This window comes from Coptis chinensis, chromosome 3, assembly GCF_015680905.1.
Source record: "Coptis chinensis isolate HL-2020 chromosome 3, ASM1568090v1, whole genome shotgun sequence".
Classification (NCBI taxonomy): domain Eukaryota; kingdom Viridiplantae; phylum Streptophyta; class Magnoliopsida; order Ranunculales; family Ranunculaceae; genus Coptis; species Coptis chinensis.
This window is the reverse complement of record NC_141458.1, coordinates 111,013,703-111,083,829: the sequence shown is the minus strand read 5'-3', so window position 1 is coordinate 111,083,829 and position 70,127 is coordinate 111,013,703. Positions and strand designations below refer to the sequence as shown.

At 40.4% G+C, this 70,127-nt stretch overlaps 8 protein-coding genes and 2 pseudogenes across 12 annotated transcripts in view; 6 read left to right on the top strand and 4 right to left on the bottom strand.

The window, feature by feature from the left end:
- LOC147512964 (uncharacterized) overlaps window positions 1-12,007 on the bottom strand; it is a 12,454-nt gene extending 447 nt beyond the window's left edge. Inside the window, 19 exon segments of the mRNA XM_086595943.1 lie at window positions 96-244; window positions 347-1,978; window positions 1,980-2,145; window positions 2,147-2,661; window positions 3,094-3,384; window positions 3,455-3,471; window positions 4,065-4,302; window positions 4,484-4,837; window positions 5,223-5,515; window positions 5,518-6,404; window positions 6,532-7,059; window positions 7,434-7,786; window positions 7,894-8,110; window positions 8,211-8,466; window positions 8,828-9,155; window positions 9,294-10,499; window positions 10,719-11,354; window positions 11,747-11,850; window positions 11,967-12,007. Coding sequence (XP_086452069.1) covers window positions 96-244; window positions 347-1,978; window positions 1,980-2,145; window positions 2,147-2,661; window positions 3,094-3,384; window positions 3,455-3,471; window positions 4,065-4,302; window positions 4,484-4,837; window positions 5,223-5,515; window positions 5,518-6,404; window positions 6,532-7,059; window positions 7,434-7,786; window positions 7,894-8,110; window positions 8,211-8,466; window positions 8,828-9,155; window positions 9,294-10,499; window positions 10,719-11,354; window positions 11,747-11,833 — 8,153 coding nt within the window. The 5' untranslated portion in view covers window positions 11,834-11,850; window positions 11,967-12,007.
- Window positions 12,008-16,249: 4,242 nt separating this feature from the next.
- LOC147512963 (protein PIN-LIKES 2-like) lies at window positions 16,250-18,031 on the top strand. The gene has a single exon (XM_086595942.1). It carries the CDS (start codon window positions 16,472-16,474, stop codon window positions 17,828-17,830), a length of 1,359 nt encoding a protein of 452 aa, XP_086452068.1. The 5' UTR covers window positions 16,250-16,471; the 3' UTR covers window positions 17,831-18,031.
- Window positions 18,032-18,828: 797 nt separating this feature from the next.
- Window positions 18,829-20,101, bottom strand: LOC147512962 (protein pleiotropic regulator PRL2 pseudogene; annotated as a pseudogene).
- Window positions 20,102-23,588: 3,487 nt separating this feature from the next.
- LOC147512961 (nicastrin-like) lies at window positions 23,589-28,092 on the top strand. Of its 5 annotated transcripts, none has more exons than XR_015217308.1 (11): window positions 23,589-23,825; window positions 24,015-24,275; window positions 24,548-24,662; window positions 25,055-25,137; window positions 25,228-25,437; window positions 26,291-26,362; window positions 26,690-26,827; window positions 27,021-27,105; window positions 27,192-27,263; window positions 27,368-27,492; window positions 27,653-28,092. XR_015217308.1 is itself a non-coding variant. In XM_086599511.1 (10 exons), the coding sequence occupies exons 5-10, from the start codon at window positions 25,312-25,314 to the stop codon at window positions 27,370-27,372; spliced, it is 498 nt and encodes a 165-aa protein (XP_086455637.1). In that variant the 5' UTR covers window positions 23,591-23,825; window positions 24,015-24,275; window positions 24,548-24,662; window positions 25,055-25,137; window positions 25,228-25,311; the 3' UTR covers window positions 27,373-28,092. The 5 variants fall into 5 exon arrangements, 3 of the variants coding, with proteins under 3 accessions (XP_086455637.1, XP_086455635.1, XP_086455636.1); XR_015217309.1 differs by having other exon boundaries at window positions 23,591-23,825; XM_086599511.1 differs by having other exon boundaries at window positions 23,591-23,825; window positions 27,368-28,092.
- A 10,177-nt stretch (window positions 28,093-38,269) lies between these two features.
- LOC147512960 (zinc finger protein ZAT9-like) lies at window positions 38,270-40,346 on the bottom strand (annotated as a pseudogene).
- Window positions 40,347-42,785: 2,439 nt separating this feature from the next.
- On the top strand, window positions 42,786-43,442 carry LOC147512959 (uncharacterized). Its single transcript, XM_086598835.1, has one exon. The coding sequence runs from the start codon at window positions 42,786-42,788 to the stop codon at window positions 43,440-43,442; it is 657 nt and encodes a 218-aa protein (XP_086454961.1).
- Window positions 43,443-43,780: 338 nt separating this feature from the next.
- On the top strand, window positions 43,781-44,512 carry LOC147512958 (uncharacterized). The gene has a single exon (XM_086598834.1). It carries the CDS (start codon window positions 43,781-43,783, stop codon window positions 44,510-44,512), a length of 732 nt encoding a protein of 243 aa, XP_086454960.1.
- A 1,688-nt stretch (window positions 44,513-46,200) lies between these two features.
- Window positions 46,201-46,755, top strand: LOC147512957 (uncharacterized). Its single transcript, XM_086598833.1, has one exon. The coding sequence runs from the start codon at window positions 46,201-46,203 to the stop codon at window positions 46,753-46,755; it is 555 nt and encodes a 184-aa protein (XP_086454959.1).
- Window positions 46,756-47,292: 537 nt separating this feature from the next.
- Window positions 47,293-47,787, top strand: LOC147512956 (uncharacterized). The gene has a single exon (XM_086598832.1). It carries the CDS (start codon window positions 47,293-47,295, stop codon window positions 47,785-47,787), a length of 495 nt encoding a protein of 164 aa, XP_086454958.1.
- A 3,992-nt stretch (window positions 47,788-51,779) lies between these two features.
- LOC147512955 (WAT1-related protein At5g47470-like) lies at window positions 51,780-54,768 on the bottom strand. The gene is made up of 7 exons (XM_086599507.1): window positions 54,413-54,768; window positions 54,267-54,332; window positions 54,052-54,168; window positions 53,240-53,465; window positions 52,932-53,093; window positions 52,543-52,694; window positions 51,780-52,147 (listed from the first exon to the last, which is right to left on the bottom strand). The coding sequence occupies exons 1-7, from the start codon at window positions 54,622-54,624 to the stop codon at window positions 52,012-52,014; spliced, it is 1,071 nt and encodes a 356-aa protein (XP_086455633.1). The 5' UTR covers window positions 54,625-54,768; the 3' UTR covers window positions 51,780-52,011.
- Between the last annotated feature and the right edge of the window lie 15,359 nt (window positions 54,769-70,127).

Genomic DNA, 70,127 nt, shown 5'->3' with positions numbered 1-70,127 from the left:
TTAATACAAAAAAAAAGAATTTACTGATGAAGGCGTATATACTTATCAAAAGGAAACGAAAAAGGAATACAATTTTAGCATATATCGTAATTTACCTCACACTTGAAGAAACTGAGAGCTGCTTCAGTTCATCGAGTATGTTCTTTGCTTCTACAAAAAGGGTTCCATCATTGTCCCAGGAGGCTTCCTGATTGTACTTAGTTGTTGCAACATCAAGGATGTGAATGCAGGACTCTATTTCCAACTTCTCACAAGAAAGGAAACTCTTAAACAAGTCTGTAAGGCAAGAACACATACATAACAATCAAACTATCACACTAAATAGTGTATATGACCATTTTCTTACCTTAATATGAGGATCATCGCCAGTATCGCCCATACTGTTACCACGCGTCCTTGAACTTAAACTATCAACGACAATCCAAAACGCCTGATAAGTTTTTGTCAAATCCAAATTCTCTCTTTTGTTCTCATTCCCCATGACCTGATCTTCTTTGCCGATCACATCAGTATCGCATGGGGATGGACTTGGACTTGGAGTGCTTAACCTTCTAGTTTCCAATCCAAAAGTGTCTTCTTGGACTTGCACAGCTTTAATTGGGAACAGTACCTCCAATATTTCCTCTCTGTGTCGAATCACGTTTAAATCTATCACAAGAGCTTCGGAGCAGACAAATCCTGGAAATTCATTTTCCAATCTCACAATAATCAATGGATCCTCAATTATTTTTAGTGCTTCAGCAAGAACATTTCCAAAGTTGTCCTTACTCCCCAGAAGAAGAATCTCATGAAAAGCTGGAGGCAGCTGTGCCTTAATGTCATTCCTACCTAACAGAGTTTCCAGGAAACCAAAATACTGCCCTGTGTTTAGACAAATTAAGCTAAGTAGTATAATCAGTCGTAACACCAGCAAGGGGTTATACAGTTCTGCATTAATCTTGGACTGTTCAAGCCATTCAAAAGTCTCCTTGCTATTGAAGAGAAGCTGATCAATGATATGAACAACAAAACTGTGGCACTCTTCCATAAGCACGGGATTTTTATTTTCCATAGATCTGCTGGACATTTCGTGCCATTTCTCAAAATATAGTGTTTCTATTAGAGAAGATTTTGTTGTGTAAAAGTTTTTCTGCGAAGAAGATACCAAAAGCAGGAGGCGTTCGACAAGATAGACAAAACAATGCGGTGACATGTAGTCAGCTTCTTCCCGCCAGTTGGCATAGAAAGTATGTTGCAAAGCTTCTTTGAGCTGAAAAGCAAGAGACAGCTGCTCCAATCTCGAAACTAGATGATCCTTGAGCTTCATAATGAATAACTTCCAAGGCGTGTCTATGTTGACGAACCTTGCAATCCTCTCATATAGTACATCAGTAAGCTTTCCATAGACAAACAACAGCGCCACAGTCCATCCGATTTTCCCGTATGTCAACTTTAACTTGAAGTCGACATTTTCAATAAGAACTTCATGAAGTAGATCCCCAAAAACTTTGGTGGCTCTCAGAGACACCATATTTTTCATCATCATCTGTCGCTTGTCTAGCGGAAATACAATACCAAGAAAGTTTCTTTTTGATGTTTCAAGGAATTTTGGCACCTTCTGAAGCTCTGAAGTACCAACTCGCCATTTACTGAACTCCATAACATGCTTTGTGACTTGATATATGTGAAGAAGGACCCTGCCTTGACAAAATTTTGAGAAAGAATTCTGAACAGAGAATTTATGGAGAGCATCCAAAGTCTTTAACACTCCCAACCCAACAGAAATAACTTCTGAAATCCAATAACCCCTTGCAGCAACTGCAAGATGGTGTGCATCCAAACAAAACAAGTCTCCTGTCCTTGTAAGAAATTTTTTGTCAATGTTTTCCAACCATTGGCCATTAACTCTTACCCAAGGGTAGACCAAATAGTGATTTCCATCCTTTTTCCGTACACCAATGTAATCCAAACAAAATTGTTCAGTAACTATTATGTTTATCTTCGTTTTCCTTTCCAATATAGTTGATGTAATCAAGTATAATCCCAATCCTCTCGCTCCAAAAATTCCAAGAGGATAACAATGTATCTACAGACACAGTGTTTCTTGAAATCGAGTCTTCGCATGCTTATTTGTATTCAATTCCACTTCCAGTTCCCACACAAAGTCTCGGGCTGGAACCTAAGATGTGCACCAAGAATCTTCCAAGCAGTGATAATTTCAGCTCTGACATTGAAAAGTCTTTCTGCATTACTCAGACATTTTCCCATGTCCAACAAGCTACTTTGTTGATTTGATAATAGATCAGCCTCCAAACAAACGGACTCATAAAAACAATCTGAGACATTGATTGCAAACTTCTTTGCTTTCGCTAGAAGTTCTTCTTTATTTGTAAAATTCTTCAAAGGCCATCCTCGGCTTCCAGTTGCCCAAAGTGAGTATCCAAGAACATACAAAAGAATCAACCTTGATGCAGCCTCAAAATGACCAGCCTTAGCTTGCAGATCAGCTTCAGAAAGAACATTCCCTTTCTCCATAGCAATACTGGCAGCCTCCATAAAATTTCCAGCCTCTTCCTCCAACAGTAAAAGCTCATCGAGGTAATTCAAAGACCTTAAAAAAGTGTTCTTTGATTCCATTGAATGGAATTTCTTAACAAACTTCATCATAGATTCTGTGTTTTTCTGCTCATGAAAGTGAAGTGCACATCCTCTCAGAAAATCCTTTTCCAATTCTTCTAATTCCAGACTTTTTGTCGTCATGTCAACACCTTCACAGTCATTTCCTTTCCAATGTTGGATGAAGTTCAGCCCCATATCAAAAGTTTTCCCTTTGTGCATGCAGACAAACACTTTGAAATGTAATTACCCTTAGCGTATGCTTCAGCTGCGAGCGACCAACACTGAGCAACAGAATAAACGTCACCAGCATCTTCAGCAAGACCTCCTTTTAGTAGCAGAGCAGCCTCAGAACGATGATCCCTTTTCTCCCTCGCAATGTTGGCAGCTTCGAGGAAATTTCCAAACTCTTCCTCCAACAACAAAAGGTAATCTAGATAATTCCTTAACCTCAAAAACCCACGTATGGAATTCATTGAATGAAACTCCCTAACAAACTTCATCATATTTTTCGTGATCCTTCTTATCATGATAGTGAATTGCACACTTCTTCAGAAAATCTTGTTCCAGTGCTTGTAAACTGTCGACGTCCATATCAACACCTTCATATGCATTCACTTTCCACTGTTTAATGAAGTTCAACCCCATGTCAAAAACTTCTCCCTTTCTGCAAGCAGAGAAACACTTTGAAATGTGGTTGCCTCTTGCATATACTTCAGCTGCATGATTCCAACACCCAGCAAGAGAAAAGCAGTCACCAGACTCCTCTAGTCTAGAATCTCCACATTTCTCGAAAGTAAATAATACCTGTAGCAATAATAGCAAAATTTAAGACCAATGACATAGCATTCTCTAGAACACAAAGACCTAATTTTCCTACCAGTATACTGTACACCAATGAGAAGTGATAACATATTTAAAACAATTTAAGGTTGAAGAACTTGAAAAACTAATAAGTCCTATAGCAGAGCTCAAAGTTTCATTACTACAATGTTCAAACTCTTGAGTTATGGAACAGAACTACAAGAAAGCCAAAAATATGAAACAAACGTAATCGGTTTCCTGTCATGTAGATCAAGCATCAATCAATCTAGTCAGACAAACGATTCCAGAATTGAAGAAACATAAGCAAAAGTCAGCGTCAGTTGAAATAGAGAGTTCGAACAAAGTCACATTAAATTCTTCAGTACATACAGAATTATAGACATAGTAAAATGATCCCGTAGAAACGATTTTCATGGTTTCGTAGAAACATGAAGCATTCGACATTCTAGTACACCCAAAGCGCAAATAACATTCGACATAAGTTCAAACTAATTGCATCTTCGAAACTATGATAACTGCAATAGTTTTCCCTAAAGTCGATGTTTTTTCTTTCACACTATGATTAGAAGAACACCAGGAAAAAAAATGAAATACCTTGATTCAAAGAAAATGTTCATAAAGTAATTCGAGTCTACAGTACAAACCTGCTCTTTTATATTCCTTCAATTCAATGAAACACTTCGCAGCTATCTCATCTTTGCCGATTGTTTCATACATCTCTGCTGCCTGTGTAAGGGCAATACGAGCATGTTCAGAATTTGAACCACGCAGACGGTCAGATGAAGCTCGAAGGCCAGCTGCTCGTGCCCATTTCTCTCTATATGAGTCTCCGGCTCTTTCAAAGCACATTGTAGCAACTTCAAAGTTACCCTCATTAAACAGCTGTCCATAATATAAACACATAAGGCAATGGTACAGTTGTATGAGTCACTACATCAAAATCTAGATATTAGCTCTAGTAAGAGACTAAGAGGTCAAGCTAAACATAATGAGTATTTGTGCTAAAGCAATCCTCCAGGTCGCCAAGATCAGTAATTACATAAAAAAAAAAAAAGCTCCGAACCTTAACACCGCGTAAGCTCCACTCTTCCTTGCTGCTTGCAACTTGCATTGCTTGAGCAAGTGAGTCATCAAGTTTCCTAGTTTGAACAAGGAACAACTTCTTCCAATAGTCAAACATTGGCATCGAAAACTCCTCCATGTTCTCACAGATCCACAACCTCTGCCTTGTACGAGTTATTGCCACATATAATTGCTTCAGTTCAGAGCAGAGAATGTTATGTTTAGTCTCATCAAAACTTGGAAATGTTCTAGTTGAGGTGGATTCAAGCATATTTTGCTCATTCATGTATTCATAAACAACTCTCCACTGATTTCTCAAAGGTGATGTACCGAAAAAATTGTACAACAACACATCCTGCAAAAGCAATATAGAACCAACAGAACATAGTCAATAGTATAAAATAAAATAAGAGGTTAGAAACATATTCTAAAGATCGAACTTAGACCTTTTGCATAATATTGTAAATCGAAAACAGAGGTAATCTACTAAAGCTAACTGTGCTAACGTTGATTATTCTATCTAATAAATGTCCACTACTAGGATGAGCACTAGCGTTAAAATCAAAAACAGGATGATGAACATTAATCCAAATTGCAAGGATTCTGGTGAATAGTTATCTATGAAGTGATTATCAATTAAAACAATGTCCTTTGTCCAAAAAATGACTTATTTAAATACTAAGCATTAAAATTCCAGTAGGATGGATACAAAGAACAACAACAATGACACTAACATTTACCTGAAACTCTAGGCCCTTGCATTCAAGTATTGTTAAAACAAGGGCTTGTTTTCCAACATAATCAGAAATTTCTTTCCTTGCACAGTCATCGCGTACTAAAATTACTTGTTCGGCCCCAAATCCGGCCATATACCCCCCACTGATTCCACTATTCCCAAAAATAGTTACAATCACATTCTCATCATTTTCTGATTCGAGCAAAACTGGTGCTTCTCCATATATGAGACTGGTTTCGGGGCTCAAAATATCAACAGATAGTGGAAAGTAGTGATAGAGAATCTCAATAGCGCTCATGCCAAATTAAGTACACCAGCATGGGTACGGAAGTTCTGGCTCAAATGGAAAATGTCAGAGACACGTGGTTGATTGCCACTTTGAAATCCCACAAGGAACTCATTGTAGAAAAGAGACTTTATATCTTGAAACCTAAAATCTATACCCCTGGCAATTGTTTGTGCAGTGTCACCCGAGAATACAAAGCCCTCCTCAGTATTTCTACATATGTATTTAAATAGAGCAATTTGTCTCATGGTTAGATCCTGCACTTCATCAATATATACAAAGTCGATCAGCTGACCACCATAACATCCAAGTCTAAGGCGACGATGCAGATCATTTACAAAATCGGCAAGATCAAAATGACCATTGTGCATCTTCTTCTTCTCATAATCGAGAAAAATATCATATATTTTTTCTCTTTTATCCGTACTTAAACTTGACACCCGTCCCTCAGATAGCAAAACATAATCTTCCCGGCCCAGTTTTCCATCAGAAGTTCTGCCAAATCTAAATCCCCCTTTTATATATGATATTATCTCAGTGAAAACTGTTGACGCATCAAACTTTTTTGTAAGTTGAATATTGAAATGAGGCCAGTAAGAAGAATTAAAACGATCAAAATTGACTTCCTTAGTTCTTATGAACACTTGCAACGGAGTTGAACTTGACGTTCCACTTGTAACAAGAGAAAACTCCCTTACATCTTGGAATCTATCAAAGTATGAGTTTTCCATGCTTCTATCAAGCATCATCAAGAACTTCTGAAAAGTTACAACAAGCGGATAGGATTTCAGTGTAGCATCAGTAAAAGAATCAGGAACGTCCCTGAATTGAGTAGTGTCATCAACGTCATGCATATCAATTGCATTGTGTGCTCCTTGAGATTTACTTCCACAGGTGAAGCTGTACAAATGAAGGGACATAATTAGATATAGAAACCAGAATGTCAGCTTTACGGTTTATGTCAAATGACACCCAGATGCCAAATATATCAAAGACAACAAATGTATAAAACGAAACACACACTAACCTCATTAAATTAGAAATATAGTTCTTTATGGCAGCACAAAGTTTTGGGCTGACTGTGACAAACAATTGGCGTAATACAGACCCTTGGTACTCACTGGTCTCTCTACTATTGGAACAACGAACATCTGTATCATCCTTGACATCAGACAGCCCTTCAGAGGAGAGATAAAAATGGTGTTCCTTTTGAATAAGTTTCATGGTTAAAACAGTAGTTTTTCCAGTTCCGGACCTTCCAAGTATAAAAGTACTTCTAGGAAAATGAATGATCTCCTGTTCTTGCTCTGTAACCTCAAAAGGGAGATCGATTTCTCTACCATCACGTCCAGAGAGCAGCTGGCCCACCATACCAGAAGACAAGGAGTAGAATTTCATGAGTAGCAGACTCTCGCTCACCTTGGAATTCTCAGCGTAACTTCTATTATTACATGTTGTGATACTTGAATCGACACTTCCAGCCTCATTGCTTATAAGTTTCTTATACCGGACAATATCAGAGAAGGTTTGCCAAGTCATTGGGACTTCCAAATTCCTGTAGACACAACCAAATACGCAGAAACTTGTTTTATCAATGACAAGCTAGCAGATAATATATAACGATAAAGATTTTTTTTATCAAGAAGAGTGTCATAAAATGGACTGAAGAATTTAATGAGTTGCAAAATTAAATAACATATTGTGCGCAAAATGACATCTGCAAACTGTCATTGGCACCCACAAAAACTTAACCAGTGATGCTCATTCTACCATTTAAAATCTTGAAATGCATGCCTGACGGTGGCATTAATATAGAAACAAGATTGATGATTGACAAGGACGCTCACTCTACCATCCTACATCTCAAAACGCATGTGGGGTTATCATTACTAATGAAACAAGGTTGATGCAAAGGTTGACCACACTTACCCCTCAATATATTTCACCTTGCATCGGCTGATGAAATCATCTGTGTACATTCCAAATATGTTATCCAAGCGCTTAATAAGTTTCTGAATCTCTGCCAAAGGTAATATATCCCAGATCTTCAACACTTGGGTGTACATAGAATGCTTAACAATGTCAATTGTTGTTATTACATACAAGTGTTCGACCTTGAATTGTTTAACAAGTTGTGAGGAATTCTGACAAACACTGTCCACACTCTTTCTCTTTGGGCGCCAGCCACTAGAAAGTTTCAGCAGCAAGTTAATAACAGACTTCTGTAACTGAGACGACTTGAGATTTCCAAACGATTTCCTGAAGTTATCACTGAATAGAACCTGGAAATATAGAAGGCACAAATGACATGACAGTATCAGACGATATGACAAAAGTTTAGCAACATGACTTGCTAGATATAACAAATTGAGAGAGGCAATCACTTTACCTTCCACCTTGCACTTTTGAAAAGTATGCTATCCGCATTAAGTAAATCATCCAGTTCATCAAGCTCTTTCTTCACCTGCAAGATTGTTTTTGCAAGAGCCTTATCATTATCTGCATGGAAGAAACAATCTCGATCTTTTGCATTATTGACTAATGAAGTCCAGATGGAATCACTATTTGCCAAAGTTGTTCCATTCCCCAATATCCAAAGGCAGTGTCTGAAACAAACACCAAGAAACCAGTGATCAGCATAATTACTACACAATGAGTAGAATACTCAGTGACACGCTATAATGCATAAAGGCAAAAAGCTCGTACTTAGCCCTTGTTAAAGCAACGTTAGCACGCTTATGATTCGAAAGAAAGCCAATGTCTCCAGCTCCGTTGGACCTAACTGTGGACATTATTATGATGTCTTCTTCTCCACCCTGGAAACCATCAATGGACTTCACCTTTACATCGAAGTTCTCAATCTTCTCATACTTTTGTCCAAGTTTCTCGTGAATTTTAACTACCTGAGCAGCATATGGAGAAACAATACCAATGCTAACTTTTTCTCTTAATTTTTCCCAAGCTGTAGCACAAAAACAATGGAGATTAACTTCATGCCATCGTTTCAAAGAAATGTGAATAACTGAAGAATGTAATTAATTGAAGCTATCAATATGAAGACAATGGAAAATTGGACTACATACGGAAAACTGCTGCAGTTGTCATGAAACCGAAACAGAACTAATTAAGTACTAATCTATGACACCAATGGTCACTTTCAAACAAACAATAATTCAAGTTTGTACTGCTCTTGAAGACCTACTTTCTGTCATATTTTTCCTACATAACATGGTGCAATATGAGCAATATCAACAAAGTAAACTAAAATAGTAACATGGATCCACAATCATGGATGTACGCACTAAAAGGAAAAAAAAGCATACCTTTAAAAAGATTCTGCACTATTGTCAATACAACAGCTACTTCCATCAAGTTTCTCCTGCTATGACTCATATCATCAAATTCTTCTTTTCCATCGGAAACACTTATGAAGGAATAAGGACCAAACATAGGTCCTGGGAGATAATGTTTTTCATAGTTATGGTCCTTAACGTTAGGAGCATCCAAGATATCACCGAGATAGAATATAGAATTTGGAAAAAAGCTTATTTCAGGGTGCATTCTGAACTGCATATTCAGGAGGTGCTTTGGATGTCCCGCTGCACTCAACCTCTCAAATAGACTTCTGCCAAAACCAGCAATCTCAGAAACCTGATCATATAAGGAGAAGGTACAATTATCTTTTAGCAATTAAAGAGATGAGAGTAAACTACAGATATAGAATATTCGAAATTGAGGGGAGACCTTAAATGCTTCAAACACATATCCAAGTAGTACAACTAACTATACCTTGCTACGTATCATTGCTGGTAACTGGCACTCGTCACCAATTAAAAAAACATGCTGTATGCCTGAAAGTTGCAAAGGTATTGTTGATTCACTCTCTTTCAATTGAGCAGCTTCGTCAATAACCACCAACTGTGGTTGCTTTGTTACCACCGAATGCAACTTAAACGAACTAGAAGCAGTGCAGAAAATAAGAGAAGCGGTACTAAAGCACAAATCTCTTATCTCATCTGTATCCATATGTCCGGGAAGGTTGAGATCATTAGAAAGCGATTTTAGAAGAATGAGGGATTCACATCTGATCTTATAAAAAAGGTCTAAACTATGGCACTTTACTGTTTCATTCCCAGATAGACCCCTGGAGGAAAGTGATGCATTCTTATTTAGAACTTCTTCTGCAAAGAGTTCCTTTAGTTCTTCCTCAACCACGTCATCTCGAGATAACACACATTCAAAAGAATCAAGCAAACCGAGAAGAATGCTCATGTTTTTGTAATTATGCTGTAATAAGAAATCTGCAGTCAGACAGGTGCCTAAAGTAGTGATACACCTTTTCAGTGGTAATGCAGCTTCAGTGAAGCGTTCTCTTATGAACTTGAGAAATGAATGACCTGAACACCTTCCACTTCCACTTTCTTTCACTGCTTCACTTTCACTTTTTGACGCATTCTCTATAAAAATATCATACTGTGAAACACAATTTTCAAGAACATCTATCAAACTCATAAAGTAATACTTCCAACTATTTCTATCAAGAAACTCAGCAAGCTTATCCACACGATAATCCAAAAAAATCTCCTTAAGATCCCCATCCAGTTGCAAATATTCATTATTTCCAAATAAGAGCAGATCTCCCAAAGAATAAAGTGAATTTCTCATTCCAGGGTCCAACTCATAAGGCTCTTTTACCAGCTTCAGCACTCGTGAAGATAGTTCAGCAATTGCTACATTTGTTGGGGCACATGCAACTATATTGTAGTTCATTTTGAGGAGGACGCAGAGCAATGTACTCACAGTTTTCGTTTTCCCAGTCCCAGGAGGACCCCTGACAAGTTTTACAGTAGATCTGTGTTCGCACTTCATTGTGGAAATACAGCTAAGGACAGCATCAGCTTGAGAGTCATTCAGAGAGGTTAAGCTCACACCTAACCTCTTGGTCTGAATCTCATCCATCTGCATGGAAGAACAGAGTTTGCATGTTTCCTTAATCTGCAAGGTTATTAACACCAACATACAAATTGTCAAGTTATTAATCCTGATTACTTGCATGGAAAGCTTAATATGATAAAGGGAGAAATAAAAACTAAAACTAAATACCATGAAAGGATATTTTAATTTTGTCGTATACATCACAAACATAGAAAGTTTTTGCATTTAAATAGTGAGAGGTACAGTAACAAAGAAAAGTTTGGTAAGCCTATCTCATACCATGGTATCAGGGCTGAAAACCTCCTTGAGAATCTTCATGCTTCCTATCTTGTGCAACGAAATCCATATTCTACTGTTTGTTATTACATTTGTCAGAAAAACTATAAAAACGGATGTCCTCATGCCCCCCTCTCCTATAGTAATGGCCTTCGAAGATTTGACATTAAACTTTTTATGATTGGCATTAATGTCATCGACAACATTAGAGTCATACGTACTAAGCTCATCTTCAAGACCTTTAGATTTTTTCCTTGATACATCAAAATCAGGAACTCGAGTAACCAAAGCAAAATTCCATGTCCTTCCATGTTGCTCTAAATCAGAAGCAAGTTCCGGTACTGTATCTGACACTAAATAAATATCGCCAGGTTTAGGTTTATATGGATCTTTCCCACCTTGACCTAACCTATTTCTCCAAAAATCACCTAACTTATTTCTCCAAAAATCAACTTCAACATCATAAAAGTGGGAGTCATATGGCTTAGATTTTTTTGATGAGATTAATTCAGCATAAGGCGCCTTCGAGATAACCTCCATGCTTGAACTCAACTCAGCACGAGTTTCTTCCAGCAAAGGATAAATATAAGAGCTAAGATATTGATATTCAGACTCAAATGACTCGGGAATTGTTTCCACCTACAAAGAACAAGCAGTAAAGAGAGAGAAAAGAGTGATTAATTTACTCAAATAAATCATAAGACTATTTATCTTATAATATAGTGCAGCGCAATACAGATAGTGTACATGTATTTCCGTTCTAAGAAACCAACAAGTAACATATTTGTTTTGCATTTCACGATTTTTTAATTGAAATGTGTCAATAATTCATGGCATGCTGAATTGATCAACTATCGGAAAAATATAATGCAAAGTAATTAATGGCATTCCATAGGTTTAAGGTAGGTGTGTCAAGTGAACTCAGTTATAACGGTGACTGCAAAATGTTGTGAAAAGATTAAGGATGCACAAAATCACACTGACACACACACTGTATTTTTAAGAGTAGAAAAGCTAGCAAAGACATGGACCTTATCTCTGTAAAGCTCTTCATTGGATATATGTTTAAGAGTCCAAGAAAACAACTGACGGATCAAACCAGTTTCATGTGTTTTCATCGTTTTTCACTCTGCCTCTGCAAGCATCAACAAGCAAACAAATGAAAAAATGAGTCCCGTTAAGAGTTGTGTAAAATAGCAAAAAAGAAACAGTTTCCATCGAAGTACGTTGAAGTGAAGTGAAGTATGATACCATCCGATTAACAAAAAAAGAATACCAGCCCATAGTGATAATGCCAAGGGAATGAGAGGTGTTGTTTATAAGTTGAAGTGAAGATAGAAACGAATAAATCTTTTGACTTAAACAAAAGCATTCGATTCCTCACAACAAAAGCAGCTTTCAAAAAAGTGTTCAGCTCTGCATTTATGATAATTCCTTGAGTGTCTAGGGGCATTTCAGTCTTTAGCTCTAATCGTGGAGGGGAAACTTTCCATTTTAAATGGGTTTACCGTTTACTGGCTGTTTTAGCCGTTGACTGAGGCCTCCAGGGAAAGCCACGCATTTTTTGTCCATGGGGTAAGCCTTGGATATCTAAATGGAAGGCTTCAACTAGAACATACTTCAGATTTGACTAAGGGGAGAACTGGAGAACTGGAGTCGAGAAGTACTGATGAAGTGATATACTGGAGGGCTCCCTAGTAGGGTGTTGCAAGCTCACTTATAGATTTTTCATTTTCTTTATGTTTCTTTTATACTTTTCCTATACTTAATAAAATTCACAGCTCACTTAGCAAAAAAATCCGAGGGGTATGAAAAACGCTTACATAAAATCAAACATTTGGACAACACAAACATTCACATTACAACATACCATAAAACGCAACACTAAAGAAATCACTCCTTGATCCTCAAAGCAACCAATATAATGTGTGGAGACCGGCCTCAGTAAACAATCTTAAAGAGAGAAAACCAAAAGTTTTGCGAATTGTTGATTTGGCAATAATGCCCAGAGGCACTCCCCACACATGCATGCACGAAACATGCAAGGTGATATCAAAACTGAACTATTCCGGCATGACAAAGAAAATGCCCGTGAAGTTAAGTATAATAACATGGAAACTAAGAGAGTGAAGCTGCAGTTGTGCAAGAACAAATCCATTCTGAGGGAGAAAGATTTCAAATTTTGAGTTTCATGTCAGCAGCAGGCCGGGTGATGCAGTGTGTACAAGTGTGTAGTACGTGGTTTTGGGCTGGTTTTTAATGCCATGTCGTGATATTTCGACTGCTTTTTCTGGAATTTATAAATGTTTTTGCTCTATGGTCGGACCGTGCACCAAATTCAGTTTTAAGGTTTTTTTCGATAATACGCCTTACTTTCATCTCTACTTACTTTAGCTTCTGACCATTGCCTTATTTTATGACACGCGTTCGTTTGAGTCAATTTTGTTTTCTATTGGCCGGCTCAACCATATATATTAGCATAGTAAGCCACCGCTGAAGGCCCCGCAGCCCAAGGCCCCAATATAAGCCACCCACTCACCATTATGGCAGGGAATCGGGTTGGATAGACCCGAATTCGACCCGACCTGATTACCGAATACATCGGGTTTGGATTGATTTTTATATCCGTTTATATATTCGGGTTCAGGTATGTCGGGTTCGGATTCGGCATACTTTTGGGTTTTTTTTTTTTTTAATTTTTATTTTTAGTGTTATCCGATCGAGTTAGTCGGGTTCGAATATTAAATTTCGGATATAATCGGGTTCGGATATTATGAAACTATTCGGATTCGGATATAACCATATCCGACCCGAACCCAACCCGATCCCTGCCCTACCCACCATTGCTTTATTAGTTGGGAAAAAAAAATTAAAAAATTAAAACCAAACCCCATCATTGCTTTTCATTTATTTTTAACCATTAGATAAACGTTTTTACATTGAAAAGTTGGAAACTATAAAATCACATTAAAGTAGTGTTAAGCACTTAAACTCCGTCGGTTCCCTCACTTTCTCTAACAAAAAATAGCACACCTCTATAACAAATTAAAGTTCTTCATTACTCATACACAAAACTATATCTTAATATTAAAGCTCCCACAAATGGTATTTTTCGAGCTCTATTAAAATTCTACCTCATCTCCTATTAAAATATAAATTTTTCTCCTATTTGAAAACGGAATTTTTTTTACAACGAAAATTTTTCTCAGGAATCCATCTCTTATTAAAACAGAATCTCTCTCCCAATTGAAAAAACAGGTTTTTTAAACTTAATTAAAAACAATTTGTTAGAAAATTAAAATAGGTTAGCGACTAAAACGGTAGTTCCAATTTTCTAAAAAAAATCTAAATGTTTTCAAAAGAGCCGGTGCGTATGCACTGGCTCTTTTGAATCAAGTATAACGCCAACAATTTAATCTTACTTCTATCATTCTTTTGCCTTCTATGGGTTTTCCCTTTAATATTTATTTCTTTCTTTCTATATTTGTTTTATTTAGTGTAGAATTATTTTTTGTTAAATAAATTTATTGAATTTATTGAAGTATCAAGTTTGTGCCGGAGATTATTCAAGAAAAAGAAAATAAAATGTTGGGATCATATAAAATAATGTAAACAAATCAATAAGATGTTGTGAGAAAAAAATAAAAAATATATAACAATTTTTATTAGTATATATTAATCGTAGAAGGTCCTCTATTCGAACTTTGGTTAGTCTCGGATTATCTTGAGCCGCCCCGACTGCTTTCAACACTTCCGTTTATTTGAAACAATCAAAATTCACTAACCAACCCAAAGCAAACCCGGGTAAGCGAACTCCATCATGAGTTGGGCTTAGTAGACAATCTTAAAGAGACGAAATCAAAAGTTTTGCAAAGTGTCGATTTGGCAATGCCAAGAGGCACTCCCCAGTCCCCATACGTGAACGAAATAAAGTGATATATATTGACTGACAAATCATAACTGAACGATTCCGGCATGACAAAGAAATTGCCAGTAAAGAAGGGCTTGTTTGTTAAATTTTAACTAATGGAAAGGAAAGGAAATAAGTGGTTCGCTATGGAAAGTAAAGGAAAAGAATAGAATAGAAACAATTTTAAAATTGTGTCTGTTTGGTAAACTGTAGAAAGCAAAGTAAATTGTGTCTGTTTTTTTTTTTCCTTTCTTTTCCCTAAAATTTTTAGGTCTGGACCATAGACACAAAACCATTTCCATTTCCCTAGTTTTGTTTCCACACGGAAAGCAGTCTTTCCTTTCTATGGGCAAACAAACAACCAAAAAAACTATGGAAAAGGTGGACCACACCTATTTTAATTTCCTTTCCTTAGCATTCTCCATAACAAACAGGCCATTAATTAAGCGAAGCACGACAAGAACAAATCCGTTCTAAGATAGAAAAATTTGGGTTTAAATGTCAGCTGCAGGGCGAGGAGGTGAAGGTGGTAGATGTGTAACGTGGTACGAGGTCAGGGTGGAAAACCAGTGCAGCAAGTTATATACCGGAATGCCGAACGTTTGTCCAAATTTTAACAACTAAACTCGGCATTAATTTCCGAAATGTTTGAAAATTTATGGTTTTTATTAATGCCAAGAGGTGATATTTCGACAAATTTTCGTACAATTTTATAAATGTTTTGTTCTATGGTCGGTGCACTAATGCAAACGAAGAATGGTGCACCAAATTCAGCTGTTTTAATGAGCATACATGCATACATACACGAGGTATTACAAAATGTGCAACATGCTAAAATCGAAACCAAAGCCTTCAGAAGTAAATCCACGGCAGAAAAATGCTAATGAATTGAAATGCAAGAATGCAAATCATAACGAACTATATGTCTATATGCTTGGTGGCGGACAAATGACAAACGACAAACTACATATACATGCATATCAAGATTCAAGATCAACGAAGTTACGCACGAGAACTAACTGATGAGGATCTGGTGGCGTAAATCAAAGGACATGCAGCACAAGATCAACTAAGTTAATCAACTATATATTATATTGTGATACACATGCATGCAGCACAAGATCAAATTGTAACAGTAGCCATATCATGCTGCATCTTACACAAGCATTAGTTGGACGTTTAACTACTGTTAAAAGAGAGATTACTTGAGCGAGAATTTAGTATATATACCTGATTTTTGGGTGGTATTGAGTGTTGTTTGGGCTAATTAAGAAAGAAAACTAGAATGGACGATGGAGGAAGAAAAAACTTGAAAGCAGTTAAGGAGTTTGATGATTGAAACTAATTCAAGCTATGAAGCTATGAAATATCTATGGAGAATTCCAAGAGACAAAGTTTCTAGGCCTTTTCATATCTACTACGTATTGGAAAATGGAGAAGTAATTTATGGAGCATGCAATTTGAACGCGAGTCTCAAACTGACCACCTGCCAAATGAAAACTAAGATATGGGCTTGACCAACTACAAGCCCATAACTTGAAGGCTAGGTGTTGGACCGTCACTACGCTTACGTGTCAAAATTTGATTCGAATTCTGAGTAATTATTCTTTCTCTCCTTGAAAGACCAAACACCACAAGCATTCATCTCATATCTCATTTATGTGTGTTCGTTCATGTTCTGAAAATCTGTAAGTTTTTTATCTATATTTTTTCATGTTAATTCTCTTCCATATTTGTCAGCCCCCCGATGGATTAAATTGAAGTTACCTGTTATATCCCTCCTTTTCCCGATTATTTCGGAATTTATTATAATATTATAATCGGTATAATAATAAGATTAAGAAGCATGGCGGGGTTGTTTGCATCTGGTAACTATGAATCTGAAGGGGAGAAACTGGTTAGTGCAGTGGTGCCATTGATGAAACTATTATCATTAACTGTTATTGGTCTAGTTTTAGCACACCCCAAGTATCAAATTGTTCCTAGAGCGACATTCAAGCTATTAAGTAAGCTTGTTTTCGCCTTGTTCTTGCCGTGTCTTATTTTTACTCACCTTGGTCAAACTATCACCTTAGAGAATGTTGCTAAGTGGTGGTTCGTACCTGTTAATGTCCTCATTAGTACGATTATTGGTTGCATTCTTGGCTATATTGTGGCGATTATATGCCGTCCGCCTCCTGAATTTTTTCGCTTTACTATTATTATGACTGGGTTTGGTAATACTGGGAACCTTCCGATTGCTATTATTGGCTCGGTTTGTCATAGTACGGACAATCCTTTTGGTTCTGATTGTCATAGGCAGGGTGTTGCTTATGTCTCGTTTGCTCAGTGGGTAGCTGTACTTCTTGTTTATACATTTGTTTACCACATGATGGAGCCTCCTTTGGAGTATTATGAGATTGTAGAGGAGGGAATCGAGATTGAGGAGCAAACGAGTACAAACATTAATGATGTCAGTAGACCGCTTCTTGTTGAAGCCGAATGGCCAGGGATGGAAGATAAAGAGACCGAGCACTCGAAGACACCTTTTATTGCAAGGATTTTTAATAGCATCTCTAGTGTGTCGCAGACTAATTTTCCGGATATTGACACATTGGAGGAAGCAGGCAGCAGTACTAGTCCCAAAGGCCGCAGTGGCAGTCCCAAGTCCATAAGGTGTTTGGCGGAGCCTAGAATGGTTCGAAGGATCAGAATTGTTGTGGAACAAACTCCAATCCGTCACATCCTTCAACCACCAACAATTGCTTCTCTTTTGGCATTTATAGTCGGGATGGTTCCACAACTCAAGGCTTTCGTTTTTGGAGCTGACGCTCCACTTTCTTTCATCACCGATAGTGTAGAAATCTTAGCTGGTGCTATGGTGCCTTGTGTGATGCTTGTTCTTGGGGGAATGCTTGCTGAAGGACCAAACGATTCGAAACTAGGAATCAGAACTACAATTGGTATTACAGTGGCAAGACTTTTGATACTTCCTTTGATGGGTATAGGGGTTGTTGCTTTGGCTGATAAGCTCAACTTTTTTGATCGGCAGGATGAGATGTACACTTTTGTACTCCTCTTGCAGTACACAATGCCAAGTGCCATCTTGTTGGGAGCAATTGCCAGCTTAAGGGGTTATGCTGTTAGTGAGGCTTCAGCTCTCCTTTTCTGGCAGCATGTATTTGCTGTGTTTTTCTCTGTCGGTGTTTATTATCATCTACTTTAAATTGCTTTCTTTTTTTTAAGATATAGAACTCTCTGTAAATCATGTTATGTCATGAATGAATAGCTTGTATTGAACAAATGGCTCAACCGGTTCAGGTGTTTTTATTCTTGTTTTGTTCTTGTTCTTATAAGATGGTGTTACTAATAAAATGAAGTAAAATGCCAGATGCTTTTAAATAATATATGGATTCATTTTGTGAAATTCTAGAAGCTAGCATTTGCATTTTATACATTACATATTTGCTATTCTTTTGTTCTTTACCTCTGGGACCCAATGTTCTTCATCAATAAAATTACTGCAGAAAGATATGTACGCAGACAAACAAACCGGTCTCTGTGTTCGTCCTCAGTTTTCATCCTTCACCAGATGAACAAAATTTGATCAAAACACCCTCTGTCCTTTGATCTATTTTTTTCTCTGAGCTAATTGGGGTGGCCGGTACACGATAAGTTACTTGTCTATCTTTTCAAATTATTTTAAGTTATTTATCTATCCCTTCAAATTAATTCCACTTTGGAAATTGGCTTGCTTTAACGGCTCCAGAATATCTGGATATATTTATTTTTAAAGACTGTTATATTTTTTCGAGGGAATATATTATACTATTCAAATCAGACTACCTGGGATGTTCTCTGCCGAGCAGAACGCTAACCAGGTCAGTCTATGCAATTCATCTTAAGATTTGTTCCATGTCTTTAGGGTATTTGGTTCTGTGTGATTGATTGAGTTGTGTTGGATGCATTCTGAGAAATCTAATGATTGATGAGCTATCAGAACTCAGAAGGATTTGCAAGGGAATGATTTGGAGTGAAAATAGCAATCAATTATCTTTTAAAAAGGAAGTCAATGAGAAACCTGGCAGTGGGCCTGCTCGATCATATAATACAAGGAAAGTTTATCACGAACATTATGCAGAACTACATTCTGCTTTCCAACCGTTAAATAATCTTTTAAAACTCTTATTCAAAACAAACTGAAAAGTAAAACAAGTGGTGCAATTAAAGTCACAAACAAACCAAATAATTTAATTTTGCTGCACAATGTTAATGAACACAATTAGAATCTGTGCTGTTCTTTTGGCGGCTTGTAGTTGAGAGGGTGAGTTTGTGGAGTGGCATTGTCATCTTGCTTCCACATTTTAATTGTTTTGTCGGCCTCACACGTAACAAGCCGAGAACCAGTTACATCATATGACATTGCATAAATGCCTGCCTCACTGTCTAGAGACCCAGGCTGCGGGATAGTTTGCGCCTGTTGAAAGGGGTCCCCACTCTTCCAGTCCCAGAACCATAAACTGCCATTGTCCCCTGCTGTACTGAGCACGCCATCTTGGTTGACAGCCATTGCATTGATGATAGTCTTCTGTTGAGTTAGAAAATTATGTTGCAACTCTCCATGTGGAAGGTTGAACTTCTTTATGTTCCCGGCTGATGCAGATGCAAAAGAACGCTCTCTTGGGTGCTGTACCATTGCCCTAACACTCTTCTTATGTTGTGTAAGAGTCACCATTGGGTAAAAACTGAACAGACTGTGTCGTCGTGTCCCGAAAGCGCATACACTTGCGTCTTGCTACGGATGTCCCAGACACGACACACAGAATCACGTCCGCCAGTAAGCAGCTCTAGCCAGACAATAGACACCACTCAGATGCCCATGATAAGACCTTATAACCTTTCATTGTTCCATGTCCCAACACTTGACTTGTTTATCATCCCCAGCAGAGAACATACAAGTATGGCGATTACTAACAGCAAGACCACGTACCTGTTCAATATGCCCTATGAGTGTGACCTTTAATCTTCCACTTGCAACATCCCATATCTTTATCGTTCTATCTGCAGAACTATCTACAGAACCATGTATTGCTAGGATCAAACGCGATAGATCTCACCCATCCCAGATGACCACTTATAACCCTATAATTCTTCCATGGCGCATGCCATTCTGGACGAGGCCATTTACTCGGACTTCTTTCTATGAGAGCAGAAGTCGATATAGCGGTACTTTTGAGAGAAAGACCTATATCACCATTCTGTCCTTTCGGTTGCCCAGATGTGCCAACAACAACTAAAGCTTTCTGAACCTCTTCTTTCTCCCGATTTTTGATGCCATGTAGAGTCAATGCATTAGAAGGACTAGAATGTTGATGCACTTGAGCTTGTGGATGTAGTCTACTTTTATCTTGACTTGACGGCTTCTTTATGGCACCATACTCCATATGCGTTCTGTAATCCATACGTATCTTCTTGCTTTCGGACTTCGAAGGCACGTTATTGGTGTAAAGGAGTGTTTTGGTTTTCCTTAAGGTTTGCGAATGGAGAGAGAAGAAGGTTGAGATTTTCTGGATGGACCGAGTTCGCTTATGAGCGAGCTGCCTACGTATCCTCTTGTGGTTTTTCTTTTTTAGGGGAGAGAGGAATCAGGTCCGACGTAGTTCCAAATAGGTTGTATTTATAGGTTTGAGGAAATGTCAATCCGAGAGACACGTGTGTCTCTTGCTCACGTGTAAGGTGGAGATCGTGAATGAGTGTTAGGCTGGTTGTATTATAAGTCGTGTACTGATTGGGAGTTGGCGCGGTAATCCCTATTTCCCGGTGGTGGGAAGTACAAGTAAGATTTTGGTAATGATTACTCCGGTGGTGACTTTATCTGAAGCGTTACGTTTTACGCCATGTGTTCAGATCTTGTGACATCTTTGTTCGTACCACCTACATGAAAGGAGCTACTCACAGATCGGTCTTGGAGGTCGATGTCTTGGGTTCACCTATGCTGCGCACATGTGTGTTCTCAAGGGAGCTGCTCACAGGTCGGTCTTGGAGGTCGATGTCCTGAGTTCGCTTATGCTCCACGCGTGCATGATAACTTTATGAGGATATCACTCCCCCACCCCCCCTCTCGTTAGAGTGTTTATGTCACCGAAACGCGTTACTGAGAGAAAAAATGGAAGAACGTGTGGAGCATGAGCGAACTATGGTGGACGATCCGACTGGGATGGCGCAACTTTTAAATCATGTGGCATGATGTTTTGGCGGGAAAGGGAAGTTGTGGCGTGATTTGCACGCGACGAATAATCGTGATTGAGGAAGAAAGCGTGTCGGTAGCGTTATACCTAAACTATTTGAAAAAGACGATATCTTGGAAAACGTGTGCGGGCTAGAGCATAGGCTGTAATCATAACTTCTTGGTAACTGAACGGGCGGTTTATAGAAAATCAAATTTGGGACAACCAAAAAAGGTATTTTGTGTTTGCTTCTTTCGCAAAAACGCAAGCTAGGGTTCCTCAGGTGAGTGCTTCTGCTGCTGTTACCTTTCCATTTTCTCTTTGCATTCCTCTCTTTCAAGTGCGATTTGTTAAGTACGTAGGTCATTGTAAGGCTGTAGGGTTTAAGCTTGAGTAATTGATAAAAAAGGCTCGTTAGAATGTCTGATTCTGATGATACTCGATCAGAGGAGGTTCGAGAGATATCATTAAGTTGTGGAGAGTATGAGGAAGAAGAAGAAGTAACTGTTAGCGTTGATGCTGAGTTGGATGAGGAAGCGAGGGTAGATCATGGCGGCGCGAGGTGGCGTGCTAGATATCATGGCGGCGCGAGGCGACGTGCTAGAGGTGTTGCCTCAGGAGCTGGAGGATCGAGTTTCCGCTCTGAAGGGGGTTCGATCGATGCTCCTGTGGAATTGGAAACGGTGGTTTTCAACCCTTGTGCAAGGAGCAGGTCGGAGAAGAGGTCGCGTGATGCCTCTGAGCAAGACGCTGTCCGAGTTACGAAAGTAGCGCGGCACGCTCTTGGGGAAAGCTCCAGGGCAGGGGGTGGTTCGATGGTGGCATTTGGGGCTATGATTTCTCGCCAGAGTGGGGCGCGACCTAAGCAGGTCATGGACTTGGCCACTTTTGGGACGGGGTCTAGTGCCGCCTCGGCGGCGTGAACGATCCCCGGGCGAAGCGAAAAGCTCCGCGTAGCGTAAAGTGGAAAGGTCATTGTGGGTTAGTTGGCGACCTAGAGGACGGTTTTGTGTATCCGGATGAGTATGGGCGAATGAACCGCGGAAGCGAAGTGATTGTAGCTTCAGATCGAGTAAGGTATCGGGTTGCCTGTTAGAACAGATAGCTCTGGATGGCAACCGCAAGGAGCTGGATGAGAAAGGGCTGGCTGATAACCTAAGACGAATGGAAATTACGCAATGCTTGGTACGCGTGTTTATCTTCGTTTGATGTAACTGTTTACGTATACACGCTGTTATTTTGTGGCTATTAACCATGCGTGTGTTTTTGCAGCTGGTAAGTGTGTTTCAGAAATTGAAGGAGATTGCCCAGTTCGCGGAGGCAGATAGAGAAGCGGTGGTGAAGCTGTCTGATGAGCTGAAAAATGTCCAGGAGGCCTCGAAGATGGAACGCGAGGAACTGGAAGATCTGAAGAAAGCTCATCAAGTCCGAGTCCGCCAAGATCTTTGAAAGACACCGGGCGTAAGATCCGAGGCAAAACTACGTGGAGTGAAGAGAACGCCCCGCGGCGACCGCGGAAATTGGTAAAGTCAACGAGTATGCCTTACACTCGCAAGAAGGTTGCTTTCGGGGCCTACCAAAGCCTATGGACGTTCGGATGCGGAACCGTTGAACCGGAGGCGGATTACAACGCTTTGAAGACAGATCATGCACGCTGTACATCTCACATCGGGGTAGACCAGGTTCCGGGAGGAATTAGTGGCGCTCCTGCTACTTCAGAGGTCATGCCGGAGTTTGCGATACCGCTGAATCTTCCGCCGCCGGCGTCGATGTGCTTATGAGTTTAGACTTGGATGGAGTATCTGTTATGGTGACTGGGAGGGATGCTGAGATTGATGAATCACTCGTGCCTGGAGAACTAATTGTTGAGCCCAGAGATGGCGAGTTGTAAGTTTGTTGTGTTATCTTTGTCACGCTTTTATAAGCCGCGGATACAATAAATTTGGTTTCTGGGGTAACCCGGCAGGATTTCGTCTTTTATTTGTATGTGCTAGCATCAATGCGAAAGTGATCCGGTCCCCGTTACTTTTTGGGGTACTCATGTGAGGACGAATATTGCTTAGTCGGGTTGGATTTCCTGAGTAGTCTCAGCAACCCAGCTAACGTACTATGTTTCAAGCTTGTTAGGACAAGTCGTTGTTTGTTAATATGCCACGCTTGTTATTTGTTCCCTTATTATGTGTGAGTCGCTTGCTTGATAATAGTTGTGTGTGATCATACTACGTATAACCAAGCATGGCGAGTGTATTGCAGTGACAACTTCCCTGCACATGACTGGTAAGCTTGTTGGAGCGTCTTGTTGTGAAATTGCTTTCGATTCATGGCAGGTATTGCTCGTGATCGAGGCCACCGAATCATTTGGACTCACGGTTCGTGAAGTAGGTCGAATCGTGTTGTTTTCAGTACCGCTAACGGCAGTATTCCCTCGCGTGCGGGACACGTGTAGGGAGACGAGCGGTTCAAGGAACATAATGATGGCGGGCAGATGGCGTTTGGCGTTTTAAGGTAATTATGAGGCGCTTAGGAAAAGACGTTTTCTATGGAATAAAAACTGCTCATCGAATACCAAAAAGGTAATTGCTCATCTTCTTGCCTAAGCTTAACTCTGTCTTCTCGCTCTGCCCTTTGCTGTGCACTACCTTCGTTGCTGCTTCGTAAGGTATGTTCAATCTCACACTACACCATAAGGGCCAATTTGTAACAGACGATATTTTCGATTTCTAATGGATATATCCATAACCAATTAACTAACGGATATAATTGTTACTTATCAAGTTCTGCATTAGTTTATTTCTTTTTATATTCTGAATTGTTTTTCAATTATTTTTCTAGCAAATAAAAGGCAAAAAAATAAAGGAGTAATTGTTCTACCCGACTAGAACTCTCTCAAACCCCGACTCTCTCCATGCTATTCAAACCTAGGGTTCCAAAAATATCACCTGGATATGAAGATGAAGACGACGCATCTGGTTCGATTTTCGATTAAAACCGGAGGTACACCGTTATTTCTCTTCCTCCCTTGAAAGTTTTTCTACTTATTGTCACTCAGTTTGGGAATTTTATTTTGGATGATTGAATTGAGGAGCTATTGTTGCAGAAGTCAGTTTTTCAAGTGTTGGGTTTCATGTTTAGGATTTTTGTTAATAAGTCTTGGAAAATAATAAATCTTGTTACTTTGTGAAGCTGTTGTGTCCGTCTATGTCGAAGCAGTAGTGGTGTTGGAAGATGAGAAGGTGGACATGGGGTTCATCTCTCGTTTCTTCGGTCGGGACCCTGCTACTGTCAAGCTCAACAGACACTTAATCGGCAGTGTGTCGTCCTCTTCTTCTTCCCTCACTTGGAAATTCCTACTCTCCTTCTTCGCCTCTCGCGGTTTCCCCACAAGCTCGACTGACAATGATCTTATTATAGTCCATGGCCAGCTCTGCAACTCCAGAACCAAGAGTAAGTACTACTATCGTTATTCACTCTAGTTTTTGTTTCTTTTCTTACTACTTGTTAATTTGCTTCTTCTGTTCTGGTTAACCTTACTGGTGAAATCGGTTGTGCGAGTAAGTATTATATATATATATATATATATATATATATATATATATATATATATATATATATATATATATATATATAGTGTTAAACTCATTTTATTAAATTCTCGAAAGTATTATGTATAAATAATAATAATTATTATTAAAGCATATGATGGTCAATGTTATCAGATCCCGACCGAGAAAAAGTTGTTGCTCTAGTGGTAAGACTTAAGGATGTTGATAAGTTGACTAGTCCATCTGCGGTTTTGGTGTCACAAGATGAAATGGAGAACTTCTTTAACAGGTATGGATGTTCTTGTTTTATTTATTATTATAGTAGTTCATGCTTCGCCATTGTGTTACCGCAGCCTGTGGTGTGATATGGAAGATGTGTAAATAATAGTTTCTTTGTAGCTTGTGCTAGAATTTTGTGGTTGAGTTAGATGTTTATTGGTTTTAAATTATTCTTGGTGTGTAACATAAATCACATTGATGTTGTTGTGCAACACGACGAAATAGCAAATGCACTTTTCAATGGCACTTTTACAATTGCATAACCATCTCGACAATGTTACTTCTTGTTATAACTTCTAAGCTACCAATATATATTATTCATGGTGCTCAATATTGCTGATGTTTGATTTGAACAAATTCTTTGCACTTAACAATGTTAAGTAATATATGTTTTTATTTTAGTGTATTAAACGATCACCACTTTGCAAAGAAAGTAGCTGGTGTTTTGGTTGAATCTGGAACTGAAGTCCCAACCGCGGAAAGAGGTTAGCTCTGTAGTTTTTTATCCTTATTTTCAATTTTCTATCTGTTTGAACAAAGCAATTAATAGTTTTCAAACTTTCTCTTCCTCATAGGATTTTCGCCTGTTGAAAAATTTCCACAAGTCAAATTTGCACCTTACAAGAACGTTGATTATATATGAAATCCAGCTGTAAGTCATGAAGTGCATGAGATATAGGGAGGTGAAGTATATGGGGTTCTACCTTGGTAGCCGGAGATTCCTAGCAGAAGTAGATAAGCATTCAGATGTTGTTCATGGCCTTAACATGACTCTAATCGAGCTGGTATTCTTCTATTTTTGGTATAGACTACTTTCAGGAACACATTGAGCATAAAGACCGTAGTCGGGTATTATCTATTGTAGTGCTTTCTACATCCCAATTTTTAACATATTTTATAATAGGTGTAATATGGGATAAATTTACATAATGGGATCATTGTATGTTTCGGTTGTTCTGATATGGGTTATCACACTTCACGTTAAGATTCCAGGAAGTGCTAATTTTTTTGTAAAGAAAAATCATCATCTATTGCAGATTTAAACTTTTGAGCTTAGTTAATGCTTATTACTGATAGATATAAATAGTGTATATGAACTGGTAGTTTGAATGTTTTGTTATGGAACAAGGCTTTCTTCACTAGTAGGATCATGTTGTTGTCATGTTGGTACCGGTTAATACTTATTTCTTAATTAGATTGTGGAATTAGATTGTGGTGTAACAGTTTGTTACTCCTTAAATTTAGAATGATATTAGAGTTTCTGTTTTGTGCATTGAAGTTGCTAGGATTTCGTTGAAGAAAGAGGGCTTGACTTGAGCTGCATAATTCAATTGCAAAGTGATGAAACTGCTAGTGGTGCAACGTTAGCATCCAAAAGTTTAGAAAGTACTATTATTTCTTGGGAGGGCCATGCGAAGTTACCAGTGGTATTAGGGAGTGGATTGTGTATATTGTTAGTAAAAATTTCGTCACTTTCACCATTTGAAACCTCATTCTCTTACTTCGAGTCATTTGCATCTATCTATCTTCATGCCTGCATTCTACTGCCTCGTACATAAAATTCTACATTCTAATTTGCAGCTTCAGTCTTCTCCTTAAATTATAATACGTTTTTTTATGGTGGATGTTCCTAATTAGGTCATGGAAGTTGGATCTATTGGCAAAGCCTTTGATCGTGGGATAAAGTCCTTGTTCGTCCATGCCGCAGGGGTGAGAGTGTAGTCTATTATTTTAGCAGAATATCAGTAATATGCATAATAAAATTATTAAAATATCCATTCCTATTTTTTCTTTGACCAATTAATATATACTCATTGTAGCTTTGGAATTATGTGTGAGACATTTTTTGTATGCTGTCCAATTGTGGACGTTTTCTAGGAAGAAATTGGAAAATTGCTACTTGATATACGAGGCACATAATATTAACATAAGATCCCTAATGACTACATTGAAAGGACTCAATAAACTTGTTAATATTTCCGTGCACAAGTCATTTTTCCTTGTGTTTTTTCTTATCTCTAGTGTTTCTTTCTATAGGGGTCATCTGCCGCAAATAAGACATTCGATGCATTCCAGTACGCTCATGAATCACTTGGTTCAAATATTAAGATCTCGATGGCCAGTAAATCAAATCCTGGAATACCTCCATCTTCGTTGATGTCATTCCTTAGAAAGGTTGGTTCATTGAACTAGATTTCTCAAATTATTGTTCCTACACTCCTTTGATTCTTAGGTAGAGGAAAGATGATAGATGTACTGGTGATAGATCTGAAAAATTTCAAAATATAAAACGCTTGTGAACTGCTCTATTCATTTTTGCAAGTTTGTTTGTTTAGCCAGTCTTTCTGAAGTTAGTTTTTTCTCCTAGGACTCTTCAATTTCTAGAATTGTCTTGGAAGATTTCAATACTGCCTTCACCAACAAGTTTTACCACAGCCGCTTTTATGATCTATGTGAGTTGAGCTATTTTTATGGGTTGCAGCTGATTTTTTCCACAGCATTTATAATTTTATTTATTATGTTTTCTACTTTACTGCAGCAAACATTAACTCCTTTGCAATTGTAACGTCCGCTTCTTGTGGGCTGGTGAAGGATTATATTGGACCCACCAGTAACTATCCAAACAACTACGTTGGTGTCCTTGTGGGAGAACTTTCCACCGCACCATTACTTGACTATGTTAGTAATATATCTAGATTTGTATGGAACTTTCAGGCTGAGAGAACATCTTTACCAAGCGAGAATGCAAGCATTGCTTGTTCAACTTGCAGTAAGGTTGAAGTACGTATGCATTAGGTCCGAAAAAAAGGGAAGAGCACATGTGTTGTCTCCACGACGAGGTACTTTACTACATACATAAAAGTAAGAGTTACATGTTGGTTAAAAAAAAGATAACAGAGATCATTTCAGGTAATTTCTTGATGTTAGTGAAGGATGAGCCTTTACTTGATGTTAATTGCAAGTGTGCACTAACTAATTTCTGCAAGTCGATCATTTCAGGTACATTCCTGCATATTCGACCCGGTTGAAGTTTGAATATGGAGTATGGCATGTTCTACCACCGGATGCATCTGATGTCATGGTCGGGCATGGTCGACCCAGTATGGACAGAGAGCTTCTGGGATGTAATTCAGCTTCATGTTTACACAGTCCAGCATGCGACTTATGACCATCTAATTCTTCTTGGGGGTATTATTGTTACTCTTTTGGCTTACCTTGCAATAATAGTTACCAGGACTGTTTTGACAAAGGCACTTAAGCATGACTGAAAAAGAAAATAAACAGGAAGAAAAAACTCGCAGAAATCCTCATGACGTGTTGGGGATTCATTAACATAGACAAATCTGATTGGACTATTTACAATGAAACATGTCTAACTGATTGGTTTTGAGATTCTTGATTAGATTGATGACTATATTTTTATAATAATGTTTAATTGATTGGTGGTTTTGTTTTTTGTTATTCATTTGTTGATTAAATTTGTGGAATGTGATCTTTATATCATATTTGCTAGAACTAGATGTGCATGGTGGATATTATTTGACCCAGGATTTTTTTTTTTAATTTTATTGGCTACAATTTACTAACGGATATTTCCGTTACAAACAATAGTGAAGTAAATAGCACATCCATTACTAACGGATATATCCGTTAGAAATGACAAATTTAATCGGGCCATCAACAATTATCTATCTGTTACAAAGAATGTTAGTAACGGATATAACTGTTACTAAAATTATTATCAGTAACGGTTATATCCGTTACTAATTTTAGCCTAAGTGACAGTAACGCCCCAGAGCTAACGGATATAACCGTTAGTAAACGCCTTTTCTGGTGTAGTGTCATCTGTGAATGGTATTCCGTTGAGAAAAGCTTGGGATAAAACTTTAGCTCATGTGACAGTACTTTTGTTTCCTAGGTTTTATCATGGCAAGATGTCGTCCATACAGGGGGAAAAAGCGACATGAGGGAAATGTCCCTCCGATAATGGAGAGGATGGAGTTTGAACCCCACGTGCATGGTGATCGTGGTAAAAGAGGAAATTTCTTCTTTGTAGAGTCGAAGGGTCATAAGCGACCGAGGAAATTTGGGCGCCCGGTGGCGGCATTGTGTTTAGGTCGCCCGCGGCGGGTAGGCGATCTTGAGCGCCACGCTTGCGAATGTAGCGACCTGAGGCAAGGTCGCCCAGTCGCTGGTGAGAGTTCGTCCCCGCGATGTGCGGATGTGGGGAGCGAATTCTACTACATGGGGAAGACGGGGAAGAAGCGTATGGTGAAACGCCAGATCGGTATAGCTTCCACTTTCGGCGCCCATAGCGACTAAGCGTTACGAAGGGATCGTCTTTGGATGGTGACAAGGCAGAGGTGAAAGATGAGGACATGGAGACGCTGCTGGGGACGATGGACATGGCCGCTTGTTTGGTGAGTTCATGATACACTAGGTTGTTATGTCAGTTTCCAAGGCAATTTGAGTCTTTAACTTCATTCGTGCAGTTTCTTGTAGGATATGATAAGTTGAAAGATGTTGTTCAAAATGCCGAGAATGATGATAACCCTCACGTTGAGCTAGGGTGTATGCGAGCTGCGTGGGGGGGCTGACAAGAGGAAGCTGGAAGTGATGACTACCAAGTACCGAGCGTTCACTGGCGAGAATCTTTGTGTTAGTGATCGACGCGGTCGAGCTAGAAAGGGAATTAGTCAGTAGTGATCGCTTATGCTAAGAAATGCCATAAGGTGGGCTAAAGCCGAAGAAGCGTGATACCGAAGCACGTGGTCGCCCTACGCCGCGGACGGACGAAGTATGGGCGCCACTGAAAAGCGTATGAAAGCGATGAACAAAGGCATGAGATGCGTGTGATCTTTGAGATCGCCGCGACACGGCTTCTACCGGTAGCGGCACGAGGAGGATAAGCATGTAAATGGCGAGATTTGATGATGTGATCTACCTTTGTCTCTGTTAGCCAGAAATTGTAAGTACTGTTTACATTTTCCTCTCTTATATGAGAGTTAACAATAGAGCTGTGTCTTCAGGCTTGCCTGAGCAGTTCGCCTTGTTTATTAGGAGAACTGGTTTCCACGAAAGTGGCAGTTCGATACTTTGCTAATTTTGTAATAGACATCGATCTGTATTTTCTGGGTAATCCCAGCAGATCGGTGGATGTAGTTGTTGTGATGATTGGTCATATATTGTTACTGGTTGTGCTCCGCATGCATGTTACTGTTTGCTTGTATGTGACTAGCGTCTTGCGTATGATGCATGTGGCTTGCAATAACTAAGGAGCGTGAAGTTTAACTTAGAAACATGATCTGCTTGTGCTTAGCGCTATCTGTCTTGTTTATCATGTTATAAGAGCAGAGATATTAGGAATATGCTAGCTGCCCTGAGTATAAGACTGATAATTCTTGCTCAAGTGTGTTGCGCTGAGTTGTAGGAGTAAGACTCAGAAGAATGTTATAGTCAGGCCGATCGTGGGGGCCTGTACAAGTGTGAAGCACATGGAAAACGCTTTCATATAGTCGACTCTAAGATTGTCGACGAACGATGCTCTGGGGTTTGTAGAGTCTGCGAGCTCCAGAGAGCTGTCTGCTCGTGGAGAGCGTTCTCGCTTAGTCGATCCTAGAAATATAGGTCCTCGACATGATAAGAATTGGAGAGGCTATGTAGCCTGTAAGCTCCAGAGAGCTGTCTGCTCGCGGAGAGCGTTCTCGTTTAGTCGATCCTAGAAATATAGGTCCTCGACGTAACAAGAATTGGAGAGGCTATGTAGCAGCGTGTAAGCTCGAGAGGAAATGCGCTTCTTTTACGGAGGCGTTCTCGTTTAGTCGATCCTAGAAATATAGGTCCTCGACGTGACAAGAATTGGAGAGGCTATGTAGCCTGTAAGCTCCAGAGAGCTGTCTGCTCGCGGAGAGCGTTTTCGTTTAGTCGATCCTAGAAATATAGGTCCTCGACGTGACAAGAATTGGAGAGGCTATGTAGCACGTGTAAGCTCGAAGAGAGGTATGCGCTTTCGCGAGGCGTGCTTCGTTTATGAGAGCGTATGGCGCGTTAAGCGTGTGAGGGCGGGGAAGTATTCTGGTCGTGCATCGGATGCGAGCTGTAGGACGTTTTGATGCCAGTAAATGGAATAGCTTATACTAGGTAACATAAAAATTTAACGTTAAACTTACAGTGCTTAAAAAAAAACAGAATCTATAACAACAAAGGTTTTATTGATAAAATCTTTTCAGCAGATAAGTATTCTATGGGCGAGGTAACAATTTCCCTTCTTGAGTTTTTATCCAGTACGCTCCGTTGCCCACAACACGTTCTACGATGTACGGACCTTCCCAATTAGGGGCTAGCTTGGAGTCGTCTTGTGTCTTTTTTAGCACTAGATCACCAGGCTGGAAAGATCGAGGATGCACTCGTTTATTGTAGGAGTTCTTAAGGGTTTGTTGATAAGATGCGACTCGGATGGTGGCTAAGTCACGCCGTTCCTCGAGCAAATCGACCTCTCGTGCTAAAGACGAATCATTGTGTCCGGTCTCAACGAGCTTTCGGACCGAAGTAAATAGTATTTGTCGGCTCGATGGGAATGCGGCTTCGTGCCATAACACAAGGAGAATGGAGATCGCGCGGATCTTGGACCGAAAGGTTGTGGTGCGATGAGCCCACAAGATGTTCTCAACCGGTTCGACCATTGGCTCTTGTTCTTTTCAATCTTTTTTCTTCAAATTTTCTAAGATGGCCTTTGTTCTTCGGCTTCCGCTTGACCATTACTCACGAGCGTCTTGTGGAGTAGAAAATGCATGAACTATCTTCCACTTTGCTAGAAATTCTTTAACGGTTCTGCCTTTGAATTGGGGTCCATTATCCATTACGAGTGTATGTGGCAAACCAAATCCGGTGATGATATGAGTCCAGATGAAATTTCGGACATGCGATTCTTTGACATGTGCTAAAGGAATGGCCTCGACCCACTTAGTAAAATAGTCGGTTGCCGCTAAGACGAACCGAAAACCAGTGCTTTTCTGGGGGACGAATGGTCCCATAATGTCCATGCCCCACATGTGAAATGGCCATGGGCTTGCTATATTGATCGGCTTCGCGTCTTGGTGAATGATGTTAATGGCGAATGTTTGACATTTTAAGCACGAGGGGCGACGCGGCTTTGGCATCGGTCCGCATCTGGGGCCAAAAGTAGCCTTGGGAAATTGCCTTGTGGGCTAAAAGAGCGACCTCCGGCATGGTTTCCACATTCTCCCTCATGGATTTCGCAAATATCAATTGTCCCCGCCTGAGTAATACATCGCAAGTGTGGTCCACCCGGCCAGATTTTCTAAACAACTTATTGTGCGACGCAATAATAACGGCGTGCTTGATATTAGATTTGTCTAGCTTTGTAGTGCTCTTCTTACGGGGCGTGCCCGATGGATGTAGTCCATGATGGGGAACGCATCCGTGTCCGCTCTCAACTAATCTTGAGGAGAGAGGATCGGTCGGCTATAACTAGGGCATGCTCGACACGGTATGCAGTCGGTCGACTACCTCAATGAGGAGTTGTCGTGGAACTTGAACTTCGGTGTTTGAAGTGGCTAGGTAAGCTAGAACATCTGGCGTGGCGGTTCTCATCACGCAAAAAATGGTGTATAGTAGATCGCTTAAAAGAAGGCAACAAATGATGAACGACCTGAAGATACTTCGAAAGGTTACCTTCCTGAGTAGTGTACTCTTTAGCAATCTGGCGAACAACCAGTTGCGAGTCACTAAAGACTTGAAGTTCTTGTACACCGAGCTGTATTCCGCCTCGTTATTGGAAGATGCGAAGTCGAGTCGGACTTATTTTTCAACCATAATTCCTTCGGGAGACACCAAGATGACCCCGATGCCACTCCCTCCAGGGTTGCTAGAGCCATCTACAAAGAGAGACCAGATTGATTTGACACGCTCTTTGTCAACCACGAGCTCCATCGCTGGTTCCCAGTGTGGGTCCTTAACAGGGAAATCGACGAGGAAATCGGCGACGACTTGACCTTTCTGAGATGTGCGAGTTACAAACTCCATGTGGTGTTCACCGAGCTCTTCGGCCAATACGGCCATACAAGTAGTCTTGTTTTCTTTGTGGAGGATTTTCTTCAATGGGAGGTCGGTCAGTACTTTGATCGGATGTGCTTGGAAATGCGGCTGAATTTTCTTGCGAATCTGACAAAGCAAGTACGGCTCGTTCAAGGAAAGAATAATTCTTCTCAGCTGGCATGAGCGTCTTACTTGTGAAGTAGATCGGTTTTTCTGAATTGTTCTCCTCTTTGAAGAGAACTGAACTGATAGTGAAATCGGATATTGCCAGGTATAGCCCCAGTGTCTCTCCATCTATTGGTGTGGCTAAGACGGGAGGCGTGGTGAGGTATTCTTTGAGAGTGGCGAATGCTCGGTGGCATTGATCGTTCCATGAGAACTGCTCGCCTTTCTTGAAGAGTTGTAGGAACGGACGACACTTGTCCGGCATACGGATATGAATCGATTAAGTCACGGTGACCATGCGGACAACTTCGTATCCGCTTATTTATGCGGGGTCAGGCATGTCTAAAAACGCTCGGATTTGGTCTGGATTTGCCTCGATCCCGTGCTGTGAGACCTGATATCCAAGAAATTTACCAGAAGACGCTCCAAAGAGGCATTTCTCTTGGTTCAACTTCATTCGAGTGTGGCCTAACGGAGAACGCTTTGCTTTCGAGGTGAGTAATATGGTTGATTTGCTTTTTGCTTTTGGCGACCATGTCGTCGATGTAAACCTCCATGGTCTCTCCTAACATGTCTGGAACATATCGGTTACGATCGCCGATATGTTGCTCCGGCGTTCTTAAGGCGAGCGGGAGGGGCGTTATAACAATAAATACCTTGTTCGGTAATGAGCGAGGTCTTCTCTTGATCTTCCTCGGCCAAGTGGGATTTGGTTGTATCCGTATGCGCATCCATAAAGGAAAAAGTTCATGTCCGCGAAGTCCGTGCGACAAAGTCGGTCAACGCGTGGTAGGGAAAACTATCTTTCGGTGTTTCTTGATTGACATTCGCGGAAATCGACGATAAAGCGAACTATTCCATTCTTTTTGGGGACCGCCCACGATGTTAGCGACCCAATCGGGGGTGGTAGTCGACTTTCGATGAAACCGACTTGCTTGAGTTTGTCGACCGTCATTAATGGCTTTCAAAGCTGGAGAGATAACGGCGGAGAGGCTTGGCCGGTTTAGCATTAGGACTTACATTTAATCGATGACATGCTACACTAGGGTCTATACCGCACATCGACGCATCGATATCGACCGGCGAAAACATCTTTATTCATAGCGGAAAATTTACAAGTTGGGCCTTGAGTGTAGGGTCAAGGTTAGCCCCTACATATACAAACTTGGGGTCATTATCAGTTCCTAAGTTCACTCGCTCTCTGTCGACCTGTTGAGGTGCTTTGGGGTGGCGGCGGCTTCTTCCGTGTGGTGGCACCGCTGCGGCGACTTGAGGGGAGTGCATTGATTCACTGGCTGGATGGGGTATCGTGGTGGCGAGGGGCGGGGAGCAAGGGATGGAGTATTTGTCGGCATGGAGACTTGTTGTGCGACACATGGCTGTGAATCCATTGGGATGCCAACTGGTGAGATAACAATAGTAGAGGGGTCTTCCGGGGGCGTGACTGTGGTATTAACACCAACTGACGCGACTTTGGGAATCCGTTCTGATGGAGCGGCAACGGTTGGATTGACTTCTGGAGTGTAAGTGGACGACCTCATCTTCTTACTGGAGCCCCCAGCGTGCTGCTTTGATGCGTTGGCTTTGACCTCTGCAACCAGGTCTTTGGCCATGGTATAACTGGTGGGCTCGCTACTTGTGTGGAGTGGTCTACTGTCGATCGTTCCTGCTGACAAGATTTGGTTACAATGATATGCTTCCAGTTGATTGCTTCTCAGTTCCATCAGTCCTCTGGGGCCCGGGAAACGGAGAACTTGATGCAATGTCGAAGGTACAGCTTACATTTGGTGGATCCATCGTCGTACTAATATGGCATTATAGGGCGGTTGGATGTCGAGACTGTTTGGCGCGTATTGCGGTGACTTTGTCCTCTTTAGATCCCACCGATCTTTGGAAGGATGATATCAGCGGCGTGGTCGGCCCCGAACCATTGAACCCATAAAAGGGGCAATCGGATCTATCGAAGCTGACTTGGGTAAACTCGTTTCTTGGAGAGTGTGGTAAAATAAAATGTCGCAGGAACTCCCCTGGTCGATCAAGACGCGCTTTACTGTCCAGTCGCTAATCTTGACGTGGACGACTAGTGCATCATTGTGAGGAAGGCAGACCTTGTTGAGGTCGGCCTCTGTAAAAATGATATCTCCTGAATGGCGACCTGAGCGAGGCGGAGCATGTGCTGCTAGGGAAGTAAAGTGATACACTTCTTGAAGAGCGCCAACACGACGTCTCTTCTCTCTGGATGAAGTAATTGAATCATCGGGAAAAGTAATCATGTGAATTGTTCGAGCATTGTCACTATCTGAGGAGTGTTGTCTTCGCTCGTGACGAGAACGATCTTGGGGACGTCCTCTAGTGTGGGGGTGAGCTTGAAAGTCTTGATGGTGACGACGAGGTGGAGATCGACTGCGCACTCGGCGAGGTGAAGATCGGCGGTGCACTCGGCGAGCCATGAGCTTATGACGCAAATCACCGTTAGGAATGTTGGTGTACTGTTTAATGTGACCAGCTTCGACAAGGTCTTGAAGATAGTGCTTAAGCCCCCAGCACACATTGGTTTCATGACATTTAGCTTTGTGGAATGCACAGTATGGCTTGTCAGTCGATCGATCTTGGTTTGCTTCACATCCGGCGAAGTCACGAGGCTCGGCATTGGATCTTGTCTAGGATGTAACTAGGAGAGCGTGTCAAGACGGCCCGAATTCTGTTGTTATCTGTTGGGTTCCCGCCTTTGGTGCCGTGACTGGATCGCTTTTGGCATCGCGGGGTATAATCGAGATCGATCAGCGCCTGCCGGTTCTCGGCTAAACCACTGGATCGCAAACTTTCTTGCAACTTGATATACTTGTCAACCCGAAACGCATTCGGATAAGCGTTTCAGGCGTTCCTTCATCGGCGCCGGACGGAGAGGTCGGTATTACGCACTTTCGGCAGGCGTTAGAAAAAATGCCGGTGTGGCAAAAAGACTCTTCGATCCGCTTTCCATACACAATAGTTGGCCTTGAACCGCTTCTAAGAATTGGCGAATGGTTTCATCTTCCGGAATGATAACTGGAACAACGAATCAAGATCGGCCTTCTTTTCGTCTCATTTGTGCACATATTGGCTAGCAAGCAGGTCGATAAAGGCGCTCAAAAGTTTTAATAGAATCGGGTTCGAGAGAAGAACCAATCAAGTCGCCATCCTTAAGAGGCTGGCCGGAAATAGTCGGCCGATGAAGATGATCAAACTCGAAAAGAAGCGTAGAGGGCCAAACTTTGAATGTATCGAGCCACATCTTGGCCGAGGCAGTCTTTGCCATCATACATGGGGAAGCGTGGGTGGATAAAATCTTGAGGAGAGGGTTTCGAGAACGTCGAAGATCGAATCGGGGTACGGTATGTCTTGAGCATCTTTTGAACAATTTGGGTTGCATCCTTTACATACGCGACTCGCCTATCCTATGTGACAATTCGTTAATCTGCTGATTAACCTCGTTGATGCCGTTTTCCGCAACATTATCGACTGGTTGCTATTGATAAATGTCGACTTGGGCCCGTAAAGCAGCATTTTCTTGCCTGAGCAAGGAAAGACTTTCGTTTGTTACACCCAGTTATTCTGCAAGGTTTTGAACCTGAGCTTCGAGGCTGACCATGCTTCGTGGGCTTGAGAATTGCAGATTTTTGAGTTAGGGTAACGTGATTTCTCAAGTAATCGAAACCACAGACGGCGCCAATGTAAAGGAGTGTTTTGGTTTTCCTTAAGGTTTGCGAATGGAGAGAGAAGAAGGTTGAGATTTTCTGAATGGACCGAGTTCGCTTATGAGCGAGCTGCCTACGTATCCTCTTGTGGTTTTTCTTTTTTAGGGGAGAGAGGAATCAGGTCCGACGTAGTTCCAAATAGGTGGTATTTATAGGTTTGAGGAAATGTCAATCCGAGAGACACGTGTGTCTCTTGCCCACGTGTAAGGTGGAGATCGTGAATGAGTGTTAGGCTGGTTGTATTATAAGTCGTGTGCTGATTGGGAGTTGGCGCGGTAATCCCTATTTCCCGGTGGTGGGAAGTACAAGTAAGATTTTGGTAATGATTACTCCTGGTGGTGACTTTATACGAAGCATTCTGTTTCTGCCATGTGTTCGTACCGTGACATCTTTGTTCGTACCACCTACATGAAAGGAGCTGCTCACAGATCGGTCTTGGAGGTCGATGTCTTGGGTTCACCTATGCTGCGCACATGTGTGTTCTCAAGGGAGCTGCTCACAGGTCGGTCTTGGAGGTCGATGTCCTGAGTTCGCTTATGCTCCACGCGTGCATGATAACTTTATGAGGATATCACTCCCCTACAATTGGCACACATAAGGGAGTAGAGATCAAGCGTTCGTTTGAGCGATTTGTAGGCGAGTTTGTCCAACGATTGCCGTTCTAGCTACTTGCATTATTCCCATAGTTGATCCTGCCATTACTCTCTCTGTTTTTATTTCTGGTGGACGTTCTTCTGATTCAATTTACTGAATTTGTTTCTCTAAATTGGGATCCTAATCCTTTTATAGCCCACACGATTGCCGAAGTTAATTGGGCTTTCTAAATCGGACTGGAAAGCAATTTCGGACGGGTCTGTATTTGGCAACTACCCTCTTGGGCCTGTATCTAAAATCTTCTCTGACTGGAACTTTTTTTTTTGAAAAAGTAAGCTGGGGTTAAAGTATACCCCCACCTGATATTATTGCAAAAAGTTAAACCTTACAAGCTAAGCCTCCCTAAGAGTTAGATCATTGAAAGGAGGAGCACAAAGACACTATATCGACAGGCTTCAAACCTAACATACATAAGATAACATATTAGTCATCCTACAATTGAACTTAAGAAAGTAGAGATGATAATCCTACTTTCTAGTCATGATTTCTTTAACAATCTTAGAATGATCCTTTCTAAAATGAGCCTGTGCTTTCTCATAGTTGCAAAAGAAACCTTCGCAAGCACAACACACATAAGTAAGTCCCAAAGTATCATCCCAAAACTCTTTGGTGTAGTTTTCAAGATTTCTCATCTTCTTGTTTTTCATTAACGACTTTACCTTCTTCATCATAGCAAGCGTAGGCTCTATTTCTCCTTAAGAACGCTCTTGGATCCTTTTGCTTCTTTTTGGCTTCACAGTATTCCATTGATTTTGATCCTTAGAAACCTTAGAAACTGTATGTCCATATTTCTCGTGTCACAGACTCACAGTTACTCACATAGTCAGTCACATGTAGTCAATATATATAAACTGGAACACTGGGTGAATGAAATAAACGAATTGAATATATACTCTAGGAAGGAGTTGGCATTAATTTGTCCAAGTGCTACTTGCCTACTTCTCTTAGTTGTTTCTGATTAGTACATATAAATCACACCACTCCAAGTCTCCAACTTCCATTGACTAATAATTTAGATTTTATTTCTGGATAGGGACTTTCATTCGTCCCAACAAAGAATTACAAGTGATGTAATGAAAAAGATGATATATACTTTTTAATCAATTAGGTACAGTTTAATTTTACTATACAAAATACATTGATGTAATACTTTCTTTGTGGTTAAGACTTCATGGGTCAGCACCACTTACATTAGTACTAGTACCAATCCCCACCTGCAACCATTGTGAGGAACCACTTTCCGTGTTCACATCCTTCAGATCGCTTAATTTTGCTAGTTTGACCTTACTATCTGCTTCATCATCGACACTAATAGGCAAGGAAGCATCAACAATATTGGTGCTTGGGTTGTCGTTTTCATTGTCGTTATGGTAATAGTTGTGGCTGTTGTCATTATCATTCTTTGCTTCCACACCTATCCATGGTTGTAGAAAAATTTCTTTTGGGACTTGAAAGCTTAACGGACGCTTTTGGTCTTGTCTATTACGAGCGTTATCATCGACTGGAGCTGGAAGATTCAGATCGAGATGACCGAACTTGTTGAATGTGGTTTTAGGATGAAACTGCTGCACTTGGTCTTCAAATTGCGGAAACTTTGAAAGAGAAGTATCATGAGTTGAACTGGAGGTGAGCCAGTGACACCTTTTGTGACCACCCAAAGCTTGCCCTGACGAAAATATTCGATGACATATTGTACATTCGTGAACTTTCGATTTTCTCTTATAAGAGAAGCCCAGTGTGAGTTGAGGGCATTCTCCGAAGGTAGAATTGTGGTAGACTTGGGCATGAAGGAGTATTCATCGTTGATCACATCTTCATCCATTAAGCTTTCATCAGGTTCGTCTTGCCTTGCAGCGAAACATCCCTTGACCTTCTTATGACTAGCCCTATGTCCTCCTAAAGCTTGATGAGAAGTAAACACCTTCTTGCAAGCTTTGCACTCAAACAACCCTTTAGCAACACCTTTGGCCTTATCACTGGACACTCGATTAGCTAAAGAAGGAAAAAGTATATTGGATTGCGTCGCTCCTCCTTACTAGCTGATGCACATGATTCCTGATCAGTTTCCACCAGAAATGGATCAGTTTGAGCATTAGATAGCATCACTAGGCAATTTGCAAGATCCTCTTCTTCACTATATGGACGCAACGTATCTAAATCGTCTACTTGGACCCTCCTGGTTCTCTTCCCTTTAGACCAATTACCACATCCCCTTCGTGTTCCATCTTCATCATCAAAATCTGGTGAGGATACAAGAGCTTCCACATCCACCGAGCTACATTTTCCATGCTCTAAGAACGATTTCCATGAAGAAAATTCTTTACCACAATTTTCACAAGTGCGACAACTCTTAAGCCGATTTGCATTTGTCCTTAATGAATACATTCTCTTGTTCGAAGGTGGTGACCTCCCTTCCTCCCAATCACTAACGGGATCTTCATCATCTACATGGCCATAGTTCTCATCTCCAATCCCATGAGCTCTCATGTGCCCACCTAAAGCTCTTCCACACATAAATCCTTTCTTGCAAATTTTACAAAAATGCTTAAAACTAGCTTGTTGATCAACAAATGCTGCCATGATACAGTGTATATGTGACAGAAGGAGATAAAGACCAGTAAGAAGAAAAGAATGGGATGTTCTTGTAAAATGATGTTAATGTGTTTGAATGGTGAAAATAGGTGTGTCTAAAGTGAGAAGGGGTGGAAGTTATTCCTAGCTTTTAGTTGAAGTATTGGCTGGTCAAGGGTGGCAAGAAGTGAGAGGTTAAAACCAACTAAAAAGAGAGTGCAGTTCTGAGTATGTGACAAGTGGATTTATGATATATATGGTAAGAGGAAGTGTGACTTGTTCTTGGTTATTCTTGGCCACCACTGGTGGTGGAGCGCCACCATGTGAAGAGTTATTACGGTAGTGATGAGGTGTTTATGTGTTATGTGGGTAAGAACTAAGAAAAACTAGGGTGTCAGAAAAACTGTGAGTGAATTTCGTTTGAATTGTACGGATGGGTGAAGAGGAGTTGTTCTACTTGTAACTGCCTACCTATTTGTATCACTTCAATTCCAAACCAAGAAAACAACATTAGCTTCTCCTTTTCTTTCGGTTGGCTGATAAGCTTTTCCAGTACTAGAGATTAAATGTAAACAAATAAATAAAGCCTAAATAAGAGCAACAGAAAATAAATTTACAAGGAGCAAGAGCGTTGGTCAACTCCGTTCAAGGAGAGGGGTATACATAATTTCACTGCAGAAATGCTAGGAGGCAACACACTAATGAGTTGCATACACCTTTAATTTCTAGTCAATCTAAAGGAGAGTAACACTAGTACTATTTCTTAGGACCCCTATATGATTTGTTAGGAAATATGGCCGAAGGTGGGTTTGTATCATTAACTGAGGGTGGTTTGTATCATCTTCAACAACAAACTCTTCTTTCTTTTTTGCCCATAACACAGAGTAGTGCACTAGTGCCCCCGAATTAAAAATATATATATATATATATATATATATATATATATATATATATATATATATATATATATATATTCCAATTAAGCTGCAAAACAACACAATGTTATTTAAATATTTGATGCAGCCAGATACATTAGATGTTTGTTCTGGAAAAGAAAATTCGGAAAATATAGTCCTCATCTTTCAAATAGTTTTCTAAGCTACTAATTTCGATGGATTATGACATATGGTTCATACTTGAATTAGTGTAATGCCTAAATCAATAGTATATTGTTTTTGAATTGAAGATTAACAGATTATGATGGTAGGAAAATAGGTGAATCTGCAACGTTCGCAATAAGTTCTTAAAAACATTGTCATTTTCTTTTGATACATTTGTACTGTTGATACAAGATTTTTCATTCTAAAAGTTGGTTTTGGAGTACTTCTAATTTAGGGAAATCAGTTTACCTTGTACTAGTAACAGAGTCTTTTAAGGCGAGGGCTGAAATAACCACTGTAAAAGCAGTTCCAATTGGACCGACAATAGAAACAAAGACAGGCCCCTTCTTCTTCATGGCCCATGCCTGGAAGCTACCGTAGGCTCCAAGCACAACACCGATAATTGGAAAACTGAAAATAGGTCTAGGGGGAATGGACATACTCTAAGAGCATCTCCAATGGGGGTGTAAACCGAATAGAGTGGCAAGTTTACACTCTAAGTGTCAAAAAACTATCTAATGGGGTGCTAAACCGTAGGTAATTGGCTATTAGTTGATAGAAAGGGTGGGAAATTTCCCATCTCGCTATCAGTTGATAAATAGCCCGGACGACACTTGAATACACGTCTGAATAAAAGAAACATTCGGACGTCACTTGGTGTGTCGTCCCTATCTATTTCTAAAGTCACAATTTAAAATTTTTAAACTCGGACGTCAATTCAAGTGTCATCCAAGTTTAAAATTTAACTTTTTTACACTTTTCCATTGGAAACAATAGATAATGGATATTTATGGATTATACAATAATTTATAATTAGAGTTGTAAAATCCTAATGGCATCTAGGTGGAGCCTATGTGGAGGTGTAATTTTACACCCCCATTGGAGATTCCCTAAAAGGGGTAGCTATGAAACTCTCGTTGAGTCCAGTCAGAGCCAAGACCTAGCAGCGCAGGTGATTTTGCCAATCCATATTCCAGGAACCAAACACAGCTTTAATATGTTGTGTAAATCAGTTAACCAGTGGCCATATTGCTATATTCTTCGTTTAAGAAAATTAATATACTCTAATGCAGGAATGGTGGAAGAGCAATTGGTGTTTTACCAGTAATTAGGTAGCATATGGTCTCCATTGATGAACATAATGTATTAATGTATAATATTGTAGAGGCCATATTCCTGACATATGAGATTATAGGTGGTAAGTGGGCCAGAGGCAATTTAAGAAGGAGGAGACATGCTGCAGTAGATCAGGTTTGCGGAACCCTAACTGCTAGAAAACCGCCGCGACATGTGGGGGGACAGGGGATGCTGAATTAAAAAGAGATCAACGAACGACAAGAGGCGGTTGGAGAAGTGAAAGAAGAGGAGAGATAAAAGAGTGAGAGAGAGAGAGAGAGAGAGGAAGAGGAGGAAAAGAAAAAACGAGAGAGAGAAAACATTAGTACCAGTAAGTTTATAGGTTGTAATTTTTGATAATACATTTGGCGCCGTCTGTGGGGACCTAGCGAAAATGGCCATCATAGCTAAAAGAGCAGTAGGAAGACCTAAGAAAGAAGTGGTTCGAGAGGCGGAAGAAGAAGCAGCGAGCGTAGAGATAGAAGGAGTAGGGGAAGAAGAGACATCGGAGGTGGCGGCGGATGGCACCAGACTCCTTCAAGAGGAGATAGTCAGGTTACGTAATGAGAATGATGGGCTGAGAAAAGAAAGGGAGTCCACCCAGGCTGAAACAGAGCGGAGGGATCTGCAGGCAGTGAAATGGAGGGGGAGAATGAAGAATTTCCACCCGTGGGCATGGAACAAACAGCGGGCATCACGCTGGAGGTTGTACAGGTGATGATTGAGAAAGATATGGAAGCGAATCGTGGAGCAGAAAAAGTGAACCAGAGTGCAGTGCAGAAAGAGGTTGCGAGTCTCAATAAGAATCCATTGGCATATTCGATTTGGAATTCTGAAGTGCCTAAGAGGTTCAGCCAACCATGGTTTGAAAGGTATGATAGGAAAGGAGACCCGATAGATCATCTACATCACTTCCGGCAACAGATGCCGTTATGGCAGAAAGGCAAGTATGATGGACTCCGATGCATGATGTTCCCAGCAAGTCTTAAGGGAGGAGCCTCAGATTGGTATTACAGATTAGCATCGAGGAGCATCAGCAGATTTGAAAAGTTAGAGCGCGCCTTTGTCGATCACTTCATACACCAGAAGCGGAGGGTGGTCGATATCGCCGCTCTATTCAATATCAAGCAGCGGTCCGCGGAATCATTGAGGGAGTTTTTGTGTAGATTCAAGGAAGAGACACTGAGAGTGGAAAATTTGGATGAACATACAGCGGTCATAGCCTTCCAGCAGGGTTTGAGGCAAGGAACTAGAGTCCACGAGTCGATTTCCAAGATTGAAATCACCACTTTGTACGTTTTGTACCCGAAGGAAGAAAAATACATACGATATGAGGACATAATGCAGAGAAACGCAAAGGAACATAAGAGATCGGGGAAGGCAATCTGACTGTGGACAAAGATGGCCAGGAGGGATAAAGAGTAGTAGAGGAAAAGAAAAGATTTCATACTGAGGGGCGGAGGACCGGGGACGAGAGAAGCGGTGATCGTGGTAGGAGGGACATTCGGGAAAGAAAATCGTACCGCGAGATAGAGCAAACTCCGCTTAACAGGCCTCTAGAGGAGATCTTGTTGCTAATTAAGGGGCTGAAGTACTCTGAAGGTCCGCGGAACACACCAGGAGAGATAGAAGGGAAACCATTTTGCGCATATCATCAGATCCAGAACCACGCAACAAATGAATGCTATGCATTGAAGTATTTGGTGGAGAGGATGATTGAAAAAGGAATGCTCAGAGAATTCGTCACTGAGGTGCGTCAAGCTGAGAGGTTGCCTGCACCTGCAAGAATCTTAGGTACTATCAATGTTATTTTTAGCGGGGAAACACTTAGGAGAAATGTACACCGCGAAAAGATCAGAAAGACAGCAAGTTTGCAGCAGGTCAATGAAGTGGTAAGCATACCGCGGTTAGTTAGTGGAACCGCAAAGGACAATGAAACCATAATGTTCACCCCAAAGGACCTGGAGTCAGTAATTTCACCGCATGAAGATGCATTGGTAATCACTATAGCAATGGGAAACTATCTGGTAAAGAGGGTGTTGATAGACTGCGGAAGTTCGGTGGATCTGCTATTCAAAGGAGCCATGGAGGAAATGAACATCGATAGAGAACAGATGAAAGCACCACAAACGAATTTGTTTGGGTTCAACTGCAGTATGACCGAGCCCATGGGGGAACTAGTTTTACCAGTGACTGCTGGTCCGACGACTGTATTCACCAGGTTCATGGTGGTGGACACAAACTCCCAATACAATGCAATCCTAGGGAGGCGATGGATTCATGAGATGAGGGCAATTCCATCGACATATTACCAGGTAATCCGGTTCCCCACAAATGGAGGGATGTATGAGATAAGAGGGGATCAAGTGGCCGCGCAGAATATCCACCAGGTGACAATAAAAAATATGATCCGAGGAATGAAGGGGGAGGGCGTGGCTCAGGAGCCTGGAGTGGCATAGCAATTACAGGAAGCGGCTTTAACGGCAATATACGAGCCTCCACCTGGACCGAAAACTTTAGATGAGATTGAGATAGTGAACCTGGGGGTAGGAGACGAGGAGAAATTTACTTCGGTAGGGTCTGAGTTGCCAGATATATGGAAGAGTAAGCTAGTACAGTTTTTGACAGAGAATAAGGATATATTTGCATGGGTGATTGAGGATATTACAGGGTTAGATCCAGAGTTTGCATATGAATGAAAATGCTAAGCCAGTAAGATAGAAAATGAGAAGCGTGAGGTCGAAGTACGCTGAAGATATTCGCGAAGAGGTTACAAGATTGAAAGGGCCCGGGATAATTAGAGATGTTGAGTTCACAGAATGGTTGTCGAATGTGGTTGCGGTACCGAAAAAGAATGGCAAGGTTAGGATGTGTGTTGACTTTACGGACGTCAATAGAGAATTTCCTCAAGATTGTTACCTAATGCCTCGGGTAGATGAGCTGGTAGACAGAACGGCAGGGTTCAAGATATTCTCTTTTATGGACGCGTCCATGGGATACAATTAGGTCGCGATGTACGGGCCAGATCAGGAGAATACAACCTTCGTGGTGGAAGGTGGTACCTACTGCTATACGAGGATGTCATTTGGGTTAAAGAATGCTAGGGTCACATTTCAGTGGTTAGGAGAAAAAATGTTTGAGGGTAAGATTCGGAAGGGGATGGAAATTTATATTGACGATATGGTGGAAAAAAGCATGTCAGAACAAGAGCACTTAGAGGGACTCCAAGAGACTTTCCACATACTGCGGAGGTATAAACTGAAGCTCAACCCCGAGAAATGCACCTTTGGGGTAACTTATGGAAAATTCTTGGGATACATAGTAACATATCGCAGAATAGAAGCGAATCCCGAACAGATTAGATCACTGATAGATATGTCGTCCCCTTAGAACGTGAAAGAAGTGCAACAGCTGGCTGGCAGGGTCGCGACATTGAACAGATTTATTTCAAAATCATCGGATAAATGCCGACCGTTGTATCGTTTGTTGATAAAAACTCTGGATTTCCAATGGACAGCGGAGTGTGAAGAGGCCTTTCAAGAGTTGAAAAGTTATTTGGGAAAAGCACCTTTACTATCACGGCCGGAACAAGGGGAGAAGCTGTTTTGTATCACGGGAGTTTTGAGTAACGCAGTGAGTTGATCCTAAAATGCGAGTGGTGGAAAAGGTGGAAAAGCCAGTTTACTTCCAGAGTAAAACCATGCTGGACGCGGAAACCCAATACAACAGAATCGAAAAGTATGCTTTGGCCTTGATATTTTCAGCCTTAAAGTTGAAGCCCTACTTCGAGTCCCATTCAGTGGTGGTGATAACTAATTTGCCATTAAAGCAAGCGTTTAAAGCAGACAAATCAGGCAGAATGCTAAAGTGGGCGGTGATGCTCAGTTGCTATGAGATTCAATACCAGATTCGAATTGCAGAAAAGGCACAAGCCATGGCAGAGTTTTTGGCATAATTTCTAGCCGAGGACCCAACTTGGGGAGAGGAAATGGTCATGGAATAGGAAGGGGAGTTGAGCCGCGATCCTTTGGATCTTTGGGACCCGCGGAATGGATGGAGAGTTTTCGAGGATGGATCCGCGACAGATACAGGGAATGGAATTGGAGTCATACTGGTGACGCCGGGGAACAATCTGCTAGAGTTGTCGATGAAATTGGGATTTGCGGCTTCTAATAATGAGTATGAATATGAGGCAGTGATAGCAGGTTTAAATCTTGTTAAAGATCTGGGGGTGAGTGAATTGTCGGTTTACTCGGATTCAAACTTAGTAATTTGTCAGATGAATGGAGGATTTATGGCCCGTTGCCCAAGGATGGCGAAGTACCTGGAAGTCCTACAAAGAAAAGCAAACAAGTTTGACAAGATCAGGTTTGCACATCTCGGCCGCGGTGAAAACAGACATGCCGATGCATTGGCTTATGTGACCGTAGTACTTCTTGGAACAGAGGGTCGATCAATTGAAGTGAGGGTGCTAAGCAAACCAAGTACTTCAGAGGAGGAAGGCGTTTGGCTTACTACTGAGAAAGAGCAAGGATGGATGACACCCATTAAAACATTCCTGATGGGAGTAGAAATAGAAGACAAACACGAGAGACGAAGGATGGAACAAACGAGTCAAAGATACACATTGCTCGAAGGGGATTTGTATAAAAGGAACTTCAACGGACCGATGTTGAAGTGCATAGGGCCGCAGCAGATATAGGAAGTTTTGGCTGAGATACACGAAGGGGATTGCGGCGATCATTCGGTGCGGGCACATGGCGACCACTGATTGATATCACAGGGGTACTTTTGGCCACATATGAAGAGAGATGCCATAGCATATGCCAATAAATGTGAGAAGTACCAGAGATTTGCACCGCTCATACATTCGCTAGCAGAGCCGTTACATAACGTGTTCAGTCCTTGGCCATTCACCATGTGGGCATTGGATATAGTTAGGCCGCTGCCCATGGCGAGTGGCAAAAGAAGGTTCATGTTGGCCGCTACTGATTATTTTACCAAGTGGGTAGAGGGAGTAGCGTTGCAACAAGTTAAGGAAGAAAATGTGAAGAAGTTTCTATGGGAGAACATCATATGTAGGTTCGGGTTGCCGCACACAATCATCGCGGATAATGGAACCCAATTTACTGGGGAAAAGGTGTGAGAGTTCCTTCAAGCATTTAGGGTGAAATAGGGGTTCTCAGCACCATATAATCCAGAAGGAAATGGGCAAGCAGAATCTTCAAACAAAATCATAATGGATAATATAAAGAGAAAACTGGAGGAGCGAAAAGGAGCATGGGCTGACGAACTGAGTCATGTACTCTGGGCATACCGCACCACACCGCGAACCTTGACTAATGAGTCACCATTCACAATGATGTATGGGGTAGAGGCAGTCATACCAGTGGAAATGATAGTATCTATGACCATAACCAAAGCTGTAGAAACGGGAAAGAATGAGAGGATATTAGCCAGTGAGCTGAATCTCATAGAAGAAAAAAGAGAAATAGCCCACATACGCTTGGAGGAATATCATCGGAGGTTACAACAACAATATGACAAGAGAGTGAAGCCGCGCACCTTCGAAGTTGGAGAGTTAGTTCTGCGGCGCATTACACCAGCCACGAGAAAGGACAATGAGGGTAAACTGGGGCCCAACTGGGAAGGACCCTATGTCGTGATGGAAAAGGGTACCTTTGGAACTTATCGATTGCAAACTTCAACTTGGGTGAAGATCGAGAAACCTTGAAACATTAGAATGTTGAAAAAATTCCATGTATGAGATGAGGATTGTTAATTTTGTTTACTTATCATATAATAAAGCGCACTTCTTCCATATGTCTTATGAATATGAACAAAGGAACACAACTGGCTTGGGGGAAAACTGAGCTGCCCCCACAGCGAAGGGGACGAGCCCGTCGCGGACTAGGGTCCGAAACAAACTGAGGGCAAATTGAGCTGCCCCCACAGGCTTCACAGCCATCCAAAGACAGCGGATGGGATGAGCCCTTTGCGGACTATAGTCCAAATCAAACTGGGGCAAACTGAGCTGCCCTATAGGTTTTACAGCCATCCAAGGACAGCGGGGGGGATGAGCCCTTCGCGGACTGCGGTCCGAATCAAATTGGGGGCAAGCCCGTTTGCCCCACAAGGCTTCATAGCCATCAAAGGACAGGGGGGAGCCCTTCGTGGACTACGGTCCAAATCAAATTGGGGACAACCTGAGCTGCCCTACAGGCTTCACAACCATCCAAGGACAGCGGGGGAGATGAGCCCTTCGCGGACTACGGTCCGAATCAAACTGGGGGCAAACTGAGCTGTCCCCACAAGGCTTCACAGCCACCCAAAGACAACGGGGGGGGGGGATGAGCCCTTCGCGGACTATGAATTGAATCAAACTGGGGGCGAACTGAGCTGCCCCATCAGGCTTCCCAGCCGAACAAAGACGGACAAAATGAAGTAAAAAGATATAGGACATCTTGCACTACTAAGTAAGTTAAGTTTTCAATTGTGAAATTATGGGAAATATAGTAAAATTTGAAGTTCAAAGGACCATAAGTTGTAACCTGCTGGGATTACCCAGAAATTCAGGCGAAATTTATATACATAACGCAAAATGAGTAGCAATCAAAGTATATCAAGTGCAAAGAACAAAATTACAAAGTTCATTCAACATTCTAATCTTCAGGGTCATGCTCATGCTCTCCCGTCAGCTGGCCTTCAGACACATCCTTCTATGAAGAGACCTCATCACATCCCTCGCAATTGTAAGATCATCATCCTCGGCAATGGGGGAAGTGACCGCGCTGTTAGTAGATATGGGTAGCACAGGCATAGCAGAATCGGATGGCGCCAACGTTTGAGTATCAATGACTGGAGGCGGAATTATGGGAGGGGGCAGGAGAAGAAGGCTGCCAGCAGTAGTAAGCTCTTCAAGCTGTTGCTTCAGTGCACGTCCAATCTTTTTCTCAGCTAGGACTCGAAAGCGGTCAGCGGCCTCCTTCACAACTTTGTCCACAGCAGCCTGAGTGGAAAGCCTGTCCGCCTCCCTTTGACTCTCCATTTTGGAAGCGACCCCCGATACATAATCGTGGTGCTTATCCTCAGCTTGCTGGAGCGCTTTCTGAGCCTTCACTGTCACGATGCGTAGATCGTCTCGATCCTTCTCCAGCTTGTTATACTTCATTTTCCAGCCATCAGGACCATTAATTTCCTGCTTCACGATCTCCAGAGAGTCCAATGTACTAGTCAAGCCGCGCACCACATACCCAATGTCCAGGCTCAGCTGAAAAACAATATTCCTTAGCAACGAATGTAGCAGATTTGAGAGAAATAAATAAGAGGAACCTACCTTTTCCCAATCGGTATAGATAGCCGATCGGTGAGAGGCGAAAGAGCCAGAATCGCCATATGCTTGATCCTTGGGAAGATGTGAGCTAAAAAAAAGGAGACGCTGCAACAGCTGGGTTGTCCAAGGCTGAGTCGTGGATAGTTATATCGCGATCTTTAGCCTTAAATCTAGGTTGCCAGATTTCAACTGTATCAGAGGGCAAGGAACCTGAGGCAGTGGGTTCCTTCCCATGACGCCGCCCTGGAGCTAGTGGTCGTGGCAGTGCAACAGGGGGGACATAGACGCCCAGAGGTGTAGTCCTGGCCTTTTTCGCGGGCGGACTCTTGGCCACCACTTCTATAGCCTCGTCACCATCGGAGTCGCTGTCCCACAATTTGAGCTTATTTGTTGCCATAGCAGCGACAAACTCAGTAGAAAGAGGAGGAACAATATCGTCTTCCCAGTCCGCTAACGCAAAATACGAAGAGGGGGCGGTATGGGGAGTAGAGGAGTGGGATTGAGCGACGACGGCTCTTTGGGCAACGGCTTGGGAGTGGTAAATCTTGATGGTGTATTTGAAGGACTTGTGGGGCTTTCTTTTAGGGAGTGGGGAGGATTTGGGTTTTCTTTCTTTTGGAGGCGACAAGCGATAGAGGGGACCGTGGTAGTCGCCGATGCTTTTCAAGGATGGATCAAGTAAAAGAGGTTTACCTTTTTCAGGGTCAATACCGAGAATTTCGCACTGAGCACTTTCCAAGTCGCGGAGGTGTTGAAAAATTTCGGATGAAATGCCGGCGTTGAGTTGAGATCGCAAATCAGGTTTCCAGCCTAAATCACAAAATGAAGACAAGTTAGAAACATGAAAAAGGAGTACTGCAAAGCAAAAGGCGGTACCTACCACTTTTAAGGAAACTAAGATGCCTTAGAGAAACTTCTGATGGAAGGTCCACGGAGATAAAACCCCCAGACACATATAACGGATAGTAATGCCACACTTTGTCAGATGTGGTGATGTGGAGGACAAAAGACTTCTTTACGTGGACGAAAGTAAGGATTGGTACCCACGCCTACCGAACTTGGTACTCTTCTTTATATAAAAATGAGCAATTATGTCGTAGAGTTGGATCTTAGGGGACTGGGTTTCATTATAATCGGTCGCGGCATACATGACACGCCAAAAATTATCTATGCCTTGACATGGCGGAATATTGAAGTGGTTGCATACCTCGACATCTAAAAGAGTTAAAGGAAAACGCAAGCCTGCCACTATCTGACCTACAGTAGTGATGAGACAACCAGGCCGCAGTTTTACCAAATGTGGAAAATGGGTGACACCGGGCACATGCTCAAGGACCAAGTCAGCTAAAATGCCATAGGCAGGTTTGATCGCGTCTATATTTGGTCTACAGTGATATGACGGTGGGGGAGGAAGAGATCTTCCTTCCGAGGTAGAAGGTTTGGCCCAGAGCTGGAAGAGCCGATTGAGGGATTGAGACCGTTTGTAGTATGTCTGCTAGATCTGGACTCCGACCAGTCGGATCTAGTGGCCGAGGTATTCGCCGAATCAGATTCCGACATATCAGATTAAAATAAAGGGAGGAAATCGAAAGCAACAATGGGGGAACCAGTTACCAAGGGAAAAGTGAGGGACAACGACACAAACGAACAAAACAAGATAACGAGAGAAGGGAATAGAAAGGGAGGAGACAAACCTGGAATGCAAGGCAGCAAAAGCCAACTAGGTAGTTCAAAAGAAGTCCGTACGGAGCTTGGAAATCGCACAAAGGTGAAGAATAGCAAGAAGAAGTTGAATAGGCTAGAAGAAGATGGAAAGATGTAAGGCTAAAGTGTGGGATTGGAAGTGGAGAGAGGTGTTTAAGCGGTAGGGGCAAAAGAGTAATCACAGAAAAAGGGACCATGGGAAATAAGACACGTGGGGCATCGAAATTCGAAAGGCCAGGCCATATGCGTATACGCTTGAGACACGTGGAAGCAATGATGGAGCACGTGCCAATAAAGAATGGGAAGGTAACAGAACTAATCAAAGAAAGGCATACCGCGAAAGGAAGAGGGGTTGAGAAGGTGGTTCTCGGTCCCATTGTCTGTTCGCGGATCACCAAGGGGTTCACTCGACGTCTATGGGGCCGAGAGGGGCATTTGTAGAGGCCATATTCCTGACATATGAGATTATAGGTGGTAAGTGGGCCAGAGACAATTTAAGAAGGAGGAGATATGTTGCAGTAGATCAGGTTCGCAGAACCCTAACTGCTAGAAAACCGCCGTGACATGTGGGGGGACAGGGGACGCTGGATTAAAAAGAGATCAACGGACGACAAGAGGCGGTTGGAGAAGTGAAAGAATAGGAGAGATAAGAGAGAGGAAGAGGAGGAAAAGAAAAAACGAGAGAGAGAAAACATTAGTACCAATAAATTTATAGGTTGTAATCTTTGATAATACAAATATTAAACTGGACTGTTTGTTTTGATCCATACGAGTATACAACTATCAACTATGTATGAGCAAATATAATACAAAGAGAACACTTGTGCTATTTCTAGGCACCCGGCCTTGTGTTTTAGGTGACACGGCAAAAAGGGTGCTGAATTCTATAGGTTGCTTAATGAGATGCGAAACAATAAAATGCTAACTCAAGAGAGGCTCCTTTGTCTCATAAACTCTTGTTGTTTCTTCAACACCATCTTCAATAACAAACTCTTCTTTCTTTTTAGCCCATAACACAGAGTAGAGGCCTCCAAACATGAAAAGCATTCCAGCCAGGCTGCACAATAACACAAATACGCATTTATCATCAATTACTGGTTGGATATTCGTTATCACTTTATCCAAAAAATTAGTTTTGAAACCATCAAAACCAAGTAAACAGATGAGAAATTATTATGTTGAGCTTACTACCTAATTTCTAATTTATATCAAACGATATATCTACATATCGCTTAAGTTGGTCAAATAAATCTATCAAAACCACTTGTTTTCTGGCCTATTGGGTTTTTCAATTGGGCCTGTGCGTAAGCGTAAGCCTGGCTAGGAAGCATGAACCCTCTTCATCACAATTATCAGTTCACCACTCATCAGACTGTTCATTTAAACTTTAAAGGTTCTTGCTGAATGCTGACCTTATATTTCAAAAGGAAGACATTAATATACTGTATTTACCTTGTGAATGTAATAGTGTCACCTAAGGCAATGGCAGAAATAACGACGGAGAAAACGGTTCCAATGGGGCTGAGAGTAGAAACAAAAACAGGCCCCTTTTTCTTCATGGCCCATGACTGAAAGCTACCACAAGCTCCACAAACAATGCCTCCCTATAAACCCAATTTATAAAAAAGTTAGGGAACAGATATAGCTTTTGGAACTGATACTAGGTCAATACCCTATGATGGCTTAAAAATACGGTCATAAGTTTTTCAGAGCACGGTCACTACTGAACAAATTCACACATCTGTATGTGCACAAACAACATAAAGACTGATAAAAAAATCAATATATATATATATAATTTGATATATTGGAGGAATGAAGGAGAGCAATCTGAGTTTTACCAGTAAAGCGAATCCAACGAGATTTGATGCACTAACTAGAGGTGAGCCGATTTCCAACCTATGTTCTACTATTAACTGGAAACAGGCAGTCATAATAGCACCCACAAATGATGTTATAGCATTTAGGGACATAGGCGCAGGGAAATCGCGCAACGTCACAGCCTGGGGATGCACCAATTGTAATACATGAAAAATCAAAGATAATTAGTAGGGGAGAAAATCATAATATTTATTTGTAGCGTGTACGTATAAAGAAGCAATGAGATGAATAACAAAACGATAAGCTAATTAATTAGTTCAAACTTTACCTGCAAGATAATGTTGAAGGATAAAGCAATAACCCCAGCTAGAAGGCAAATTATCCCAATTATCCTGTCTTGTTCGATAGCTTCTGCATTCGATTCAGTCTGGAGGGAAACTATAGTTGGGGCATTAGAGTGAATGGAGGTCATCAGAATGGTCCCAACAATGCACACTAAGGTCCCCAAGATCTTCACTCTACTGTAAAAGCTTCTCATGTCCACTTTCTCAAACCTTTAGGGGAAAAAAAAGGAGATTAACTATTACTAGCTCGTACAGTCGTACTTTCAATTTCAAAAGAATCGGGTTCAGTTACTAAATGGCATCTTCCTTAACAGTCATTTCAAGCCGACGACCAACTCAATATTGGTCAAATTACATTGACTTTCACGTGCAAAGATGTCGTGGTTGTTGTTGCGTACAGAAGTTTTCCCCAGGGGACAATCAGTGATATGGTGAAAGATGCTTCCGAAGGGATTTCATATGTCTGCAATAATATTGCTGAATATGGAGGTGATCCTAATAGGTAACCACTTTATATGTCTTATATATGGTAACTTATATGCTAATATTTTAATGTTTAGTAGTGGTTGTTCACTTGTTCTTGTAGGATCTATTTAGTGCGTGTTTGGGTGGGTGAGGGCGTCGACTTCACAGCTACACCTATTTAGTGAGCAACGCAAACATAGTCCATGGTTTGGAATGGTCTATAAAAATCCAAACTCAGTTCATGGTTTCATGCACTTCATTTACATAGCAAACACCATCACCCAATCGCGGAAGAAAAGAAACACACGCTAAAAGGCCTATAACTTTGTACCTCAGAACAGAAGCAATAAGAAAGATAATTCCTGGAGCAAGGTTTGGCATGACCGAAGCAAGTGCTGGAGATGTTTTCTTAACTCCTGTTAGCATCAGGACTTGGAACAAAGTTACCCTTAAAAATAAACAGATGCAGCGTATATCAAATTCCAGAAATGTTTCATAAAATAAAATCGTGATTGTATTTGCAACATATCTAAAAGATATGCTTACCCTGCAAAGGAAATCAACAAGAGTTGGCCCAACAACTTCAAACTGAAATTCCGAGGCCATTGTTTCCTGCCGGCATATATAGTAAACCAAAAGTAAGTTTACTATAATTTAGCAACAAAAAAGAGAGAATTGAGATGAAATATAACCTTTCAAAATAAAGGGAGAGAGGAAAGAACAAGAAGGAGGTGGCTAAGTTTCCAAAGATGATAAGAAAAAGCTGACTTATGCCAATGGATAGTAAGTAACCCATAAATATTCCATATAGAGCAAAGACGAGTTGCACGCCTATTAAGCCACCCACCACCGCAAATTCTTCTACAAATTCGATTCTAAAGAAGGGTTTAAAGAATGCAAGCATCTTATTCTTTAGAGCAGCCTGAGCACAATCCTGTTTTCTTGTAAATGACTTGGCTCTTCTTCTTTTCCTCCTCTGTTTTACTCAAGTGCTCAACTACCATTCGTTTGGTTTCCTCCTTCACATTCTAGTCCCTTTCTTTTCCTTAATGCACGGAGAGAACTAGAAGACTAACTTTGTCTTAAACACTATCCCATCTAGCCATTTAAAGACGTTACGTACTAGTCCAAGTTAATATAAAAATCGGGTTTCCCTAATAACATTAACATTTTGCATTTCCAACGGAGTTGCATCGCTGCTAACTCAGCTAATAAAGTCTGATTTGTCGCACTCATTGGTTCATAATCTTTCTTAATTCCCAATGTTTTTTTTGGCTTCCTGACCCAATAACAAACATTAAAAAGCGACTAAACAGACGAAAAGGGACTACTTATTGCCGTATTAGTCATATCGGGCTTCTCATAACATTGGGCTGGGCCTTGACGTAGTTCACAGTACCCCCGTCATTCCTGCAGTAGCCTCGGTTTTGAGACGATGATTTCAAAAGTGGTAGTAGCCGCCGAAACCTGAGTCCTATTATTATTTGGAAACGGGTGAGATCACTAATATGTTGGTCTATGAGTCAACTAGCACAGAAACGAAAGGTTACGGTTTCTATAAGTTCTGTACCTCTGCCGGTGATTGGAATTGCGGTTGATCTAATTAAGTCTTGGTGATCTTCTGGCGCATTACAACAATGATGATAATACTAATACTACTAGTGAGTTTGCAGCTATTATTTCAGGAGTGGCCTGTTTTACTTATTGTGGTTGTTGGTGTTATCCCTCACATAATGATGAGGAAAATAATAGGTATTGTTCGTGTGAAGAAGTTAGAGCGCACACTTAGTTTGGTCGTGCCCAAGGCGCGTCCGCACCTTTGCTGTGAAAAAGAAGATAGTTTTTTTTCAGCCTCTCATGAAACATGTCTACTGGAGTTTCAGAAACTAGAAATATAAGAGGGCGCGTGCACACTCAGATTGGCCTTGCCAGGAGCGCGCGCTCATGCCTAAACATGTCAGGTTCTGATTTTTCTAAAGTAAACACGAAATTTCGTAGACGCGTTGAAATTTTAGATTACTATAAAAGCAAAAGTTAGGTTTTGAAAAACCAAGTCTTGAATAAAAACCTAATTTTGTGAGCAACCAAAATTAAGAGAAAACCCTTGTAAAGAGAAAAAGCTTGTAAGGAGAGAATAGTGATCTAGTAAGTTTGGAGAGACTTGAGAGGAGTGATTGTAATATTTCTTCCCACACTTATAAAAGGATTTGCTCTTGTGGAAGTAGGCATCATTGGCCGAACCACGTTATATCTTGTGTTGTGGTATGTTTTACTTTCTTTGCTTTATTATTACTTGTTTGTGATAGTTGTTGATTGGTTAGGAAGTTGGGTACGGTTGATTGTTTGTTGTAGTGAAAGTTTAGATTTTTTTTATTGGAGTAGTAGATTGTCCAAGTGCAAGCTATCTTAGTAGGGATCAATTGGTATCGTTTTTTCTAACAAGTAGTATCAGAGCCAGGTTAGATTAATCACAGAAGATAGTTATTCAAATCTTGCCCGGAAGGTGTTTAATAAAATTCTTGAGATAAGATTTGAGTTGAAATAACCTATTAAGATGGACCATTCTATAAACATTTGCATGACTAGTCTAAATAGAGGTAACTACACTATTTGGAAAGTCAAGATGGAAGACTTGCTCTATTGTAAGGACTTGGCACAACCCATTGAGAATGGAGGAGTAAAACCAGACGCAATAGACGCGGCTAAGTGGAGCAAGCTTGACAGTACAAAAAAGCAATTGGGTACATTCGATAGTGGATTGACAACATTGTCTTCCACCATGTATCCCAAGAGACTACCACTTTTGGCTTGTGGAAGAAACTCGAAGACCTTTATAAGAGGAAGTTGGCCAGAAACAAGGTACTACTCATTAAGAAGTTTGCTAACACGAGGTGCAAACAAGGTTCCTCAATGTCTGAGCATAATGAAGTACAAAATACCATCAATCAGTTGCATTTGATGAAAATTGATATGGTGACGAAGTTGAGGCATTGTTATTGATAATAATGGGTTGTGGTACAATTGATGAACAGTAGCTTTATGAGATGCGTGAACAGTAAATTATGATGGAAAACAATAGATAAAACTTATCAAAATCATGTGATAAAGAGGAGAGTAGTCGTGTTTGCCAAACTATAGTTGTACACTATTTGGATACGAATCTAGATTGCAAATATGTTTCACTAATGAGAGTCAAAACAGTAAATATGAGGTGAAAACAATGAATTTAAATGATGAATAAAGGTATTAGAAGTGGTTTAATCCGCCATGCGATTCGATTGACTATTAGTTAGTATCGAATCGCTTGTATTGATCTCTAGTGAAGACCAAGTCCTCTCGGATCGAGGTTTCACTAACATGAGAGTGTAGTTCCACCACAAATCTCTTTGGTGGTGGCTCTAAACTCTAGTTCTAAGTTATGATCTCTATCTCTAGTTACTTATAACGAAGAGCTTAAAGTTCTTTTATGCAAAACAATAAATACTAATGGTGAATCATCTTCACATGACTTCATAAACCTCCTCTAATGAAGGTTTAGTCTAGTGTCATTGGAATCATTATACTAAAGCAATAATAAGGAGACATAATTGAAATGACAATAATTAAAATTAAACTAATTTAAAGCTTTTTATTGATGGAAAATAATGGAGGCTACAAACTAAATTATTCTAACCCTAAAGAAATTAAAACTAAACTAAACTAATTATTAACTAAAGAGGGGAAGGAGAGGAGTGTTTAGCCTTAACCCTCTTTATATAGGAGAGGGTTAGGCTTACATTTTCGTGCATGGGCCAAAAAGGGGGACTTTGGGCCTCTAAAGTGAGTCTAAAGTCCATTAGGTTTAAGTTTGAAAGGGCTAATTCTGCTGAAACTTACTTCAGTACTTTTTCGTCCACTTTTACAGCTGTGATTGGGGCAAGGTTGGATCCATTGGAAAGCTAATTCAGAGACGGTCGTTTTGACATAAAGTAGGCCTAATTCTGAGGCCCGAGTCCAAAGATACAGCCTGTTGAAGTTTTGCTGACTTTTCTGTCATTTTTCTACCCGGATTGACTTTGACTTCCCAATTTTGACTGGACTTGAAAAAGGCTTTTCTCCATGATTCTTGGGCTTTAAATGTAGAACTTCCTTGGCAATCATCTTGACTCGTTTTTCATGCAAAAGTGGTGTTTTTAGTCACCTAATCAACTTCAAGTCCTCAAATGCATAAAAACATGTAAACAGTACTAACTCATATTTATTATAAACATAATTGGCCTAAATAGAGTACTATTAAGGGGTTTAAACTACACTTTTTGGGTGCTTATCAGTTACTATTAAACTCTCTACCCAACAGTTGGGAGACTTTAGCAGTTTCTTTTGGCAGAGCTGCTAAGGATGGAATCATTTCCATGGAGATGGCTACCGGGGCATTGTTGAATGAGGAGACAAGAAGGAAGGGGTTCACGAAGCAGCTCCTCTCACTCAGATATCCTTGTCCAGAGGGGGAGGTAAGAGCAGAAAACCATCTCATTTTAGAGGTGATGACAGAAGCAAATCTAGGGGTGAAGCTAGAATTCCTAAGGCAGAGAAACAATGTTACTATTATGCCACCAAAGGTCACTTCAGGTATGAGTGTAGAACACTGAAGAGGGATGAAAAGAATAACTGTGTACATGAAGACATGGTAAAGAGGAAAAGAAGCACATGCCGAGATACTACCGCACTAGTAGACGATGACCAAGTGGGAATTGTGTCAGATTGTGGTGAATGTTGTATTAGTACCTCATGGCAGGATACAGAGTGGGTGATATAGATACAGGAGCGTCCTATCACGTCACACCGCACAGGAGTTTCTTAACTACCTACAAATGTAATGAATTTGGTGAAGTGAAGATAGGTAATAGTGGAGTCTCTAAGATTATAGGCATTAGTAATGTTCATGTAGAAACCAATGTCGGCTACACCTTGACACTCAATGATGTAAGACATGTCCCTGATATTTGGCTAAGCCTAATTTCCGCTGGGAAGTTAGATGATGATGACTTTCAAAACTCATTTGGTAATGGGGTATGGAAATTGAGCGCATCGAGTTCCATTGTAATAGCCAAAGGGAAAAAACTTGCTCTTTTCTACAAGACACAAGCTAGTTTGTGTAAAGCGAGTTGAATGCAAAGACAAGAAAAACTTCCTCCGAATTATGGCATAAGAGACTGTGTCATATGGGAGAAAAAGGCATGTAAGTTCTTGCCAAGCAAAATGTCTTGCCAAACATCAAAGGTACGCATTTAAATAGATGTACTCATTGTTTGGTTAGAAAGAAACACATGGTGTCTTTCCAAAGATTCCCCTCTCACATAAAGGAGAATATCCTTGAGCTAGTACACACAAATTTATGTGGTCCTATGAAAGTGAAGTCCCACAGGAGAGCTTTGTACTTCTTGACTTTCATTGATGATGCGTCAAGAAAAATATGGGCATATAGTTTGAAGACCAAGGATGTAGTACTTGGCGTGTTCAAGACTTTCCATAACATGGTGGAAAAAGACAGGGAAGCCTTTGAAGTGTATTCACTCAGATAATGGGGGATAGTACATTGGGCCGTTTGAAAAGTATTGCAAGAGTCATGGGATTCATCATGAGCAGACAACTCCCAAGACACCGCAACACAATGGTATAGCTGAGAGGATAAACCGTACCATTATAAAGAATGAGATGTATGTTGTCTTACTTTAAGTTATTAAGGAGTTATTGGGTAGAAACAATGCGCACAGCCGTATATGTGATCAACCTATCATTTTCGAAGCCCCTAAATAGTGATTATCCAGAGAGAGTATGGTCAGGCAGAGATGTTGATTATTGATACTTGAGGGTATTTGGGTGCAGAACATTTGTTCATATTCCCAAGGATGAGAGATCCAAGCTTGATGACAAAGCCAAGCATTTCATTTTTCTGGGTTATGGGGATGAAAAGTTTGGCTACAAACTTTATGATCCGATCAACAAGAAGGTAATCCGAAGTCGAGATGTTGTGTTCTTGGAAGACCAAACAATAGCAGACTTTGAGAATGGTGAGAAGTTAGAAGCTTTCATTGATGATCATGTTGATTTAGAACCAGAAGTTTCTACTATGAAACGTACAGAAGGCATTGAGAATGCAGAGAACCATGGGTTTGAAGCTCATGACGATGATCCTATTACTCATGATGGGATAAAACATATTGATATAGAAGTTGCAGATGAAGTGCATGAATCACCACCTGAGCAAGGAGAAGTGCATCCTCCCGAGCCATAAAAGATGGGGTAAGAAGATCTAAGAGAGAAAGACGAACTTCAACCAGGTATCTACCACATACGTATGTTTTACTATCTGATGGTGGAGAACCTATGTACTATCAAGAGGCTCTTGAAGGTACATACAAGGAGAAGTAGTTGAAGGCCATGCAAGATGAGATGGGTTCTTTGCATAAGAATCACACTTATGACTTAGTTGAGAAACCGAAAGGAAGAAAAGTTCTCAAGAATAAATGGATCTTCAAAGTCAAGCACGAGAAGAATAATCCACATCCAAGGCACAAAGCTTGCCTTGTTGTGAAGGGATTCGGTCAAAGGAAAGGTATTGATTTTGATGAAATTTTCTCGCATGTAGTTAAGATGACTTCTATTAGGGTGGTATTCGTTTTGGCCGCAAATATGAACCTAGAGGTTAAGCAACTAGATGTCAAAATAAATTTTCTTCATGGAGATCTTAAAGAAGATGTCTACATGGACCAACCAGAGGGGTTTGAGGTCAAAGGCAATGAGCACATGGTATACAAACTAAGAAAGAGTTTGTATGGGTTGAAGCAAGCACCGAGACAGTGGTACATAAAGTTTGAGTCCTTTATGGTGAAACATGGATACAATAAGTGTACTTCCAATCATTGTGTGTTTGTTTAGAAATTTCCATATGGATATTTCATAGTGCTCTTGTTATATGTGGATATGATATGTTGATAGTTGGCCAGAACATTAACAAGATATCCAAGCTGAATAAAGACTTGAGTAAATCCTTTGAGATGAAGGATTTAGGTCAAGCAAAGTAGATACTTGGTATGCAGATCACTCATGCATGAAAGAAAGAGTTAAAAGTTGTGGCTTTCTCAAGAAAGGTACATTGAGAAGGTGTTGAAAGATTCAACATGGATCAAGCGAAGCCAGTCAGTTGTCCGCCTTAGTGGACAGTTCCGTATGACCAAAGATAAGTGTCCAAAGGGTGAGCATGAGAAGAGTCAAATGGAAAAGATTTCTTAGAGCAAGTCCAATATATGGAGAGCTGCTAAATTGGGTTGCTAAAAGGTGCCACATATGCCTTTTAGCATGCCCAACCATATTTGGCAGCCCAAAATCAAAAAACCATTCCAATCACACTTTTTAGCAGTTGTTAAGTTCTGGTAACGGATGGCAAAAACTTTGCTTTCTATCTGTTAAATTAATTAAAACGGGAGACAGATGGCGTAGTTTCTGCCGTCTGCACATAAAATAACCAACAGAGAATAGAAACTATGTCGTCCGTCTCCCAAAACTTATTATGGTAGCTGCTAAACAAGGCCACAAATTTGGCTGGGTTTATGACACTTTCCAAATTTATGAGTTTTTTAGCAGCCCCATTGGAATAACATTTTGGTGGTTGGCCCCTTAGCAGCCTATATAGCACCCCATTGGACTTGCTCTTATACATCCGAAGTGGGCATCTTGATGTATGTCATGGTGTGTACAAGACTGGATGTTGCTTTTGCCATTGGTGTTGTAAGCCGATTTCAAGCGCACTTTCAAGACGTGTTTGTGTTTTGGTGGGAGTAAGACCTTACTTGAAGGCTACACAGATGCAGACATGGCAGGTGATATTAACTCCATGAAGTCCACCTCTGGTTATCTATTTACTTTTACAGGGGGAGCAGTTTCTTGGCAATCAAAGTTGCAAAAATGTGTTGCCTTCTCCACTACAGAAGTCGAGTATATTATAGCCACAGAATGTTGCAAAGAGATACTATGGATGAAGAGGTTTTTCGATGAACTAGGGATAAAGCAGAAACAGTTTGTAGTTCTATGTGACAGTCAGAGCGCCATCCATTTGAGCAAGAATCCGAGTTTTCATTCTAGAGCCAAGCATATATATGTGCGTTATCATTGGATTAGAGAAGTTCTCGAAGACAAGAATTTGTGCATTGAGAAGATCCATACCGATAAGAATATGTCGGATATGATGACCAAAGTCTTACCAAAAGGTAAGTTTGATGTTTGTTGTGCTACCGCCGGAATGGTAGCACACTCCTCCTGTTGATTTGGGAATGCATGGAGGTATCCCCACCCTCATGGCTCGGGAGGGGGAGATTGTTGGTGTTATCCCTCACATGAGGATGAGGAAGATGTAAAAAATAGGTACTGTTCGTGTGAAGAAGTCAGAGCATGCGCGTGCGCTCAGTTTGGTCGTGCCCAAGGCGCGCCCGTGCCCTTGCCATGAAAAAGAAGATAGTTTTTTTTCAGCCTCTCACGAAAAATGTCTACTATAGTTTGGGAAACTGGAAATATAAGAGGGCACGAGGGCGCTCAGATTGGCCTTGTCAAGAGCGCGCCTGCGCTCATGCCTAAACATGCCAGGTTCTGATTTTTCTACAATAAACACGAAATTTCATAGACGCGCTAAAATTTCAGATTACTATAAAAACAAAGAAAAAAATTACATAGATAGGTAGTGAACTATACCCGAAATCAAACATTGGGGTTTAAACTTTTTTTGAGCAAGTTTGGGTATCTATGTGTACCATGTTTTGCAACGTTTGGTTCTGTTTCGCTTTCATCCATTTATTTCATACGTGTCACACTTTTCTTCTTTTTCTCTAATTATTTTCCTATGTGGCTATTTTTTATGTGGAAAATGAGGTAGTATACAGTACTTCTGAAGCAAGATTCATTATGATCAAACAGTTATGACTAAGCATACATTAATTTTAAAAATAGAACGAGGCATTATCTTGGACGTCGATATTGGATTAATCCAACGCTGGTCAGGTCGTCTTCTTCCAAATCTCATGATTATATGGGAGAACATTTACAACACCGATGATTTCAATTCAACAAAAACCAAATCGAAGTAGTTTCAATTACACTTCTCATCTTGATTCATCACCTCTTTCTTTCACTCCATCACCTTGTTCGTGTATTTGCAAGGCGAATTGAATTGGAGGAAATTGACACGCAGAACTCTTGCGGACTACAATTCTGGAACCAGATCCATCAGGCACATTATTGTCTAGAACAACCAGCGACTCCAATTGATAATGTTAAGCTACACTGTGAGCAGCCAATCTTAAATATGAAGTAGGTAGTTGTTGAAACTCAAGTTGTTGTTGGGAAGGATTTCGGATAAATTTCACTACATCCTACTCTATTCGAAGAACTGCTCTATTCAATTCTTTGATGTTGTTAGTAGTCCGTGAGTTTTGTTCTCTTTCTGCTATTAGAGAAGCTTGAAGGATCAAAATGTTTTTTTTCTTCCCGAAATATTCACTAGTTTGCTATGGCGATATCTGCCGAATTATCGATATATGTCGAATTTGCAGGATTCTATATGTCAGCATACCACGTGGCAACTTTTACATAGCCATATAGGAAAATAATTTGATTAAAAAAAAAAGTGTTCCATGTATGAAATAAATGGACGGAAGAAAAACAGAACCAAACGTTGCAAAACGTGGTACACATGGATACCCAGACTTCTTAAAAAAAAAGTTTAAACCCCAATATTTGATTTCGGATATAGTTCGTTACCCATCTATGCATTTTTTTCAAAAACAAAAGTTAGGTTTTGGAAAACCAAGTCTTGGATAGAAACCCAATTTTGTAAGCAACCAAAATTGAGAGGAAACTCTTACAAAGAGAAAAAGCTTGTAAAGAGAGAATAGTGATCTAGTAATTTTGAAGAGACTTGAGAGGAGTGATTATAATATTCCTTCTCACACTTATAAAAGGATTTGCTCTTGTGGAAGTAGGCACATCATTGGCTGAACCACGTTACATCTTGTGTTGTGGTATGCTTTACTTTCTTTGCTTTATTGTTACTTGTTTGTGATAGTTGTTGATTGCTTAGGAAGTTGGGTTGGTTGTTGGTTGTAGTAAAAGTTTAGATTTTTTTTATTAGAGTAGTAGATTGTCCAAGTGCAAACTATCTTAGTGGGGGATCGATTGGTATCGTTTTCCCCAACAGTGGTCAGTTGAACTTCTGGACGTGTTGTCTTTGTAATGAGAAATTTCATAAATCTGCATCGCACTTTGAACATGTGGACACCACCCACTTGCAATTGAAGAAAGCTAGTTTATTCTCCTAAACCCGGTTTCATCTTACCTCGTGACATCAATAATGTCGACTGTGAATGGTTTTATATGATTGTTCATGAATACTGGCTACCCATAGATACATCTACTGTAATGCCCAAGTTTATTAGGGAAGATAAGGATGAATATGATAGTGGTAGCTCCAGGGCATATTCTCTCTTTGCTTCATCTACCTGGCCACGTTCTAATGATGTGGACCGCGTCCTCTTGATCGCAGCTATCCGTCATTATGTTACTAGTGTTTATGAAAAAGAATTCTCTTTTGGAGTTGGATCTCGATCTCGTGCTCAGATATATACAGCTTCAAAGAGTTAGACAATCTTTTTCTTCCTTGTTGTCGTCTTCCTCCTCTATATCTCTCACTTGTCGATCTCCATATGCTTTTTAAATGTTCCCCAGCTTCAAATTATCCTAGATTTCTTACGCCAGATATCTAACTCCTATACAACCAAGAAGAAGAATAAGAAAAAGGACCGCAAGAAATATTGATAATATATGTTTGTAGAGAAAAAGGGTTGTTTGCAAGAAAAAGTTTTTGCGAAAGAAAAGTTACTGGACTTTTCTCACCAAAATTTTGTCAGGCGCGCCCACGCTCAAACAAGTCTAATGCTCAGTGCGCACGTGCTCCACCGTATTCACAGAGCCTTCGACCGTTTTCGGTCCAGTACAAAACAAAATTTTTTTTTCTAAAAACTTAACCTAACCAATACTAGAACAGAGACAAAGATTGTAAGAGTGCATTCTAAGTAAGTGTGTGAGTGTTCATTCTTTGTGAGTGAATTGAGGGCTCTTATAATCTGTTACTTTGTGCATCTAGTAAAGCTTGAAACTCGCCGGTGGACGTAGGCACATTGTCTAACCATGTTATATCTGTATATTGTGGTTTGTTATCTTTTACATTAATTCTCTTTACTTATATGCTTGTTAATTTATATTGAGAAGTGTTGGGATAGTACTTGGAGGGTGTTGCAGTCTTGTCTTGTAAGAAGGATCAATCCTTGTGTAGGGTTGATCTATTTGGAGCGAATAGCATTGTTTCCACTTTAGTTATTCACAACAATTAGTATCAGAGCCCAAGTTTACGACCTAGGATTTTGAGTTTTGGTGAAGAACCATAGTGCTCAAAAGTTATGAAGACAAGGTATTTGATAAAATTCACAAGTGAAATATTTTTTAGGTTATTGTGTGTGACTTGAAAAATGGCTCCCAAGATGTCAAATGCTAGGTTTGAAGTAGAGAAATTTAATAGGAAGAATAACTTTGGGATTTGACAAATCCAAGTAAAGGACATCCTCATCCAACAAGGTTTGTATAAGGCTTTAAAGGGGATTAAACCAAAGGCAACGAATATAAGTAATGATGATTGGGAAGAGTTTGATCTACATGCTTGTTTATCAATCCAGTTGTGTCTTGCTAATGAGATAATGTATAATATGATCGGAGAAAATACCGCTGCCGGTATTTGGCCAAAGCTAGAATCTATGTATATGACCAAGAGCATGACGAACAAGATGTACCTTAAGAAACGTCTTTATCGGTACATGATGGTGGATGGTTCAACGATGCAAAAGCACGTTAGTGAGTTTCGTCGATGCCTAGCGAATTATTTGAATGTTGGTATGAAAATTGATAATGAGGATCAAGCGGCATGTTTAATATTCTCTTTGCCCAAAAGTTGTGAGCATATAATGACTACATTTATAACTATGTGCCCAGCAAACAGAATAATTCGTTCATTAAGGTTTAGGCAATGGCGACGTCTTACACGGTACCTCAAGCATGTTCGTTGTTACCCGAACGATGAAAAAATGTTAGCACATTTGAATGATTCCGGAGAACAAAGATGGGGCACCATTTGGCAAACCATTATCTTTTGGCGCGATGCTAAGGAAACACATTTCACTCATGAAGAAGCCAGACCATCAGGACAGCTTGGTTGGTAAATTTGAGTAGGCCATTGTATATATATATATATCTAACTGTATATAATTATGTTTAGTATGATATTGTTTTTCTTTGTTTATCTCTGTATAATATATTATTTTATAATCACTTTCTATTCCAACAATCCAGCCCTTTTGTTCATGGTTCTTAGGTAATTTCTTGCTTTATCTATTGATACTTCGAGGACTAAGCATCATTCAGTTTGGGGGTGCTTTAAACCTGTAGCAAAAATTAGACAATTTGTAGGCTGTATATAGTTTCTACTTTCTTGTTAGTGAATGTACTTAGTGACAAAGTATTGTTTCCTTTTCAATGATGAAAATTGTCTAAAAGTCTCATATTAGCATTCGAATTAGGATTCATTTTTAAGAAACTTCAGATAATACGTACGCAATAGTTTTTACATCTTTTCATGAGTATTCATGCACTGAGTATCATCGATTGTACATAGCAGTAAGTTTCTGGAACCCACGATTAGTCTACTTAAACTATCAATCCTGTGAGAATCTAACCAAAAAGCCTCAATATGAGTGATTTGTGAGTAATGACACAAAGAAGTAGTTTTTTCGAATAGAGAAAATCACGCGTCTACTTACTTGATCACCATCCGAACCTTAGGCGAGAATTTAGGCCTTCTTTGGATTGACATAGCTAAAAATTTTTACCTGTTACAAATTCTACCACTAGTCACTCCACTGAACCTTTCATCAAACCTTTCACTTTCACCAAAAATTCCTTACCCATCTATTAACCCCAAATAAAAGAACCTACCTAAATGATGAGTAAGAGAAATATGATGAAATGTAGAAAAATAAATTGAAAGACTTATCCCAAATAAAAGTTAGTTACTTGCTTCAAGAAAGAAAAATAGAATCATGTTTCTTAAGCCTTAGGTAAAAAAAAAAAGTCCAAAGGCTTAAGAGCAAAGTAGGAAAACTCAGATAGAAGTAGAAAAAGAAAACAAGGATATATAACACCCCGTTTATTTCTTTTATTTTCCTAGTACCATAATAATAATAATAATAGGATAGATATTAGTTAAGGATAGGAAACCCCATAGGTAAAAAGATAAATCTTCCTTCCTTGTTTTTAGTGGGGTTTAAAACAAAAAGGAGTTCACACAGGGAATTTTTGGAACAGAGAGAGTTATACACAGAGAAAAAAAAAAGTTTTACTGAGAGAGAAAAAGAAAGGTTTTTCTGATAGATAGCTGATAGTTGGAGCTAATCACAGGTGAGTAGAGAATACATATTTCACTTCACTGAACATGAAATTTCTTACTCTTATTACTCTAACGACTTGTTTTTGGTTTACTGACAAAGATATAAAGATATCAGTTTTCTACTTTTCTGCTCATTTTAAGTTTCTGTTTTTCTACTCATTATGTATGCGGCGGAATTGGAAATACATATTTTGTGTTCATATTGTCGATTATATATTTAATTTGTATGGTTTAACTATTGTTTTTTTTTTTATTCCAATGGTTCTAAATTGTTAATGGTTAATAGATTGAGAGTTGGGTTTTTGTTAGACTGTTGAAGTGTTGGGATGATCATATGGGTTGTGGATTATGTCGTGCGGTTGGTTTTTCTCGAGGTTTCTTTGTTTGAGAACTGTTGAATGCTCTGAAAGAGCAGTAATGGTGTTAACTCGCGATTTGGAGAGGAGTGGGGAAATCAAGTTTGATTATATAATAGTGTTGGGCTTTTGGGTGGGGATTGAAATCGAAAGTGGTTTTTGGTGTGGTTTGATTGTGTTTGAGTGATGTTGAAGCTTTGACAAGAGCATTAATGGCGTCGAATGCGATTTGTGAGGAGTGAGGGAATCAAGATTTGATGGTATAGGCATTTTGGGTTTTTAGGGAGGATAAAAATCAATGGGTTTAGAGTGGAGTAGGGTTGGTGGTTGTGGTATCTGCTTTGGTGGTGGAGGCGCTCGCTGGTGAGGAAGATGAACAGTGAGTTTTTTGGTTTTGTTAGGCTTGGGCCGAAACAGCTTTGTGGGCTTAAGTGTTTTGTTTAGATTTTCATTTGTGGGCTTAAGTTATTTTAGATTAGGCCTGGGAAAGACTAAACACTTTGGGCCTTAGTCTTTGGGTTTTTGGTTGGATGAGTACAATCAATAAAAATTTGGAGAGAGCAGAAGAAATATATTAATTGAAGGAATCAGGTATTCAGAAGATTAATTAAAAGTTAACGTTGTTCTTGATGAATTATGAAACCAAATTTTTTTTGAGTGGGGCAAGTGTATTGTTGTTAGCAAATTGAAGTTTCTAATTTAATTTGTAAGGGCATCTCTAATGGGGGGTGTAAATTGTTTAAAGTGTAAAATTTACACTCTAAATATCAAAAATATGTTTCCAATGGGGGGTGTAAATCACAGGTGATAAGCTAATAGTTAATAGAAGAGGTGGGGAATTCCCTATCCTGCTATTAGTTAATAAACATCTCGGGCGTCACTTGAAGTAACGTCCCAACTAAAAAGAAATTCGGACGTCACTTAAACTCACGTCTGTTTTATATTTTTTTTAGAATTGTAATGTTTGCGACGGGCAAAGACGGTCATTTATTGGTTGGGCCAGTTTTAAGTAAACCACGGACGTTACTCAAAGTGACGTGCATTTTATTTCATTTTTAGTTAAACCAATTGCGATGGACTTTGACTGTCGTTTTTTCTCAGTTTTTTAAAATTTACAAACTTTTAAGCTTTGTTGCATTGGATACCATTTTGAGTGTGGAAACTATTAGTGTGTAAGAAGGGTCATAAAATCCTAGTGACACCTATGTGGCATTTATATGGAGGTGTATATACACTATCCATTAGATATGCCCTAAAGAAAGAGAAAACCGTATTTAACTATTTATGGTACGACAATGAGTGGGCACCACGCATATTGTTTTCCGAACACTACTTGAACACTTGAACTCGTACTACAAACTACAAAGTTCGTGAAAGCATAGTTCGGAATTTCGGAATTTTTGAAATTCCGACAAATTCAAAAACTGGAATTCATTAAATTTCGACCCTTGTTGTATTCGGAATTTCGGATATTTCGACTCTATATTCGGAATTCCGTTTTTTTGAAAAACCGAAATTCCGGGCGGAATTCCGGAGTTTCGTTCGGAATCACGAACTATGCGTGAAAGTACCTTTGTAATTAGCGCGTTATGATGCCGAATTTTTGGTCCGGCGTATTAGCCTTAAAAAACTAAAAACCTTAATGGAAATATCTTTCGAAATATATCGTGGAAAATATCAGGCATTCAGATCCCAGTCCATCTCAGGGTTTCAGCTTGGCTGTTGGCTGTCTGACTCTTTATAATCTTTCTCGAAGAACGAGAGCGTCTTAATAGTCTGGAAGTTCCGTTTAATCTAAATTCCATTAACCCGTTTTTTGTACAACATGTTCAATCGTTTTGTTTGTACAAGTCTAAAAATTACTAGTCAGACCGACCTGTTGTTAAGAATCCCAATTACATGATTATTATTTGCTTCTTCCTAACCAATCACCACTCTTTAGATTCCTCTAACTCAAACTTTCAACACCTCAAACCCAGGTTCCACACTAGATTACCTGATAACTCATGTGGCTTATCCCCAGAAGGCAGAATCAACCCTCAAAGCTCTCTCTTTATCCTTTGGTATTACCCAACCCACATTTCAAAAATCATCGCGACCGAACCACAACTTCTCCTAGCCTCTCCCGAGAAAAGATTAAAACCCAAGCTTGATAATTACAATAGTATTGGCATTTCAGGACCCAATCTTGGTAAACTCTTCTCCAAAGAAACAAATTTCTTGTCGAGAAGTTTAGAGAAGCATATTAATTTCCTTAGAACCATTGCCCCCACAGACGATGACGTTGCCGTCGCCCGTCAGCTAGGTGATAACGTGAAGGAGTGCTCCCATGCAGGACCGAACTACAGACCTCCAGTTTACAAGACTCGTGTTCTAGAATCTAGACAACTGAGCTAAAATCATCATCCAGTGACAAGTATACGAACAAAATCAATAACACCGTACCCTGTAGTTTCATAACTGTTGTTGCTTCTAAATTCTGATCTTCCTTAGGCTGAGTCCAATGGCTCCCTATTTCTGCAAAAGTGGAGT

Excerpts from the sequence above, each read along its gene's own strand:
- LOC147512959 (XM_086598835.1), top strand. The coding sequence starts at position 42,786 with ATGGAAGCGAATCGTGGAGCAGAAAAAGTGAACCAGAGTGCAGTGCAG.
- LOC147512958 (XM_086598834.1), top strand. The coding sequence starts at position 43,781 with ATGCTCAGAGAATTCGTCACTGAGGTGCGTCAAGCTGAGAGGTTGCCT.
- LOC147512963 (XM_086595942.1), top strand. The coding sequence starts at position 16,472 with ATGGCGGGGTTGTTTGCATCTGGTAACTATGAATCTGAAGGGGAGAAA.
- LOC147512955 (XM_086599507.1), bottom strand. The coding sequence starts at position 54,624 with ATGCTTGCATTCTTTAAACCCTTCTTTAGAATCGAATTTGTAGAAGAA. Across the intron at positions 54,333-54,412 it reads CTCTCCCTTTATTTTGAAAG|GAAACAATGGCCTCGGAATT; the intron begins GTTATATTTCAT and ends ATATGCCGGCAG. Across the intron at positions 52,695-52,931 it reads TCGTTGGATTCGCTTTACTG|GGAGGCATTGTTTGTGGAGC; the intron begins GTAAAACTCAGA and ends TTGGGTTTATAG.
- LOC147512957 (XM_086598833.1), top strand. The coding sequence starts at position 46,201 with ATGAAATTGGGATTTGCGGCTTCTAATAATGAGTATGAATATGAGGCA.
- LOC147512956 (XM_086598832.1), top strand. The coding sequence starts at position 47,293 with ATGGATAATATAAAGAGAAAACTGGAGGAGCGAAAAGGAGCATGGGCT.
- LOC147512961 (XM_086599510.1), top strand. The coding sequence starts at position 25,312 with ATGAAGTGCATGAGATATAGGGAGGTGAAGTATATGGGGTTCTACCTT. Across the intron at positions 26,828-27,020 it reads TGATGTCATTCCTTAGAAAG|GACTCTTCAATTTCTAGAAT; the intron begins GTTGGTTCATTG and ends TTTTTCTCCTAG. Across the intron at positions 27,106-27,191 it reads CAGCCGCTTTTATGATCTAT|CAAACATTAACTCCTTTGCA; the intron begins GTGAGTTGAGCT and ends ACTTTACTGCAG.